General features: G+C 44.1%; 2 protein-coding genes and 1 long non-coding RNA gene across 4 annotated transcripts in view; all 3 read left to right on the top strand.

Moving 5' to 3' along the window:
- Nucleotides 1-4865, top strand: part of CUNH20orf202 (chromosome unknown C20orf202 homolog) — a 9279-nt gene extending 4414 nt beyond the window's left edge. The window contains exons 2-4 of the mRNA XM_008703412.2: nucleotides 558-616; nucleotides 1024-1159; nucleotides 4632-4865. Of these exons, the coding sequence (XP_008701634.2) occupies nucleotides 558-616; nucleotides 1024-1159; nucleotides 4632-4865 (429 nt within the window). The remainder of the gene's footprint in view (nucleotides 1-557; nucleotides 617-1023; nucleotides 1160-4631) is intronic.
- An 11811-nt stretch (nucleotides 4866-16676) lies between these two features.
- On the top strand, nucleotides 16677-43240 carry RAD21L1 (RAD21 cohesin complex component like 1). Of its 2 annotated transcripts, none has more exons than XM_040638101.1 (14): nucleotides 16677-16764; nucleotides 18574-18749; nucleotides 19896-20025; nucleotides 21478-21571; nucleotides 23716-23822; nucleotides 27501-27671; nucleotides 28573-28668; nucleotides 29634-29741; nucleotides 31323-31549; nucleotides 31790-31889; nucleotides 32725-32849; nucleotides 34781-34873; nucleotides 37419-37496; nucleotides 42200-43240. In XM_040638101.1, the coding sequence occupies exons 2-14, from the start codon at nucleotides 18606-18608 to the stop codon at nucleotides 42386-42388; spliced, it is 1662 nt and encodes a 553-aa protein (XP_040494035.1). In that variant the 5' UTR covers nucleotides 16677-16764; nucleotides 18574-18605; the 3' UTR covers nucleotides 42389-43240. The 2 variants fall into 2 exon arrangements, with proteins under 2 accessions (XP_040494035.1, XP_040494034.1); XM_040638100.1 differs by having other exon boundaries at nucleotides 34778-34873.
- A 7866-nt stretch (nucleotides 43241-51106) lies between these two features.
- LOC121104581 lies at nucleotides 51107-69342 on the top strand. The gene is made up of 3 exons (XR_005836907.1): nucleotides 51107-51347; nucleotides 51607-51712; nucleotides 68680-69342. It is a non-coding gene; the product is annotated as an uncharacterized LOC121104581 (long non-coding RNA).
- The last annotated feature ends 2103 nt before the right edge of the window (nucleotides 69343-71445 follow it).

Below are 71445 nucleotides of genomic sequence, written 5' to 3'. Positions count from 1 at the left end.
TTAATTCTTAGCTTGGGGCTCCTAGTTCATGTGGATAGAATAAATTATTTTAAACCCTACGTGAGAATAGATCTTATGTATTTCCATCATAATATCATTTTGATTATTGTTTGTTTCCGTCCACTCCAGTGTCTCTCTGATTTGGGGCCGAGTCCCCATGCCTAGAGCAGGACTTGGCACATGGTAGATACTTAATAAGTTTTGGTCGAGAGACAACTAAAGAATACCCACTTCAGAGTGTGTTGTGAATAACGGTGTGTCGTCGGCCTGTGTTTGCCCGCTGGAAAATGAGGTTTTATTGTCTCACATGACAGGCAGATGCTGTTGGTGATTCTGTGACTCAGTGGTTTCTAATGTGTCTGCAGTTTTTTCGGTCTTTGTCTTAGGGCTGCAAGGTGACGACTGTAGCTCCAGGGATCACAACCACATTCCAGGCTGAAGGAAGGAGAAGAGAGTTGGAGTTTAGGGGGAGCTTCAATGACCTTTTCCCTTTTATCAGGAAGGTGCGTTTCCCTAGACGTCTAACAGCAAATTTCTGCTTTGATCTCCTTTTCTAGAAATGGGTCACAAGGACACCCCAGAAGCTAGGGGACCTGGAAAGTGACTCCACGGAGAGGTGAGGAAGGAGGGAGGGGATTAGGGACACAGATGCGGTGTCTGCCCCAAATGCCGTCCTATATATGTAAAGGACTTGGAGAAAACTAAGCCTTCAGAGAAGGACACCTATTCTCTTAGTTATTGATTTATAATTAATAATATAGTGATAATTATTATCATTGAAAGCTTTATAATCACTGTGATCCTGTGGGTATCAGACATTGGACTCTGGAACCACTGGGCACTGAGGTGCCCGTACCCCAGCGTTCTCCCTCCCTCCCTCCTTATTCAGTTCAGAGCACTGAAGCCCTTTAAAAGAAAAAAAAAAAAAAGAACTCCATTTTCCCAACGTAAGCCACGTCCTGCTCTCATTAACTCCATCCTGAGTGACTTGGCCAGACCCTGCTCCCTGCCTGAAGCACGTAGGAGACTATACAAATCAAAGGTCCCTCGGGCCCATCAGCAGGTCAGTGTCAACGTTTCCTCCAAGGACTCTGAGATGAAAACAGAAGAGCCCCCCCCAAGTCTCGGGCAGACCCTGGAGTGGCTGAGAAAGGAGCTGGTAAGGCTTTGTATTTCTTTTTACCTGACGACTCCACCCCGTATCTTCCCAGCTTCCCTGGGCTCCCCTCCTCGGGGGGCCCCCTGGCTGGGGCAGAGAGGCTGCAGGTAGGGTGTAGGTCCTGCAGACTCCCCCTGATACCAGCACACAGTCGCCGTCTCGGGTGCTGGGATAAGTAGGTCGTGGCCTACATAGGAGGTGGCTCTGGGTGCAGTGGCTGCCAGACTGGCCTTAGCGTTACGCCGAGTCCTGGGAGCGTGCCCGGCTCTGCTACTGAGTGGCCCCTGCCAGTGGCTTTACTTCTGCGAGCCTCAGTTTCCTTACCATCCAGTGGGGAGGAAACAGTACCAACAATGCAGGGGTAATGGTACGAGTTTGGGAAGGAGACAGGTGTAATTCAAGTGGCGTCTGCTTGGCCATCACAACCATTGCCCAGGTGGACATGGAGCACAGCCACTGTCCTAGCCCAGACGCTCTAGAAAGCAGAAGCCCACACAAGGATTGGGTTACTAACGATTTATTTGGAGGTGCAGCCCAGAGCGATGAGAGGGAAGGAAACAGGGAGTGGCAGCAAAGGGCGATGTGAGACGCCGTGCGGTGTCACCAAGCAGGCCACCGCTTTGCAAGAGGCCTCGAGAAGCCCAGCGCTCTCTCGGCAGCTGGTTTTCCTGGCCTCAGGCTTCTCTGCAGGGGTGGAAGGGGAGCTGCACCCTGGGGGAGAGGGAAGAAGAGGAACCCTGCCTGCCCAGCTCACTCCCGTCTCCTGTTTCCTATGGTTAAAGTCCACCCCATAGGCATTAACTCCCCTGAATTTATGGATTATATTACTTGGTGCCTTGGTGACTCCTCAGGCCAGGCCTCTGCCTCTCTTTGTGCTGTTTTCTCCAAGTCCAAAAATAGAGGGATGCCCAAAGTGCATGGGGACACCAGCCAAGAGAGAGAGAAGTGATTCAGGGAACTTCAGAAGGCACCCAAGGTTTGGATCCCAGTAAGCCAGCTTCTCAGTCAGGGGAGAGAGTCTGGGTTGCCAGGTAACAGACCAGCTGGGACCCAATCCTGTCCTCACCCTTGTGGGTAGGGCTGACCCAGTAGGGCTTCTCCTGGAACCAGGGGACCCCAGCAGCAGGAGAGGTAGCTTCTCATAGTCCACAGGGACCCAGAGGCTGGTCAGGGACCTACCCCGTGCTCCCCTAAACACTAGGCTCCCATGCTGAGCCTGAGCCCAAAGGGCCAATATCCACCTGAAAAGGTACCTCTCTCTCACCGCATAAAAAAGGGAAAACAAGGCAGGACTGGGGGAAGCCCACCTGGGGCACAGCCTCCCAGGCCCAACACCTCCCTGCACGTGATGCCAAAAGATGGGAGCCTTGAGTCTCCACTTACGGATGCCAGACTTGTAAATTTCCCAGGCGAGCCTGTTTTACCCTCGATCACATGGAATTTACATGACTCCGTAAGGGCACCTAAGCTCAGCCTAGAGGCTCCATTTGACCATCAGGGAAGGATCACCCGTGGACCGTGATTTCATGCAGGAGAAGGAACAAATCGGTAACACCGACTGGATAAAAAGTCCAGTGTTCTCCTCTCCTTTCATGGCCCTTATGTGATGGGGATCATGGAAGCCCCAAAGACCTGGTCAGATCTAAAAGAGGGGAGAGAACTGCAGCCGTCTCGTGACAAGGCAAACCAGTCTGATGACGAAGGGACACTCATTCAGAGGCAGGAAAGAGCTGTCCGTGCAGAACTTGAGCCAGCTGAGCCCAGAGCCCGCCTTAAAGCCACAGGACCTCTCGCGCCCTGTGAGATGGGACCCCTACCTTCTGGGGAAGCCAGTTTGCTCAGGGTTCCCAGCCCTCAGCTCCAAGGGCATGGAGTCTCTCACCTCCTTTACCCCTGCTTCCCCGCTGGGTGCCTCACTGCATTCTCATGAACATGGGCCCAGAGCTGGTGCCAAGGGTCGAATGATAAAAATGAGTGGGAGGAAAACCCTAAAATTGAGAAAACACAGACTTAATGTTTTCCCAAGAATTTGGGAAGGCATGGCCCCACTACCATTTGCACTGCAGCCTGGGGAGCCCCAGTGTTCTCAGGTAGTGGTTTTCCCTCCTTCCATCCACTCTCTTGGAAGTTCGACTACTGCCGGGGTGCCGGAAATGGGCTTTATCTTCACACCTGTGAAGTAATTAGTTTGTCATGAAAATAAAAGGCTATTCTAGTGGAGAAATAATGTTAATAATTATCTCTTGGAGAGACAGACAGACAGCAGGGACACTGTTCCCAGCGGCGTCTCTGGGGAAGCAGACCGAGTTCCTGGAGGTGGTGGGATGAGGTGGGGGAAGCTTCCTCACATGCCCTTTTGTAGCTTCTCAATTTTGTATCATGAGAAATCCCAAGTCAGAAAAGGAAAGTTTTAACGTCTTATTATGTGAGTTATATCGACCAGTGTGGACAGAAGGAGAAATTTTTAGTGCTGACTTAATGCATTTAAAAAGAACAATAGTTGGGGCACCTGGGTGGCACAGCGGTTAAGCGTCTGCCTTCGGCTCAGGGCGTGATCCCGGCGTTCTGGGTTCGAGCCCCACATCAGGCTCTTCTGCTATGAGCCTGCTTCTTCCTCTCCCACTCCCCCTGCTTGTGTTCCCTCTCTCGCTGGCTGTGTCTATCTCTGTCGAATAAATAAATAAAATCTTTAAAAAAAAAAAAAGAACAATAGTAAACTCCTTACGATAGGAAACTGCTGGATTCGCCTTTCTGCTTCTGTATGCAATCAGATACCATATCATTGCATCATGTAGCTTCTGGAAAACTCCACTGTAGGTTCGCAAGAGGATGAAAATGCAGATAATACCTTAGTATTGTAATGAAAGTTGTTTTGACTTTTCTGAACCCCTGAAACAGTTTCTGGGATCCAAGGGTTCCCTGGACCTTATGTTGAGGATCACTGTTCCAAAGGGCTCCTGCCTGCCCCTACAGTGCACTCCACTTTGTTTTAATATGAAGTCACTTTCACCTTAATACCATAAAGTGATTTGTTTGTTGCAATGAGGATTAATACAGTGGGGGTGGACATAAGAATAATGTTTGTGATGATGATGAAGATGAAGATGATCCCAGAGCTTGGTAGTTGAGCCTCTCATATTTTAAAGATTTATTTATTTATTTGAGAGAGAGGGCATGAGTATGGGGGCAGAGGGGGAGGGACAGAGAGAGAGAATCTCAAGCAGACTCCGTGCTGAGCGCAGAGCGCGATGCAGGACGCAATCCCATGACCCTGAGATCATGACCTGAGTCCAAATCTGAACGACCCAGGCGTCCCAAGGTAAGTAATTTGCTTTCCACTCTGCGGATGAAGAAACTGAGGCTCGGGTGGACCTGGCTTCTGAGAGGCTGTGGGTTTGTCTCCAATGAGACAATGATGGGAATAAGCTTTCTGGGGGATGCCCAGCCCCCTCACACTGATTCTCTCTCCTAGGCAGAGATGCAAGTTCAAGACCAGAGACTCCTGCTCACACTGAGGCATCTTCACAGTGTCCTGGAGGAGCTGCGCACTGAGAGTGCCCACTGGGAGGATGCCAGGTCCAGCGGAGGGACGTCCCCCATCAGAGCTCGAGCAGGCTCTGAAAGCAGGGGCCGCGCCCCTATCTCCTCCAAGGGGCTCGCCCAGCTCCTCCAAGGGGCAGAGAGCAGACGAAGCTCCCTCCCTTAACTGGCCAAGCCTGACCCCCAGGCTTGAACCCTCCCACCACGTGTCCAAACTTTGACTATGATGTTGCTGGGGGAGAGCACTGCAATGGGAGTCAGAGAGCCAGGGCTCTGAGTTCTTCTCTGCCCTCGTCTGCCGTGGGTCCCCAAACCCATCCGTCAACTCCTTTTCTGTTGCCCCTCAGGGTTTTTGGTGAGGCACAAGTAAGATATCAGATGTGGACCTGCTTCTTAGACACTGGCCTCTGGCCAGCCCTGTGACAGTAATCTTGCCCTGTGGCATTCCCCTCCCGCCCCCCAACCAGGTGATTGTTAAAGAAAGAACTCAGAGTGTGCAGAGGACTTTTTTTGTGTTGCCATGGTGAAAAACAGAGCCCCCGCCCCCTTCATAGTGACTCCTCAATTGTTTCCTGCCTTCCCAGCATGCCTGCCCTTTCCTCTGGCTGAAAGCCACAGGCCCGGGCATCACTCCGGCCTGAGGGATGGGCATGTGACCAGGCCTGGCCAATAATAACTCATGAGCACCCTAGCAACATGATTGGCCCCACCAGGGACCATGTGACTCAACAGAGCCAATCACAGTCCTTCTCTGGGATCCTCTCTGGATATTCTTGCCACTGGAGTTGCAAAGCTGGGGCTTCCAAGGGCCACGTGCCCTGCCAGGTGAAGAAGACCTGAGTGCAGTAGGAAAGAAAGAGAGGTAGAAGGGGGGGCCACAGAGAGCTGGGCAGAGAGGAAGGTTCTGGCTCCTTTCAGTCCCTGGTTTCAGGCCCTAGTTCTGTGAGTTACTCCTGCATTCTTTCCAGTGGCAGAAACCAGTAAATCCCACCACCACCATCCTCCAGCACACACCGACTTGGTTTTGCTTACACTGAGTTGAGGAGGGTTTCCCTCTTGTGCAAACGAAATGATCCTGAGAAAGACAATCCAGATGTTCAAACAAGCAAAGAGAAATGCTGAAGAAAAGGGCATTTTGCGCCCTCAGGGTTGGCAACAACAGCCCTCCGACCGCAGACCGAGGTCTGTGATGTGGCAGAAGGCTCATTTGTTTGTGGTGCTGGCCTCATCACTTTGACGGATTAGAGCTCCCTGTAAGAACGACTTTAAATAACAGCAGAAAACTCAAAAGGCCTCATGTTAAGATGGTCCAATCATTGGTAGGACTTTTTATTTTTGAAAATCCACTTGCATGTTGTTAGAATATTGTTTTTATGGCTTTGAAAAAGTAAACCCATTGTATACAGAGGCAAAGGGGGGTTATATGCACAATGTTTATAGTCAGACTAACCTGGGATTTTAATACAATATTTGATCATATAAAAATACTTGTCTATCAACGGCTGAATGGATAAACAAAATGTGTATACGTAAATAGAATATCAGTCAGCCTTAAAACGGAAGGAAAGTCTGGTACGTGCTACAACATGGGTGACCCTTGAAGACGTGGTGCTAAGTGACATGAGCTAGTCACAGAAGGACACTGTGTGATTCCATCTATCTGAGGCCCCTGGAGTAGTCAAATCCACAGAGATGGAGAAGGGGGGCTGCCAGGAGCTTCAGGAGGGGAGGTGGGGAGTTAGCGTCTAAAGGGTAGAGAGTTTCAGTTTCAGTTTCATCAGCAAGATGAAAAAGTTCTATGGATAAACGGTGGTGGTATAACAGAGACAAGACACTCGATGCCACTGAACTACATGCTTAAAAATGGTTAAAATGGGGGCACCTGAGTGGTTCAGTCGGTTAAGCACCTGCCTTCAGCTCGGGTCATAATCTTGGGGTCCTGGGATGGAGCCCTGCTCAGTGGGAAGTCTGCTTCTCCCTCTCCCTCTGCCCTTTCTCCTGCTCATGTGCTCTCTCTCTCTTTCTAAAATGAATAAATAAAAAAATGGTTAAAATGGTAATATTTATGTTATATTTTACCACAACTAAAAATAAATACTTAAACAAACAAACAAACAAAACCTATTCCATGTTGCCGGGGCTGGGACCCCGAAAACCACATTTCTGTGTTACCAGCGGCTCCGGGTTCGACTTTGTGAGGCTTCGCCAACAAGCAGGGTGAGCCTGAGGGGCCCCTGCAGGGCTAGAGCAGAGAGAAAGAGCTTGCTTCTTCATCTCTGGTCTCTGCAGGTGCCCGTGGGCCCCAGGTCCTGGGAGCACTAGCCAGCAGGGCTTCTTCTCACAGCAGCACTTCTCCTCTCCAGGTTCTAGGTCCCAGCCCCAAAGGGTCCTTCTCCCAAAGCCAGAGACACCAGCTCCTGATGGCTGGAGCCTCCTCCCCTGAACCCAGGTCCTGCCCCATCTGGATCTTCTTGGGTGGGCGAGACGTGAGTCCCAGCTGAGCAGAGCTCCCTTCTCAAGTATCTGAAGTTTACCCCCCAGAGTTCCTCCTCTGTTTCTAAATTTTAATAATTTCAGTCGCTTCTCTTTTTGCCCTCAGCCCTGGGGGTGGTAAATGTTTCCTGCAAGAGCTACCGTCATTATATCTTTGAGTTCTTTTTATAACCCTTCAGTCACCTCGTTAACAACTTTATACCTAGTTAGCAGGTTTTTTTTATTTTTTATTTTTTATTGTTTTTTAGAGAGAGAGCGAGTGAGTGCGCATACGAGCAGGAGCTGGGGCAGGGGGCAGAGAATCTCAAGCAGATCCCCTCTGAGCACAGAGCCCAACACAGGACTCCATCTCACGACCCTGAGATCATGACCTGAGCCAAAACCAAGAGTTGGATGCTTAACCAACTGAGCCACCCAGGCGCCCCAGCAATTCTTTATGTTAAATTCTCTCCCTTAAATAACTGGGGTGGCTTCTGTCTAGTCTAGCCACAGTTCTGGCTAGTGCGACCAGTGCTGCTGGAATCACTGGTGTCTATGCTCCTTAGTGCCCCAAAACAAGAGTTTCTCCAGGGCGTGTAATGGAGGGTTGAATTGGAGGTAGGTGGAATGCTCAAGTTTACAAGAAACCTGTTTTCCACGGTGGGACACTTACACTCGCAAAAGCAGTGTCTCAGAGTCCCTGTTGCTCCACAGTCTTACCAACACTTGGTATTATCAGTCTTCATTGTTGCCAAAAGAATGGGTGGGAAATGATACTATCTGGTGATCTTACCGGGCATGCTCCTGATTACAACATGGTTGTTACCCTGCGTTCTCAGTCCAGCCCCACCATTTACTTACCTTTTTTTTTTTTTTTAAGATTTTATTTATTTTTGAGAGAGAGAGAGAGAAAACACAAGCAGGGGCAGTGGCAGGCAGAGGGAGAAGCAGGCTCCCCACTGAGCAAGGAGTCTGACGTGGGGCTCGATCCCAGAACCCCAGGATCATGACCTGAGCTGAAGGCAGACACTTAACTGACTGAGCCACCCAGGCGCCCCTATTTACTTTTTTCAATTAGTTCCTCGACCTGAGCCTCAGTTACCTCATCTGAAAAAAAAAAAAAAAAAGATAATATCTACCTCCTGGGATGATGGTACAGATTAAATGTGATAATGCATAGAAACCACTTGACCCAGGGGTGCCTGGGTGGCTCAGTCGTTAAGCGTCTGCTTTCGGCTCAGGTCATGATCCCGGTGTTATGGGATCGAGCCCCACATCAGGCTCCTCTGCTGGGAGCCTGCTTCTTCCTCTCCCACTCCCCCTGCTTGTGTTGCCTCTCTCGCTGGCTGTCTCTCTCTGTCAAATAAATAAATACAATCTTTAAAAAGAAAAAAAAAAGAACGAAAGAAATCACTTGACCCAGCAGTTGGCATTGGAAATGGCAACTTATTGTTACTGTCATGTGATTTTGTGCTGATTCGTGAAACTATTACAGATAGACAAGCTTGTTAGCAACCATCATGGAGTGAGCCATCTGCCTGGCCGTGTAAAGCAGAAGGACACGGGTCTGCCATGCCCAGTGTCAACCACCAGCACCAGTCACTGCCCCTCCCAGCTTTCCACAGCTGGGCGCCCAGACCAAAAACCCTGCCAAGTGCCCCTCCCTCAATCTAGGAGGATAGACCTGGAACCCCTGAGCCTGTCTTCTCAGCTGGGGTGTTTGTTGTTCTCCAAGATGCCACGTCTGGAACCAAGGTTCAGTTCCGATCCCCGGTCAGAGCAAACTGAGCCCCAGCCTAGAGGCAGGGGCACGGGGGCTTGGAGTGGAAGTGGCATCTTCAGCGTGGGCTCCCAAGGGCTGGGCTGGAAATCACAGATGTCCAGAACAGACAGTAAGCACCAGAGGGAGCATGTGGTCATGGTCTCAGAAAGGAAAATCCAGGGTTTTCTCTGCTAAAGCAGAGAACAAGACTATACACCCAAGCCTTGCATCCAAGGGTGAGGAGAGGATGGGACAGAGATGTGAAAAAGCTACCATTTTTATTTATTTATTTATTTATTTATTTATTTATTTGACAGAGAGAGACAGCCAGCGAGAGAGGGAACACAAGCAGGGGGAGTGGGAGCAGAAGAAGCAGGCTCCCAGCAGAGAAGCCCGATGTGGGGCTCAATCCCAGAACGCCAGGATCACGCCCTGAGCTGAAGGCAGACGCTTAACGACTGCGCCACCCAGGCACCCCAAAAGCTACCATTTTTAAAGTCAGCACAGTATAGTGGTTGTAAGAACAGCCTGGAGCCTCACTGCCTCTGTTCGAATCCCAGTCACTAATTATGTGCCCTTGGGCAAGTCATTCAACTCTCTGTGCCTCAGTTTCACCAAATAAGAGTATTTCCTACCTCCTAAGGTTGTGGTGAGGAACAAATGAGTTGATAATGTCAAACATTTACAACAGTGCCTGTCATCTAAGAAGGGCTGCGAATATGCCACGTAAGCCATTCATTTTCATTGTTAATCACTCACCCTAACTGCCAGGACCTTATGAAACACTGAACCCACTCAACGGCTCTGCAAGAGTAATATTACAGCTCCATTTTATGGATGAAGGAACTGAGGTCTAGTGGAGCCAAGTTGCCAAAACAACGCGATGAGTCAAGGTCAGCAGTGGCATTGAATGTCTAGGCAGAGCTTTTACACGTGGGATGATGGGCTCTTTTGATCAATAGTTACGGGAGGGCTGCCTGGGAGAGAGGAGACAGAAAGGTCAGGCTCACGTGCTCCATCTTCCTCCTGCAGGGTCTGGGCAAGAGGATCTATGTGTGGGAGGGGAACTCAGACACATCCCTAGGACAACCCCCTGTGGAATCACCATGGTCAGTAAGCAGACCCAGAATCTGGTGTCCCCAGTCATGTACCCGTTCTCTGTCCCCAGCGTCTCTTGAGCCCCAGCTCTTAAGTGGAGTTTCTGCCCTTCCTCTGCCTGTCCTGCCTCTGCCCCCCGGCCCCCAGCATCCCTGTGTCACCGAAGAGGTCAGTTTCAGTGGGCCAAAATCAAGGTGTCGGCCAGGTGTGCACTCCCTCCCAAAGCTCTAGAGAGAGTGCGATCCTGGCCTCTCCTAGCTGCTGGTGGCTCTCCTAGCTGCTGGTGGCCGCCAGCAAGCACGCCTTGACTTGAGGCCACATCACTCCCATCTCTGCTGGGTCTTCACATTGTCCTCACCTCTGTGAGAACTCTCCGTCTGCCTTCCTCGGACGGAGGATACATGTGAGTGCCTTTAGGGCCCACCCGGATAATCCAGGACAATCTTATCTCGAGTTCCTTAACGCAGTCACATCTGTGAAGACATGCTCCCCCTTCTTTGTTCCATGTAAAGTAACATTCACAAATGCCAGAGATTAGGGTGTGGGGGTCACTTTACAGCTACCACTGTAGGTAATCAACGAAAGGGAATTTCCCTCTCGTTCCTTCTGGAAATCATTCTCTGGCCCATGTGCAAGGCTAAGAAGAATTCTGTATAGCTGGGGAGTGCCTTGGGCCCAGTCAGAAGGAGGACACATGCTTATTGAATATCTGCTATGCACAGGCACCAAAACATATCACCTGGCTACGGACCACATATTAATATTCCCATCTGACAGAGGAGAAAACTGAGGCTCTGTGAGATAATAGAAAACATATATTGATCTCTGCCTCTGGTTCCTGGTAGAGAGCTTCTCAGTCCCTTATGATCTCTTAAGTGATAAGGACACTAGGAGCATCTCTTGTTCTAATATTTGTCTTTGACCCCCTCCCTGACACAGAGCACCTAAAATCCCTTGTAAATTCCTAAGCGATAAGAGCAATAGAGACATCTTTTGTTCTAACGAGGCGACTCTGGTCGGCTCCTGGGTGGCTGGCTCCTGAATGGGGCTGGCCACCAGAAAGACTAAGCCATGAATAAAACTTGGAATTTTCAGTGCCCCCCCTCCCACCCTCCAGTGGGGGGAGAGGGACTGGAAATGGAGCTCATAATTGATGGTGTCTACATGAGGAAGCCTCCACGAAATCCCAATATTGGGGTGTTGGGGGAACTTCCAGATTGGTGAACACAGCCATGTACCGGAGGGTGACATGCCCCAACACCACAGGCACAGACGATCCTGTGCTCTGGACCCTCCCAGACCTCATCCTGTGTATCTCTTCTTCTGGCTATTCATCTGCACCCTTTAATAAACTGGTAAAGGTAAGTGTTTCCTGACTTCTGTGAGCCATTCTACCAAATTAATTGAACCGGGGGGGGGGGAGGGTCATGGGAACCTCCAATTTGTAGCCAAACCAGACGGAAGTTGTGGGTAACCTAGTGACCTACTAATTGCTAAGGGCATCTGAAATGGGGAGGAGAAGTCTGTGGGACTGAGCCCTTCACTGATGCGATCTCCTGGTAGATAGCGTCAAAACTGAGTTAAATTGTAGGACACCCAGCTGGTATCATGGAGAACTGCTTGGAATGGGGGAAAAAACCAGAAATGCCATAAGTGTTCTATTGTATAAATAAAGGAGAAACACGCAGGAGGTGTAAAGAACTTGGTTTTTCCCTACTCAGGAGGAAAAGACCAGGTTTTTCTATCCAGGCCCAAAGAGCAATAGCCAAGAAAGCAAAAGCAGGACAGTTGAGAGCAAATTAAAGGGGCGGTTCAAAGCTTGATTTTTGACAAACGTTTTTGCGGTCCTTCCTAGACTGTCAGACTGGCGTAACTGCTCTGTGCATGGGCGCCACCTGGTGTCCACGCAGAGTAATTCCTCCGGAACCCGCCTGCTCTGGGTTTTAGGCCTGGCTCTTTCACCATCTGCTTTCCTGTTGTGGGACAGCTTACTGGGAGGGCCACGGAGGATGAGGCTTTCCGGTCCTCGAGCTCTGGGTTTGAATTTCAGCTCTGCCACTGACTGGGTGACCTAGGGCAAGTCACTTTGCCTCCGATCCTCCATTTAACCTTAACTCTAAAATAAAAATGACACCTCTCCAAGCTGTGGAGAGGATCTTGAGAAAGTGCTTCGTAAACTGGGAATAGCTGGAGGCAATGGAAAGAAGCATTATCTGCAGTTGAATAGGCCTGGATTCAGTTTTAAAAATATGAATTGTGCACTTGCTATAAGCCAGGCAATATTCTGGATGTGAGAATGTAGCAATCAAACAGACAAAATGTATGTTTTCATGTACTTAACATTCCAGCATTCCAGTTTCTGAGTCATTCATTCATCTACAAATATTTTTCTGATATTACTATGTGCCAGGCATTTTCCCAAGCAGTGGGCATAGAGGGAATCCAATATGGCTAAGGACAGGAAGCAAGGGGAACGGGGTTGAGCGGGGACAGGACCAGGTTTTGTGGGGCCTGAAGCTTTTAAAATCTAGGGTTCTCTTTTCTTAAAGAAACAGAACACAAGTCAAATACAGAACTAGGTTAGAAAGGGAATTTTTAAAAGAATGACAGAAGAAATAATAAATTACAGTTTATAAAGCCGACAACCATCACAAACAGCGTACATTCTAGAGACACTGAATATTATTTTATTAATCAGCTGCATGATATAGTTCTATAATAATTTTTCTCTACATTTCTTGCTGTGTATTCTTTGATCATCCAGTCATAAAACAATGATTTGGTTGTCTTTCTACAAGGATAAGGAAGATAATTCAGTCTTTACAAAATGGATTAACTGTTTTGTGGCTACTTTAAACAATTTTCTCTAAGTTGTAAAGCTTAATGCCATGTAAAATTTCCAGAATATAGTCAAATTTGGGAAAACTTCTAAATATCTTTTATGTATGAGCTGTGAGTCTTCTTATGTACAGTAGAGACTAATGTTAAGTACTCTGAGTTGACAGCACCTTACCCAGTTGGTCAACCTCAACCCCCCAAAGATGAAATCTTACCCATGTCAGTATTTCATGTCAAATAAGGGAGAAATTTTAATCTTTTCCCAATGAATTTTCTAATTCACTCCTTTTAAATTAACTAGACTATTCAACAATCCAAGTCTATTTATTACTTTGATATATACCTATTCCTCTTAATGAATTCCTACTTCTGTTATCATCTGTGGGCCATTTTATCAGCAAGCCCCAGACATTGCTAAGGTAGAAATACTGAGAAAGACATGGCACAATACAATGAGGTCATGAAACACGCGAATGTACTAGCTGTTTGTAATCCTGCCACGTGTTTGTCACCTGGCCTATAAACCCGGGACTCCGACAGTTTGTGCAATTCCTATTAGAAAGGAAGAAAAAACACTCAGTGCATTTTTAATTGCATATGCTGCACTGCCCAATATATTTCTGATGGGCAAAACGTCTGCTTTCACTAGGCTTTGCTGAGAACCAAATCCTCTGCTTATAGTTTAATATGTCTGGTGATTGCAGACTGGGTTCTGGCTCTGTGTGTTTCAAATCTTATTTCCCACCCACTATGAACTTACTTTTGATGTTGGGCCCTAAATATGACGTACGGTCTTACACCTTCATGTCACAGTGCAGGATGAGTAAGCAGTGGCCAGTAGGAGTATTCCTGGAAGAATTCCCACACTGAGATGGACAGCAGTGACCTTACTATAGAGGAAAACAACTGTGAACCGTATAAATGGAGCCCTCTTGTCTTAGTCTTTTGGGGCTGTTATAACACACTACCATAGACTGGGTGGCTTAATCAATGAACATTTGTTTCTCACACTTCTGGAGGCTGGGAAGTCCAAGATTCAGGTGCTAACACGTTCCATGTCTGGGGAGACCCTGCTTCCTGGTTCATAAACACCTCTTCTCGCTGGGTCCCCACTTGGCAGAAGGGGTGAGGGAGCTCTGTAGGGTCTCTTTTATAAAGACAGTAATCTCATTCATGAGGACTCCACCTTCATGGCCTAATCACTTCCCAAAGCCCCCCCTCCTAATACCATCACATTGGGGTTTAGGATTTCAACATATGAATTTTGGGGAGACACAAACATTCAGCCCCAAACATCTCTGAACCAAAATTGAATGTACACCTAACTCAACTCTGCCCTGGCTGTGTGAAAATGAATAACAGGGAACCTCACTGAAATGGAGTGGGGAGGTTTTGGCAGGGGGAGCTCTCACACCCTACTACTCTAGGTCAATTGCAGACCCAGCAGGAAGAGCCACACTTGACCTTTCATGAACTTGACCTTGGACGTGGATATTACTCCACTCTACTCTTCCAGCTGGACCAAGAGACGTTTTCCTTACCCCCACCCCCCGTGACAGCTCAGCCAATGAAAAGCCACCATACTTCCAACTCCCAGTTTACCCCAATGGACTTTTAGTTCATAACAGCCTTCCCAACTTACCCCCTTTCTCCTTGAAAAAGCATGCCCCTCACCTGTTTCCCAGACAAGCCTACAGTTCTGCTGAAGCTTATACGTTCTGGATTGCAATTCTCTTTTATTCCCGAATAAACCTGTCTTTGGCTGATAAAATAAATGGTATGGTAAAAAACCAAATGGCCGGTAAAAAACCATGGCAATTTTATTTTTAAGGTTCACAGCTACATCTTTCAGGTACTCCACTGCCACCACCATGCTGTGAAGGATGGAGAGCTGGGGTCAAAGGAGACATCAATCCTAAAAGGATTACAGTTAAATATCTTACTTCTGCAATGTTTACAAAAACATTGCTATGTTTCAAGCACAAGGGCCCTGAACCTGAAGATTCACTATTGTCAAGATAAATCCACCTGCATGAAATAAAGCGAGAATAATAAGGGGGAGACTATGCAGGACCCTGCAGTTGTTAGGAGGGAGATTGGAATTTATTCTAAGAGCAACAGGAAACGTAAAGGGCTTTAAAGGAAGGAAGACAGGGTGTAATGTGATTTGATTTATATTTTTCAAAGACTGCTCTGGATTTGGTGTGGACAGTGGGCTTAAGGGAGGAATGAGGGACACTGCTGAGGAGGCTGGGGGACCTTCTCTGGGAAAGAGGTGGCTTAGACTAGGGTGGGCTGGGTAGAGGTGATGAGAAGTGGTAGTGTGAAGGTGAGTGGTGGGTTTGCGGATGGACTGACATTAAGTAGAGGTGAGGTGGGCATCAAGGCTGTCTCCCAGATATCTCCTTGAGTGGTTGCTGTGACATCACCCTGAGGTGGGAAAATGGGAGCCAGAACTGAGTTTGAATCCTGTCTCTACCTTTCCCAGCTCTGTGACCTGGGACAGGTTGCTTCTCCTCTTTGAGTCATCTCCTTATTGCAAAATGGGGAAAACTAACAACTACCTTGTGAGGCTGTTTGAAGAGTATTAAAAAGAAAACACAGGCCCAAAATGATGTCACTTAGGCCGAGTCCCCAAATTGGGGCCTACTACATAAGCTAAGTGCAGTTTCAACCTCCCCCAGAAATGTAGTCTTAACTGGTCCGTCAGGAATTTTCTGATGGTCACCAATGAGTTTACCACAGGGGCCCTCTCCATCCCCCCCAAAAGATGAGTTAATCTGCACAGTAAGACCCCTTGCTCTTGTCCCAAGTGAAAGCAAGCTTGCCTGAAACAATCCTTCTCTTTTACTAACTCTCATGCCATGCTGCTCTTCCATAAAAACCTACTTTGTACTTTTCCCTCTACTTCCTGGATGGGGTGCTGCCTAATTCACGAATCGTTTAATAAAGCCAATTAGATCTTTAAAATGTACTTGGTTGAGTATGTGTTATTTAACATGAGTAAATGAGACAACCTATCAGGAGGAGCCTGGGACCTTATCAATAACCTATATATTGGATGCCATTGTTCTTCCAAGGTTTATTAGTATTTACTACGAATCTCAAGGGAGGAATCCAGCCTTGGATCCTTATTCTGTGGTATGATTTTTCTTAGGTTTTAGCACTTGTCTTTGGCTATTGAAAGCTGTGATGTTCCCAGGCAGGAAGATAATTGCTGTCCGCAAAGGGTGGGTCAATGTGATTGATCTTTTAATAATGACAATAATAATAGCTAATGTTTCTTGAGCATTTATTATTGCCAGGTTCTTTGCATGCTTTGTCTCATTTATCTCTTACAATACCTATGGCACAGGTACTTTTATTAGCATCATTTCCATTTCACGGATGAAAAAACCTAGGGTTCAAGTGATTAAATCATTTCTCCAGGGACCCCTTATGTAGTTAGTGGAAGAGAGGAGAGTCCATCCTAGGGATGTTCAGAGACTATGCAGAGGAGTCACACCACCTTCCACAATTGTTCTGTAGGACCCGGCTCCGTCTCTGTCATCCTCCCTAAAAGCCCCCGTTGCCCTCCGCCCCCGCGCTGCTTAATTCCTAGGTTAGAGCTCTGACAGCGCAAGCACCATGCAGGAGACTGCAAACCAGGACTGGAGCGCTCCGCCTCCGCCCTGCTGCCCCGCCCCTCGCCCCGCCCCATCTCCGCCGCCCCGCCCCTCGCCCCACCCCATCTCTGGCCAACTGCCCCGCCCCGTCCCTTGCAGCCCCGCCCATCGCTCCGCCGCGCACCCCTGACGCCTGGCAGCCCTGGGAGCGAGGCGCCTCACACTCGACGCGTGGACCCCGGCGACTCGTCCTCCAGCTCGGGCACGCCTCCTCACACCCGGCGCCGAAAGTAGGGCGCAGCCCGAGGGGCTGGGCGGGACCCGGGGGCTGAAGGCGAGCTAAGTGACTGGGGCGGCGGCCACTCACATCCCCACACGCGCCCCGCCAGCGCCTCAGGGCGCGAGCCCTGCGGCCCGCGCCTGAGGGAGGAACGCAGCCGCCCTTAGGGTTCCCAGGCTGGAGGCGCAACCCGGCGCCCCTTCCCCTCGTGGGGAGGAACGGGCGCCTGCGATCACCTCTCCGGCCTCAGTTTCCCTCTCTGAACAGGCGGCCTTGAAGTCTGAGGAGTCGTTTGTGGAGGAAGCCCCCGGCGTCCTTGCCCTTGCGCTCGCGGTCTTTCCCTCACAGCCGCGGACGCCCCCACCCCGCCTCCAGCGCCCGTTCCTTTGCCCCCGCAAGGAGCCCCCTGGCTCTCCCCACGCCCCTGTCCCAGAGCGGCCCGCCGGCTCGGCTGTGCGCCCCTCACTCCCCGCCGCCCGCGGCCGCCCTCCTTCTCCTCCTCCCTCCCCCAAACCACCTCCTTGCCCGGGACCCTCTCCCAGCTGCGCCCCCCGCCCCGGCTCCCGGTTCTCGTAGCCCTCCCCATCTAGAAACACCCCAGGGACTTTGCGGGGGGCGCTGTTGGGGGGGGCAGGGGAGGGTGGAATATGTGATGGGGAAAATCAGTGTCTCAGGAAAATTAAATCACAGGGTGGTTGTTGTTTTTTAAATACATCCATAACCATACACCTGGGAGCAATTTTGTAAGACAAAACACAGAACAGAAAAGAAGAAAGTGGAACCAGGGCAGGCACAGGCCATAAACATGAAAATCTCCTGCTCTGTTTCTGGGGAATGTGGTTTGGTAGATTGCCTAAGTTTTAATTTTGGGCACAGTGATTTGATTTTGGGGGTGGAAATGGGCATTGATCAAAGTTCACCTACATTCTGAATTCTGTGGCTGATTTTGTTTTTGTGTTCATTTTGGCTTTTCGCTTTTGATCAGAACTTTAAGAAGAAAAGCAGCAAAAAAGCTTTTATAGTGGCAGCTTAAGATTACTTATATGTGAGCAATAACTTGATTCTTCTCTAGAAGTCAAAGTATTATAACATCCCTTTGCCTAAAGTGGAGCCTTACTCTCGATAGTACAATAGGTAGACATGTGCATAAATTGTTTTTGTTCTAAGGTTTTCTTTCACCATTCTTGTTTGGAAACATTTAAATTTGATTCATGTTTCCTTTCTTGCTTTGGGATTCTTTTCCTGTAGTTTCTTGTTTCCTCATTTTGTCACTTTATAATCCTTTGGAGTTCCATTATTTTAACTTCAAAGGTTAATACATTTTTGAACAAACCAGAGCATCTTGCAGAAAACAAAGAAATTCAACACCTGGTTATAAGTCAATGATCCAACGTTTCTCAAATTCCTAAATTTTAGAAAAGAGGTGACATGTGTTCACTTTCCTTAGTTTTGTCTATGTTTTCCTGTTGTTTTTTCCCTATTTCCATCGCCTATTTTTCCCAGACTTTCTCCTCTTTTTATTTGACCATATGAATAAGAGAACTCAAATCCTTTGCAGGATAAAATAAGTAGAATGTAAGAAGCCATCAATGATCAGAATACATTTAAACTGGGTGTGGTTCACAGTCTAACAGAGCTCTCATTAGTTTGTAATTTCGTATTTTAAATAACGGTTTCTCCTTTAAAGAAAATAATTTGAATAATACCTTGAATTGGAAGGTAATCTGTTATTTTATAGAATTAATAAAAAGTGTTTTTGTTATAAAATAGCAACTGTTTTTGTAATCAAATTTTAAATATCTTTTAACGTTCCTTCTAGTTTGTTAAATACAGCTAAGGAATACAGACAACATGTTCTACACCCATGTGCTTATGAGTAAGCGAGGGCCATTGGCCAAAATCTGGCTTGCAGCTCACTGGGAGAAGAAACTCACAAAGGCTCATGTATTTGAATGTAATCTAGAGATAACCATTGAAAAAATTCTTTCACCTAAGGTATGTTATTGATTAAAAATATAGATTAAAATTATAAATAAATAAGATTTATTTATAAATAAAATAAAATTAAAATTATAAAACTTCCAAGGAAGTTTTACTTCTGAAATGGTCTTCTCTCTTTTAATTTCTATAACGTTTATTACCTGAGCTTAAACAAATGTCAGTTTCTGTTGGTAATTACTATTTCATACGTTTATCATGAACAGATTGGACCCTGAAGGAGAAAGGTCATGTTTTATACGTGTTTTGTAATCCTTATTCCCTTAACAAAATACAATCTATGTCATATAAACCAAATAAGTACTTCTTAGAAAAATAGTGAGCGAATGAATATGGAGAGTAGAAAAAAATGATTGAGTATAAATCAAAATATATATGAAAATACTTCAAAAAGTAGCATGTTCATTATAAAATACTATAATAAGATATTAGAATTTGCATTAAAATATTGTTTTGTGTATTTTTAGGTTAAGTATTTTTCTGCTTGAAAGAAGAATGAATGATAATTGAAAACCTTCCATGTATCAGGCACTGGGCTAGGCTTATGTTCATTAGATTATTTAATCTTCACAACAACCCTATGAAATGGGCTTCTTTTAGCTTCAGTGAAGTGTGGTGGTGAAGAACATGAACTTTTAAGTAGTCAAATTGAAGTTTCATTCCTACTCCATTAGTAGTTGTGTTATTTTGGGCATGCTTTCTGAGTCTCAGGTTTTTTTCTTCTGTAAAAAGAAGATGTTGTCAAAATTATATGAAGAGTTCTTAAGACAATGCCTGGCACAAAATAAGTGTGTAATAAGTTGTAGCCATTATTAACAAACTGAAGTTTAAGAAGGTTGAATGACAGCCTCAGTAACCGAGCCAAGGCTTGAACCTGAGTCTGCCCGACTGCAGAGTTGATATTCTTCCCATGAAACCCATAATAACATATTTCACTTAAATGGTATATGAGATTCTCTTCATTGAATAAGAACGAAAGTTCATCATTTTACAAGATGAGGTAAAAGTTAAGTAATTCACTTGAAATAAGAATAAGCAAAATGTCTGCTTTTTAAAGAGAAGAAATACTATGATTTTATAATTTTCAAACAGCGTTTATGAGTCTAATTCTCAACATTCTTATACTTTAAAAATTATTGAAAGGTAAAAATTGCACTTCGAACTTCAGGACACCTTCTTTTGGGAGTTGTGCGAATCTATAATAGGAAGGCAAAATATCTTTTGGCAGATTGCAATGAAGCATTGCTTAAGATGAAGATGACATTTCGCCCAGGTATACTTGCAATGTTGATTTGTCTCACCTATCTTCGTTCCCTTTTGCATCTTTATTTGGGGTGGGCTCTTTTAATTGGTGGTGCTCTGTAATTCCAGGGTGTATAGTGAATATAAACTTCCTTTTCACTGATTCTAAGTTTCCATGGTTAAGGACAAATTATATTCTTTCCCTTGCTCTTTTCCTGTGTTTGCAGGAAAAGGTTATACTTTCAAAAAACTTGTAATGTTCCTGCGTATTTACATAAAAAATATACGTAAAGCTACCACACTTATGTAAGAAATTATGATCCAGTTTTAATGGATTTCTTAGTTTGCTGTATCTGTTTTTGCCTTTATGAGATGACTTAGAAATAATATAATTGACAAAACCCAGATATCATAATTGTCATTGTTTTCAGAATTCTCAGGACTCTAAGCAGCATGCTATTATGAAATATTATAGAAAATCTCTAGGCATTCCAAAGTGCTGGATGTTTACATGTGTCATAAATATAATGCCTTTAAATTTAATTTAAATACATTCATTATTTCTACCTTGTATTACAGTTATTTAGGTACAGGCCTTGCCTCTCATACTAGTTTGCAAGCTCCTTGAAGGCAACATCTTTGTCGTATTTATTTTCTGAATCTCTTATAGTACTTGTCTCAGTACCTTGAACATACTATTCCCTCAATTAATATTTGTTGAACTGGGGTTGACTGGGATTTTTTTTCTTTATTTAAAATATTTGTAGAATCTCTATATAAGTTTATACTCAATCAAATATGGTTCTTTTGTTCATTATTTCATTTATATAATCCACAGATATTTATTGATCCCATACTTTGTGCCAAGCACTATTTTAGGCTCTGGGATACAAGGACAAAGAAGGCAAATAAGGTCCCTTTCAGTTTGGTGAGGAAATCAGATAATGAAAAAGTTCTTTTAAATTATTACAATAATTATAGATTGTGATTGTGCTATGCAGGCATATATATAAACAGAGTATTACAACAAAAAATAACAGAAAACTTTACTTGAGTTAAGCTGATTGGGAAAAGCCTTTCAGAGAGGATAGAATTTAAGGTCAGACTTGAAGAATGAGTAGTACCCAGCCATGTAAAAAGTCCCTGAGGGAATAGCATTCCGGGCAGAGGGAACCATGAGAGCAAAGGTCTGGAGGAACAAAAAGGCCAGTATGGTTGGAGTCTAGTGAATGAGGGAAAGATGATACTGATAGGTTTGTAGGGCTGCGGAGGCCCTGATTAGAAATTTGGATTTTATTTAAATGCACTGGGGAAGTCACTAAATCATTCTAAGCACGGGAATGAGCTGATCTGATTGCTTTTTAAATATTTTTAATATCACTCTGGCTGTTTGTAGAGAATGGACTGAAGAAAGGCAGGAGTTGAGAGTTTCTCACTTATATAGCATTATTGCTCACTGAATGTGGTTTTTGATTCTTTTCAGGACTGGTTGACCTTCCAAAAGAGAATTTTGAAGCTGCTTACAATGCTATCACACTGCCAGAAGAATTTCATGATTTTGACACCCAGAATGTGAAGTAAATTTTATTTATTTTTCCTTCAGTTTGATTTTCTTGATATTTTGTTGTTTTCACCTTTATATTTAATGAACACAAGTGGAATCTAGTTAACAACTGAAATACACATGCAGTTGACAAAGATTTAAATTCAGTGTGAAATTTTGAAATACAATGCCAAAAATGTATCATTATATTTGCTGAATGCAGTTTGCAATATTGACAGTATGTTCATCCATTCATTCAGTGAATATTTGTTGGGTGCTTTCCATATGCCAGGCAGTGCTCTAAGCACTAAGGAGATAGCAATAAGCAACAGCTCCTGTCTGCATGAATCTTACATTTTAGACAAACAATAAACAAATAAATAAATATATAATATGTCAGGAAATGATCAGCAATATGAAAAGAAATAGGAAAAAAAGTAAATAAATGGCAGGTTGGTCAGGAAAGGCTTTTTTTTAAGGTCAGAACTGAAACGTGAAGGAGGTGTAGGAACAAATCAGTAATGTGGGGAAGAATGTTCCAAGTAGAACAAGTGGGCAGGCCCCGAGGCAGAACACATTGGACATTTTCAGGGAACAGCAGGGAGGCAAGTGAGACTGGAGTGCTATAAATGAGCATCTGAGTGGTAGGACATGAGGTCAGAGAGGTAGCTGGGGGTGCAAATGATGTAGGGTGTTGTAGGCCACATTAAGGACTTTTATTTTACTTTGATAGGAAGCATAGGAAGGTTTTGAATAGGCGGGTGACTGGATCTGACTTGATTTCAACGTGCTTCCTCAGGCTACTTACTATAAGGGGGAAAGGGAGGAAGCAGAAGCCTATGAGAAGATTATTTCAGTAAGAAGTCCAGATAACCCCCCCACCCACCCACCCAACCCCTAGCCCAGGGCCCCTGCCCTCAGGAGCTGTAGGGGAAACTCCACCCCAACTCTTACCAGGAGCTACTAGGGGTAGAGCCCAGCATTGGGAGGGTCTCCCCGCCCACACCAGGCCATATCCCCACCCCCCAATGATCTGAAAGTGAAGGCCCAGGAGGGCATTGGTGGTTGAAAAGAGTTAGTGCCTTGGGTGGGGGATGCCAGGACTCATGACTGGGATGGATAGGAAGGGGACATGACAGCCCTGCCCTGTCTGTGGGAACCTGAGGGCGCACCTGGGAGCACGTGCCCTCCCCCCAGCAGCCCACAGATGTGGGGTCAGGATGCCTGGTCTCTGTGTCCTAGAAGGGACCCTCCTGTGATCTTTGTCTGGTTTTTCCTTAATAAACGGTACTATCCCCACCAAAAAAAAAAAAAGAAGTCCAAGGGAGAAATGACAGTGTCTGTGATCACTGTACTTCTCAGTCTTCATGTTATCAAGGTGGTAATAGTCAAATTATGAATATATTTTGAAGACAGAGCCAACAGGATTTCCTGAAGAATTGGATATGGCTTTAAGGGAAAGAGAGATGACAGTATGATTTGGGCATGAGAATGGAGTTAACCACCTAATGAGATGAGGATAACTAGGGAATGGCAGGTTTAACTTGGGCAGGGTAAAGGCTAAATTAGGCTTTAGACATAATTTTTGAGACGATTGTTGCACATCCAAGGTAAGTAGGCAGGTAGTCGAATATCTGGGTCTGAAATTCAGGAAAGAGGTCTGGATTGGGATATATAAATTTGAAAGTTGTGAGTATATAGTTGGAACTTCACCCATGAGTCACAAGAGACCCCCAGGGAATGTGTGTAATTTTTTAAAAAGAGAGAGATCTGAGAAGAGAGTGTTGGGTCATTCCTAGTAGCTAATAGTCTTATGAGGAAGAACTAATAAAGGAGATGGAAAAAGAGCAGCCAATGAGGTAGGAAAAAAATCAGGAGAAAGTAGGCCAAGAGAAGACTGTTCCATGAGGGAGTGAACATCTGTTTCAAATGTGGTTGGTTAAGGTAAGTAAAATAAGGACTGAAAATCGACCACTGGATTTGGCAACCTGGAGATCATTTGTGTACATGCATGCATAATAAACTAGTGGTTATAAATAATACTATTGAGAAAATAAAAGTATTTTTATAATAAAACCTGTTTTTTGTTTTAGGGGTTTGGGTTTTTTTTTTTTCAGTATACTGCAAAATCCTTGTGTTCTGTTCCCATGTTTTTCTCAATCTTCTGTTTCTCCATAGTGCTATTGATGTTTCAGAACACTTTACTCAGAACCAAAGCAAACCAGAGGAAATCACACTTAGAGAAGATTATGGTAATGATCTACTTTTCCAAGCTGGAAGCTTTGGTGAGAATATTTGGAAATTAAAATTATAAGCTATAATCAATTATATTTGCATTTTTGTACTGAAACAATATCAGTAGAAATAGCTATCTCTACACCAGCAGAAGTATCTTCAGAATGAATCTCTTGTTGGATAAATGCAACTCTCAGTAAGTTTGCCTTCACCTTTTTCTAAAGAGGTGTCAGTACCAAGACTCGGTCTTAGGCTATACACTTCCCTTCTTAGTGTGCAGCCATTTATTGCATACTTACTGTATGTAGGTGCGTCATAGGCATAGGCAGTACAAAGTTTGCAGAAGCATTTCCTGAAGCAGCTTCAGGCTGGGAAAGAGACATGCAAAAAACCATTTACGGTAGCAACATATATATAAGGTTTTACATGTGTGCTGCATATAGTGTGCCTTCAAAATACGATAATTCCTTCAGTATATGATGATATCAATTGTAAAATAACAGATTTTAACATGGCTTGGGATTGAGGAGGAAATACCACATGCTAAATACATACTCACTGATTGTGAAAAAGAAACTATTGAGTGTATTTTAGAATTGAAGCCATGTAGTATTTGTTCTTTTTATGGCATTTACCTCTGTCTTGTACCATGATATTATGTACATCCTGTGTTGGTCTGAAACTCCATGATGATAAGATCTGTGTCATTTTCATCTTTGACTCTCTTATGGTACCTGGAGCAGTGAACATAGAAGGATGGCCAAAATCTGTGTTTGGTGGGGGAAGGTGCTCAAGGCAGTAATGCTTGAGCTACATCTCTAACCTCCACTTACTCTCCGTCCATAACTCTTATGATCCATAGCTGTGTCCTTAAATGATTTGGTGCAGGATGAGTTTTATAATTTTTGTTAATTTCCAGTCTGTAATGGAATGATACTTTTGTAAGACTTAAAAAAATTGATTACTAGAAAAATTAAAAGTTTAAAAATCAAAATATATGGTCCAATTTCTGTTATTAAATTAAACATATATAAAATTACTCTGTGAAATTGCTCTAAAACATTCTAAGCACTTACCTCTAATTTGTGTATTTACTCTGTCATGGACAGGACCAACCCACAGACCATACTTTGAAGTGCATGGATCTCTTACTCTATATAACCCTAAGCCTTAAAATGTAATACATTGGTGAAGAGTTAATCATGTTTCCTACTGCCCAAGACACTCTTTACACATTTCCCTGTAAATACTACGATTCTTCATTAAGACTGAAACTTTAGGATCACCTTTTTTCTTTAAGATTTAATTAATTAATTAATTACTTTGAGAGAGAGGAGAGAGCTGGGGTGGGGGAGGTGAGGAGCAGAGGGGGAAGGAGAGGGAGGAGGAAAGAATCTCAGGCAGACTCTGTGCTCAGTGTGGAGCCCCATGTGGGGCTCGATCCCACAACCCTGAGATCATGACCCTAGCCAAAACCAAGAGTTGGACGCTTAACCGACTGAGCCACTCAAGTGCCCCCCAGGATCACTTTTAACTACACTTTCTGTAAACTTCATACCCATGCTGATTTACAACAACAACAAAAAATTGGAAATGCCTCTTAGGTCTTCTTTCTATTTCCCTAGCCACCAACATAATTCACCAGTACGGAGGTGCCTGCATGGCCCAGTTGATTAAGTGTCCGACTCTTGGTCTTAGCTCAGGTCTTGATCTCGGGGTTGTGAGTTCAAGTCCCACATTGCTGAGCATGGAGTCTACTTTAAAAAAAAGTATGTATGTGTGTGTGTGTGCGTGTGTGTGTGTGTGTATCTCACAAGTGCTAAAGGCCTGGAGTACTATGGTACCCTCCTACACATCTCCCAGTCTCTTCCCACTTTCTATATATCTCTGCAAGAACAATTGTCCTTAAACTCCATTTTTTTTTTCATATCACATTTCTCTACTTAAGTAACTTGGGTTCCTATGACTTACTTTAGACACCTCTGCCTATCCTCAAGGCCCTCTACCAGTTTATCACCCTCTTTGTTTTATCAACTTTGTTTTACTCTCACTACAGAGTTTTTGCTCTGAATATCTTACCAGCTAACCAATACAATTTAGCTGTTCTCAGTCTGTGTCTCCTACAATTCAAAAAAGGGAAAGAACATATTCTTAGTATACCAACAGACCTGAGTTTGAATCAGCTTTCTCTATTGCCTTGCTGTGTGATATTGGGCAAATTACCTAGCTTGTCTGAGCCTTACCACCCTATTTGTAAAATTGAGATACTACTAGCAACCTCAGAGAGCTATTTCCCTTATTCCCTCCTTCAGTCCTTTTCATCAATAAGTGATTTTTCTCTCCTTCAAAAACTAGCTCAAACCTAATGTTTTCTGAGAAACGTTTCATATTAATACATGCTATTCTGAAATATAATATAAGATTGAAAGCAATGATTATTTTTTAAATTTTTTTGAGTAATCTCAGGGTATCGTGATACTCAGTGCTCAGAATACAGTGTCTGTTCATAAATGTTATTATCTTATTGACCAAGGCTGGTTTTTCTTTTGGGAGCTTTCAAGATGCTTCTGGAAGATCTGAACATATTTTTAGGTTTTTTGGTTTTGTTTTGTTTTTTAAGTCAGTCTTCTATTGAGCAAATCTTCAATCCAGTGCACTGAAGGCTGCCTTTTTCAACTCCTCCTTTCTAGGAGATGTAGGCCTATAGAAGAATCTTAATATAAGTGATACTTCATTATTTTCTTTACTGACTAACACTAACTAACGTGCATTGTTAGAGAGAGGGAAGAGAAGACCAACCCCTGTCTGACCTCTGGTTTCAGACTCCTGGACCTAGGGATTCAAATCCAAGAAAGGGAAAGAATATACAGCCAATCTGGAAGCAAGTCAGTTTGAAGGAGGGAGTTCATTTTATCTGCTGCCGTCAGTGTCTTAGGAGTTTGCTCTCATAAGTTGCCATTTTGCAAACTATTTTACCAGTGAAATTCTAACACTGATACTGTCACTGTCTCTGCTAGGTTCAGATCCTGGCTTTGTCATTTATTAGGGGTATGACTGTGTGCAAATTATAAAACCTTTCCATGGACATGTTTCCTTGTCTGTACAATAAGGATTATAATAGTATCTTCTGTTACATAATATAATGCATATAATAAGTACTCGGTTAATATTAGCTGACTGGGTTTTGTCTTTTTGACTGCCACATCTCCAACAGCCAAGCAGATTGCCTAATACCCAGTCATTCAGTAAATATTTTTTGAATGAGTGTTATAAGCCCATTCTTTAATAGTTTACCTACCTTTCCGCTCCTAAGAAGACAGATATGCTTCTTATTTTTTAGACCTCCATTATGGGTAAACAACACAAGCAATTGTACTTGAAATAATATGAAATAATGCTTGATCAAGCAGGACATGACCTATCTAATGTAGAAGAAATCATTCCACTGCCAATAATAACCCTCTGGGAAATTGTTAAACTGAATCACAACTAAAAACTCTATCCTAATGTTTTTTCCCTATTGCTTTGGAAAAGTGTTAGACTAGAAATCCAGTCTCTGCTGATTAACTGAGTGACATTAGTAGACAATTCAAATACGTTTTTTAGCTCTCATTTTTCTTATCTGTAAAATGGGAGGGGCTATCCAAGAAGATATCTGAATTTCCATCTAACCCTAAATCTCTATGTTTCTACGGCTAACTCAGTATTAATGATACATATTTATTTAGGGGAGGAAACTGAAATTCTCAGAAGACATAGCTTCTTTGATGACAACATACTGCTGAATTCCAGTGGTCCTTTAGTTGAACATAGTTCTGGAAGCATTGCTGGAGAAAAACCTCTGTTCTATGACAGTGGAGATGGATTTGGAGATGAAGGGGCTGCAGGAGAAATGATTGGTATGCTGTCTGGTTATATAGAAATTAGATATTTATTTTGATCGTACTAGAATGTATTAATAGGTTTATCAGATCAAACTAAAATTTCAGGTATCCCCCTGTGTCATATAAATTAATATATTTTTTATACAGGTTTTCAAAGTCTATGGTGTATTTAAACATTTAGGCTAGGTCTAAGTGAATAACCATCTAAACACATTTTTCATATAGGTTATAAAATACTACTTGTTTTTATTTTTAGAAATTCCTAATTTTTAAAGGGGAAGGAGTGGAGTAAATATATTCCTCACAAAATATATGAGATCATATATTAGAAAACATTGTTTTCCTTAACAGAAATTGTGAAACAGCGAAAGGATCTGTCCAACATTTTATTTTATAATTTTATATTTATATTATGATGTTATTATAAAATAATCATAGAAGTAGGGTAGACAAAAACTGGGAAATCTAAATACACATATTTTAAAGATAGTGATGGTTAAATAACAAATCTTTTTTTAATTTTCTAGTTTACTTTAAAAGGCTAGTTATTGCAGATTTTTTGAAATTTCAAAATTATGAATAATAGTGGTTCTACCTTAAATCTCCACCAAAGAATTTGAAAGCTTTTACTTATTGATTTGAAATCTAAGCATGGCTATGTAACAAGGTTACTATCTTGGTATTAGTTTAGTAAATATCTCCTGAAATTAAACAGCTATTTAATAAAGGAAAGGAAATGATATATATAAAATTTTATATTATCCTACTTGAAATATGATAGTCTATGTAACCAATCAAATCTACCTAAGTAGGGTTGTGCTTTATAATCCTTGCATACAGTAATGTCAATATAGGTTTAGTGAACAAATGACAGATTCAACTCTGTATGACGAAAGTATTTATTGTGTTTTTCAAGACAATCTACTGCAAGATGATCAAAATATCCTGTTAGAAGACAGGCATTTGAACAGAGAAATTTCTCTGCCTCCTGAACCGCCTGATACTATAGTGGGTATGATGAAATTATCCTTTGTATAGAAAGTGAACAGATACTAATATTCAAAGTAAGCCTTATAACTGTGCAGTTTAAGTAGCAATATAGTATATTGAAAGATAGTAAAGAATGTTGTCCCTCAGACTCTCTTGAGTCTGACCCTAGACAACATGGAATAGGAAACTAGACTCCGAGAAAGGTACAGCAATGGTATTTAACCAGGATTGGGTTTATTTGGTATGAGAGCACATTTAAACACTCTGCCAAAATACTGTGCTTTTGAATCATTAAAATAATGTGTTACATGTTCAAAACATCAATAATATCTGATATTAATAATGGTTATTAATTATTAATATTGTCATTAATTATTAATACCATATCAGCATTAATATAATTGGACAATCTGTATACAATTTGAGAAAAATTACAGATGTGGGGATATTTTCTACGTGAAATTCATGTGACGGTACCTCAGATTATTTGAAGTCTTTCTGATTTTTCCTGAGAATTAAAAGCATGAATAGCCCCATTTTGATTCTTCACTCTTTTTGATGTTACATTTCCCACCTAACAGAAATTTAAAATGTAAAAAGAGAGGCAATTTAAGTTTACTTACGGTTCTTTATGGGTTAACTAATAATTATGTGATTTAACAGAATACAAGGTTTTAGCAGACATATAATCAAATTTATGTCAGTCATTTATTATGGTTGCTACCGCTGTTTCTACTAAGTCTAACTGTAGATGTCACATTACAAAAGAAGGTGATGATACTTGACTCACCTAGACACTATAATCTCTGTGTCTCTTCAACTCCATTAAGTACATGATTCTAAAAATCAGATTTGGCTCCAGTTAGCAATATAAATCTTCAATTATCATTATCTTTTGGTTGCATTCTCATACAAGCAACTAACTTATAACATAACCATTATTTTTAAAATATTTTCTAATAATTCCTTTTATGGTGATGTTATTAGTGGAACTAGATAATCCAGAGTATATATGTGTACCTGAAAATGGAAAAATGGATGAAACATTATCAAATGAAGAACAAGGATTTACCCTTGACCCAATTGATGTTTCAGGTCAGACTTATTCTTGTTTTTATTTTTATTTTTTAATTTTTAAAAAAGATTTCTTTATTTGAGGTGTGAGGGGCAGAGGGAGAGAGGGAATCCACGGCAGGCTCCCCACTGAGTGTGGAGCCTGACAAAGGGCTCGATCTCACAACCCTGAGATCATGACCTGTGCCGAAATCAAGAGAGTTGGCTGCTTAATCAACTAAGCCACCCAAGCGCCCCTTTGTTTTAATTTTTGATACACTACTGTCTTTTACTGTGAGATAATCTGTGAAATATTATAGAAGGTAGTCAATCCAGTAATAACATTTGTAATACAATAGGGAAAGAGTGTGGAGGAAATTTGAGGTGATCCTTTCATTTTAGTTAGTCGTGGTCAAGCCATATACTGAGTTTGGGAAACTGGGAAATCTAAAACTGAGCTCAGCGCCAGTAGTTATTGAACCATTACTCTCTGTTGGGCACAGAAATGAAGAAGACATGGTACCTGCTTTTAAGAGGTTTACAATCTGATTGGGAAGATAGATAAACATGCAAATGAATATAAAATAAGGCAGAATAAAAGGATCAGAAGAGACGCCTATGCCCTCTAACATTTAACCTCATGCGTATTTTTAGGAATAAAAGATAAATATGAATCTAATATATAAGTTGACCTTGTAAGGGCATCATAGTTTTAAGTAGTATGATTGATATGAATTTCAGTTATAAACTCAGGCATGCAAGGAATAAAGCATTCAAGTTTTTTTCTTTACTATATGCAACTCTGAGCTTCTATCTCACTGGGTTAGCAAAACTTTCAATCTGTACAGTTCCCCTGTATGCCCTAAGCCATGCAGTGTCAAAATTGGAGGGAGGGGTGTGGCAGGTAGAAAGGAAATTTTGGTCATCAGCCACAACAGTTTGTGGTACCCACTAAATCCAGCCTATATAGCCTCTGGGGTCATCACACAGCCAGCCCTCCTGGGATCTTGTCACATTCCCAGCATTTTACCAAGGCACATTACTAGGCAGGTTACTAGTTCCTTCTGGCTCCATCTGATCTCAAACCTCACCCATTCTGGAAAATCTGATCTTCCCTTTTTGCATCTTTACTAAGGAAAAGCTTAACTTCTGCTTTCTACCTGGTAAAATTATCTAAAGGAGTGAAATCCCTTGGGCCTAGCTACCTACTTGGAATTTGTGTATGAATTTCAATGGAGGAGGGAAAAATATACTGGACAAATATAAATTAATGTTTCAAAATATCTTGTTATATGGATGTATTGAGGAACTTCAAAATTGAGCAGCTTCCCTTATCATATCCTCTGTTCCACATTTCCTCACTTGTCTGCCTCCTAGGTCAACAGGGTCCCTTCTAAGTACTTTGAAGGAACACTTTACAAGATACATTGACTCTTGGCTGCTCAGATACTCTAGCTGTGCAAAAAAAACCCTTTGAAGCATGATTTTTCAGTAGAGAGAAAGGGATTTTCTTCCCACAGCAACTCTGTAGGTTGCATTGTGGTAGATAGATATGCGGTGCCTAGAATATCATTTTACAAAGCAGTACAACCAATCACATTTGTGCCTATTTCTTATATTTAGACATTGCTGAGAAGAGAAAAGGCAAAAAGAGGAAATTGCTCGTAGATCCAATCAAGGAGATCAGTAGCAAAATTATGCATAAACAGCTTACTTCCTTTACGGACACGCTCATGGTTTTGGAACTTGCACCTCCTACCCAAAGATTGATGATGTGGAAGAAGAAGGGAGGAGTGGACACACTTCTGTCAACTGCTGCCCAGGATTTGACTCATGCTGAACTGAAAATGGTAATAGTTTTCATCTTTTTACTTAGGTGCAGTGTTTGGTTATAAATAAATAAATGCATATTTACATTCACGTATACAACAGAATAAAAACTTGTAAAAAAAATACCGCCTTACTTTTGAGTTAATTTGCTTGATGTGTGTGCATGAATTATAGTTTTCACTTTTTAGCATATGTGCTTGTATTTTATTGAATTGTTTTACTTATACAAAAACAAGAAATAAAAATGTATGTTTTTACAGTTGTTTACAAAATGCTTTCTGTCCTCTGGCTTTAAACTTGGAAGAAAATTGATGCAGAAGGAATCAGTAAGGGAAGAAGTGGGAAGTAAAAACATAATAGGTGAGACATCCTAACTGTTGATGTTGAGGGGAATGTTGTAGAAACAAAAATGTCATTTTACATTTCAAATGAAAACGGGATCCAATTCCATATTCCCAAGTATAAATGCTATCTCTAGAAGAGTATTTCAACTTAAACTGTTACATCAGCAATGCCTGCAGATTAATTTTTGTCCAACAAGCTACATTAAAAAGATGAGGTATATATACTATGTGGATTCTTCCTAAATTCACTCCTACCTACCTCCCCCATCCCTACAGGAAGTACTCATAAACCTTCAACAGATAAAACGACTTTATCTAGGAGGATAATGTTTCACTTTAAGACGACTAATATGAGAAGTCACCTAGTGATAAGAATAACATTTAAACAATACAATTAACCTGAGAAATAGATACTTCCATCCATCTAGAGGATACAGAGTATTAATAATTACTGATTATTATTGTGACTATTATAAAGGAACAATAAAACCAGTTTTGGTAGTGAGTGAATCTCTGCTTCCTGATCACCTGTCCTGAAGCATTAAAATCTACTGAACCATACACCAAGATGGGCTTGAACTATCCATGTTGTCTTGTGAGTGCATGTGTTGGAGTGAGTGTGGAGGAGATAGTTGGTGGAGGATGGGGAGTGGAGCTGATAAGAAGCAGACAAGGGGAAAGAGAAGATAAATGCGTGAGACTTGGGAAACTATAAGAAAGTTTGTACACCCTTTGCTTAAATTCTTGGATTGCAAGTTTTCTGTCAGGTGCTTTCTTTTGTAACAACCAGATCCCAATTTAAGTTTGAAAGATATTTTGGTGAAATCTTCTATACTTCCTTAATAATTCAGAGACCTCCGTGATGAAAGAACCAAATTTCCAGCAAGACTTAAATCAATCCAAAACTTGGAAGGATGTGATTGATGGATCTAAGTGTAGCTCTCATGAGGATATCAATAAAAATATTAATTCTGAGGTAAGTTAAAGATAAATAAAAATATTATTTTTCTGACACAGAGTGAACCTTGAGACTCTGATATATCTTCTTACATTTATAGTTTATATTTCATCTTATCTTATTCTGTAATTTGTTTAGTAAGTGGCAGTACTATGAAAAGCATGATTTTCATCTACAGAACAGTATTTTCTAGAAGCTTTGGATAGTAAATCACAAGATAAGTGGTTTCATACTGAAACATTTTGCATGGTACATCAAATATTGAATCCAGTTATATCCTGAGAATCCTACTGGGCCCCACATTCAATATATCATGAAATTTTTTAGGACTCTAGACAGTGCACCTATGTTTTGTTTCTGATCATAAATTCACTCTTCTCACCTCTAAGACTATGTCTTAGACTTATAATTACCTTAGCCTTGAATCCAAAAGACTATCTAAAGATCCATGACCAAACAAAATTTAAAAAAATTTTTACTTGAAGATGTAATTCTTATTCAAAAAACATAGTTATTTAACAGCATCATTGGAATCAATGTGCTTTAAAATATATTCCCCATTGTCACTTTAGTGGTTGTAGAAATGTAAATATTATAGCCAAACCAGATAAAAATAAACTAGTACTTTTCTGGTTTGTTCCATCATCACTGTATTTTGATAACCACTCAGGGAAGTCAAAGTCAATCCACATTGGAACCCAGTGCCCTTGGAAGGAAAGACAATTTCATAATGCATTAAAACAACATATTTTACTAAATATTTGATAGTATACTGGATATTGAGATATTGGGTTGCCAGTACTGTCTTCCTTATTTGGGCTCAGGCATTTCTTAGAGTGCACCTACTGAAAATTATGATCAGGCAAGCTTGTTTAGTTCATGATTTTTTAACATATGAAAAAAATAGATTTTCCCAAGTGCTTTCCCAAGAACTTGTATATCAATCTCTCTTGACCCTCTTAACTCCTTTACTCTATTTATGCTTTAATCTTCAATTCCATCCTTATTCTGCTTCCAAAAATGGTGAACAGATGTGAAATATAATTAGGAATGGGAAAACATTGACAGGACAGAAAAAAATATTGATTCTGATTAATCATTTTCAAATCTTCATTAGACATTTTTTATGTAAAGTAACTGCAAAATTGAATGTACCTAAAATGCAGAATATTCATAGAAGTTAAAAGAGAAAAAAACATAGGTCTCCACAAACAACGTAGATTAAAGAATAAAATGCAGCTCCTTATATTCATTAAAAATTTTTAAAGCTGAAATGAAAAACCAAGTACCCTTTGTTGTAGGAGGCACCTAACTTGAAGACTGGTTAAAGACAAAAAAAGGGCCGACAGCTTCTATAGCAATGAAAAAAGGAAATGATAAGGAATGGAGAATTTCTGACTTTCTCTTTTTCCTTCTTCCTTTATGCCTTTGCTCCCCTTCCAGAGGACCGTTTGTCTTCCCTTTTGCCAGTGACAGCTCCAGCAGTGGTGGCAAGAATCTTGCCATGGCCCTACGTAGGGATATTAATATCCCTTCCCCCATTTTCAGCCATCTGTTTATAGTTCTCCTTCCTCTGCCTCCTGGTACTGGCATGAGGATAGAAATAGGGGTTGGGGCTAGACAAAATGCTTCAAAGGAAAGTGGTCCCAGCCACACAGCTATGAAGGTGTTTGATATGAGGTCTGCAGTGGTGAAGGAGGTAGGAGTGGAAACGATATGCGGCAAAGAGGGCAGGGATGTGCCGGTTCTTCATTTGTGGAGGCATGTGGAAAACAGGGGCAGCCTATATGGGATATATCAGAAATAATATTTTGTGAATGCAGATAGTATTTTAAATTAGTTTTAGAAATGAGCATTCATGTGATTAAAGCATTTAACAAAATAAAATTGTTCCTGTGATTACTACTACTGCAATGACTTACCTATCTTTCCCTAATTTGCTTTAGCAGGATATTGTTGAAATGGTATCTTCAGGTACTGAGGAATCCTCTTTAATGAATGCCATCTTAGCACAAGAAATTGAGAATTGTACGGTGGAGTTGGTAAATATATGCATAGTCTTGAGAATGTTCTTAAAAACTTTGTTCCTGGGGTGCCTGGGTGGCTCAGTCTGTTAAGCATCTGCCTTTGGCTAGGGTCATGATCCCAGGGTCCTGGATCGAGCCCTGCATTGGGCTCCCTGCTTAGCAGAGAACCCACTTCTGCCTCTCCCTCTGCCTGCTGCTCCCCTTGCTTGTGCTCTCTCTCTCTCTAATGAATAAATAAAATCTTCAAAAAACAAAAACAAAAAACTTTGTTCCTAAATAGTTACCACCTTATTTACCTAAAAATTGGTTTCAGAGCTGTCAGGTTACTTTCTAGAATTATTATTTAAATTAGTGATCTCAACAAAGAGGTATGTCAGTAGTTTGATAAAACATGCTCAGAATTGCTTTAATCTTTTTTCTTTCTTTAACTTATTTTGAAACTTCAAATAATTTTAAAGAAAATTATGAGATTTCTATGTTATCAAAGGTAGTCATAGGTTAAAAATATTGAGAATCACTGTTTTAACTTATAACAGCTTTAAAGAAGCAGAGCTATAATAGAGGTACATCCTAGGGCATTTGAAATTTTACTTTATTTATAAGTGAAAAACGAAAAAACAAGAAACAAAAACAAACGTGGCATTTTTTTCCCAAAACATTATATGGCTCAAGGCCTATATCTGTCGAAGATTTCTAGAAACCAGCAAAAGAAAGTGGTCTCCTCAAAGGGCCACGATTCAAGAACAAAGCCAGAAGTAATATCCAACCCCAACTGGCTCCATAAGTATCATGTTCTTATTTCTCCAGTCTTTGTACCACTGTCCTGAAGGCATTTTTAAGATTGTAATGAATTTTAGCAAAAGTTTCTTATTGAATAATATCAAAATAGCTATTAATGCCAGTTTGTTCTTAAATAAATTATCTTTATAATGAGTTCCAAGACTACAAGTTAGCTTCTTCATATGTGGAAAACAGACTGAATTCTCTAGATAATTTAGGACAGGATAGATACCTGAACTTTTTACCTGAAACATCTGAACAGCTGAACCAGAAGTGGGTTGATTCCTTTTCGCCTTTCTCTTTGCTTCTGTAGACACAGGTTATTTTCATACGTGGTCAAGCAAACCACAACACAGCACAAGTTCAGCTGTTTTAATAATCCACTGGGCTTTCCACACAATGGATTCAGCGGTAGGGTGTCCAGATAGATCAAATAGACAGGCTTCAGCAAAGCGCACAGACTATATTTTTTTTTGAGCATTTTCCTGGTTAGTTTAGTTGTGCAGTTATAGGTGAAGCTACAGTCTCATGGATCTTTAACAAAGAGTTGGGCCATTGCTTTTTATATTTGAAAAACAGCATTTGTGTATTTAACAATATAATAAATACCAGTAATTGGGTGAACTCACTTATCCTAGGGCAGACCAGAAAGAAATAAAAGTAAATTGCACCTGGAGGGATTTGGAAAACTCTTCAGAATAAAGGGACCATATTTTCGGGTCATTCCCTCTGGAATGTAAGAAAGGAAGCTATATAGGCTGGACCAGGAAGCCAGTATAATTGGTAGGAGTGAGGACTCTGCAGTCAGTCCCCTTAGCGTCAAGTGATTCAAAATATCATCCAGAATATCCTGGAAATTTCTGAAATCATTTTGGAGTTTGTGAAATTGAAAACAGATAGTAAGTGTCTGGCCTCCAAAGGTACACGTGAAGTGACATTTGACAAACAGTGTACCAGTGGTAAGGGTGATTGCATGGTCAGAGCTAGCCTAGGAAAAATTATAAAGTAGGTCAGTTCTGTGTCACCTTTCTCCCCCCACCCCCCACCCCCTGCACTTTGTAGACTTGCTCTTTTGTCAGATTCATCAGCACCTTTCCTATGCCCAGTTCCGTTCTTAGCTCATAAAGTGTTAGTTGATAAGAACTTAGAGTGAGTTCCTGTGAAGGCATTTCAACTTGACAATTTTTAAATATTGAGGTGTTTCAGAAGGTGGCTAAATTTTAAAGACTGAGAAGAATGAATCTATTCAGATAATATGACAGGAAGTGGGCTGATCTTTTTTGGACAAGTTACCTTTGATATCAAAAAGGTTTTAATCCAATTGTACACAGATTGCTAAACATCAGTTATTAGTTAGAGCTTCTGTATCACCAGGTAAGTTTAGATAAAGGCCTTTACAAGGCATTTTTTCCTGCTTTATGTTTATTCCTGTCAACTCAGTTCAAATTGACCAGAGCCGGGATAGTCCTAACCAAAAAGTCATTGCTGATTTTACTTTTGAGAGTAAGGTCTTAATGCTCTTGGATGCATTACCAGTAAAGACTGCAGAATCTCCTACTCTGGAGCCCCTCATTGCCTAGGTAGTGTAGATATAATCCTGCAAAGACTGATATATATATGTATGTTTCTGATTCTCTCTATTTTCAGACTATAAGCTCTTTATTTAGCAGGACCCAGTGTTATAGTCGGGTTTCTTGTAGCAGCTAACACTATGCTTGGCAAATAGTAAGCATTTGGTAAAATTTGTTTAAATGAAATATTTTATCAATCATTCAAACAGGAGTCATCAGGGAATGAACAAAATATTGAGACAGAGAGATGGAATCGAAGAATTCTTCAGATGTTAAATAGTTTGCGGGTAAGATGGTAGGGTTCGTCAATCCTATTTTTGTTTTTAAAAATAAAATGTTGATGTCAATCTTCTAGACATTAATAAAAATGAAATCTCCTTCTTTATTTTTTTGTTGAGACCAAATTCCATTAGAATGAAATGATTTTGAGCAGTATACCCAGGGCTAACTGTGGGAGTTTGCTTTTGGTGCCTGCATATTCTAATCAACTTCTTACCTATACTCATGCTCCTAGACATCTAGTCTATGCCCCATTCTTGTGCTTAGCAGGATATCAACTAATTCTGTAAATGGAACTAAGTTTATAGCAGTTTAAAAGTAAACAGATAATTTTAAAACTTAACTTATACTTAGGGGTGCCTGGGTGGTTCAGTCAGTTAAGTGTCTGGCTCTTGATTTTGGCTCAGGTCATGATCTCAGGGTTATGAGATAGAGCCCTGAGTCGGGCTCTGTGCTGGGCATGGAGCCTGCTTGAAATTCTCTCTCTCCCTCTGCCCCTCCCACCTCCTTCCCTGCTGTCACTCTCTCTCTCTCAAAAAAAATTAACTTATATTTTTATCAAAATAATACATGTATATAATTTTTAAAGTTAAATAGTTCTATGCTATAAAGCTTAGAGGGAAACACAGAAGTTTTTTGTCCTACCTTCCTTATTCCTAAGTCCTGCTCACCAGAGGCAACTATATTAAGCTGTTTCTTTTAGTATTTATATCTATATTTCTAATTACATGTTCTTACTGTTCTTTCTTGGTATTTCAGCTTTAAATTTTATCTGTTGGCTTCTTTCAATGTAAAATGAAAATTTAGCTTAGTTATAGCTTTTTCACCGCAGTCTGTTTTTAGCACAATATTCAGTGTTTACAGTGTTACAATTGTAATAGTTATGATATAGGTTTGATTTTGACAAAGAGCCAAAATATCAGTAGTTTAAAAAGATAAAGTATAATCTGGTATAGCCGCTATGCTGACAAAGTTGTCAGAGACCCAGGTTACCTTTATCTCATCTTCTTTATTCTCAGAACCAAAAATGGCTAAGTACCATGTCTGCATTCCATTCAGCAGCAAAATTTCCTTTAAGGTACAACCAGAAATTGTGTGTATCACTTTTCACATTTCATTGCCCAGCACTTACCACCTTGCCACATCTAGCTGGGAAATGTAGTCCTTATCTGGCAACCTTGGGCCCAGCTAATATATTCTGTTATTATGAGAGAAGACAAGAATGGATGTTAAGGGACAATCAGCAGTCACTGCTACAAAGACTATGTAAAAATTAGTGTAATTACATTTCTTTTCTTGTCAACTTCATAGTGGGGTTTTTTTGGAGTTAATCATTGCCTCATTTTCCCCATTTTCTTAGTGTCTATATACTCATCATTAATTCTTTTCTGAAATTCTCTGACGATATAATGAAACCCCTTTCAGTATACTCAAAGGTGTCAATTAGTTCATCAGTTCCAGTATGTTTTCTTGAAGATACTCCTTCCACAGCTCATCATCCTCTTGTTCTAATTGGACTAGCTGCTCTCTAGGTCTTTTCCACAGTTTTTGTCTTGGGACATTCCTTTATCATAACATGGGAATTCCTTTGTCTCTTTCCTATATTGTTTTTCCATTTCTCAATGCTTTGATCTTCGTTTACCTTGAATTTTTTGGTGGTTAACATTCTTTCATAATAACCTGAGATAAAGAGTGCATAGGAGATAGACACTACGTACAAGTCTGAAAATTTATTTTACCTTTAACTTGATCATCTCTGAACATAGTTTGAAAATAATATCTTTCAGATGTTGAAGGCTTTGTAACATATCTAGGCTTCTTATGTTGTTACTGAAAAGTTAGATGCTGCTTGGTTGGCAATCCTTTGTAGGTGACCTTCATTTTCTCTCTGGAAATTTTCAGGTCTTTTCTTTACTCCTAGTGGTCTGAAATTTCATGATGATGGGTTTTGATATGGGTCTTTTTTCATTTATTGTGCTGAGCAGGTAATGGGTTCTTTCTTCTGAAAGTTCATGTCCTTGAACCCTAGGAAATTTTATTATATTTCATAGATTTCCTCCTGTTGTTAATCTGTTCTATCTTTCTGGATTGCCTGCAGGTCAGATGTTGGGTCCCCTGAATTACACCTTCAAATTTTAAAAAATCTTTTATCCCTTATATTAATTCCCCTTGTCTTTTTATTTTTTTCTACCCTCTAGAAAATGTCTTCAACTTTATCTTCCAGTTTTTATTGAATTTTATTTCTACTTTCACCTTTTTTGTTTTCTAAGAGTTCTTAGTTATTAATTATTCTTTTGCTTTGTAGCATCCTAATCTTTCCATTTATGTATTTAGTTTTTTAACAGCTTTATTGAGGTATTATTAACATACAATAAACCATACCTATTTAAAGTATACAGTAGGTAAGTTTTGACATTGTGTGTACACCTGTGAAACCATCACCACAATCAAAATAGTGATATATCTACAACCCCAAAAAGTTTCCTTGTGCCTCTTGATAATCCTTTGTCCCATCTCTCCCACTGGTCCCACTCCCCCCTTCCTCAAGCAACCACTAATCTGCTTTCTTTCAATAATCCTCCTCATCATGTTTTATGGATACAGAGTCTTCTCTTTCATAGGTTATAGTTTTCTTCTGGTCCCTACGTTGTCTCTGTTTGCTTAGTGATTCTCCTGAATGTTAGTGATGCTCTTGAATGTTAGAAATTAAACTCAAGTGTCTGGTAGATCTTTGGTTATCTGTTCTTATTTAAAAGTGAGACGGCAAAGGGGTGCCTGGATGGTGAAGCTGGTTGACCATCTGACTCTTGGTTTCGGCTCAGGTCGTGATATCAGGGTTGTGAGATCAATCCCCACCTCGGCTTTGTGCTCAGCGAGAAGTTTGCTTGAGATTCTCTCTCCCTCTCTCTCTGCCCTTCCCGTTCGTGCTCTCTCTCTTTCTCTCTCTAAAATTAAATAAATAAATCTGAAAAAAAAAAGGAGTGAGACAGCAAAAATCAGATTGGAAGTTATATAAGCAAGGGTGGGGCTTGTAGACTTATGGTCTTAATAGTGAGGTAATTGGGCCGTGCCTCCTCCCCCCCCACACACACTTGCACACACACAGGCACCATTATCTGTAGTCCCCCTAGACCCCGGCCCCCATGGTCAGTTTTCCCAGCTAAATCTTCAAATCTACTGCCCAGGAGATATAAGCAGGATACTGGTGGTTCAGGCACCAAGAGGGGGAGGGGGAGAACTTGACTGTCTCATTGTTTAGCTTGTAGAATTTCACTTAACCCCCAGCTTGTGATATGACACTTCTCCAACATCCACAGTGCTTGGCGTCCCAACTCTAGAGCCTCAGTGGTTGAAATCTCTAGAAAGGCAACTTCCTGCCTCCTGGCAGGGTATTGGAGTCATGATCTCCTGGTTCAGTGAAGTGGTAGAGTGGATCGGAGGGTCTAACAGCTCCCAAGTAGACTTCTGAGGAATTCTTATCTCCATCTTATAACATACTATTGCCTGCAATTCCTGAGCTTTGCCAAGGCTCTGTAGCTCACACTGGCTTGTTTTCTGCTGGCTTTCCTCCCTGCTGGCACTTAAGTTTAAACTTTCTCTACTCTGCTAAGTCAGTCAGTCTTTCACTTTATCTCCTTCCTTTGTCACCTTTTATTCCTTTACCTTCATTTTAGAGGGGTTTCTAGAGGGAACAGAATACATAAGCATGTGTGCTCAGTCTTGCACATTGGGGTGTTTTTCAAAGGGATTCAAGCCAGTCAATCCACATCTTGTCTCCTCAAGAGGGAATAAGCGAAGGTTTGGCATGCCATCTCTGAAAGGCTGTTGATACTGATCCACTCCTTTTGTTGAGATAAAGTATGATAAAGTATTTAATTTATCAGTTTGCTAAATGTTGTGGACTAGCAAAAACAACAACAACAACAACTACCCAAAAACCTGTATATGATATTTCTAAAATACCTCACAGCTATCAAAGGAGTAAGAAGCTCAAGGGATACTGGCTAGTATTCATCACAGTATTTCTAACTAAGAAGACTATACGGTACTTCTATTCTAGATTTCTGATTCCAAGTACTAGTCTTCATAAAAGGAGTTATCTTTATCCATAATTAAATACTTTATTGTATCTCAGTTTTTTAGTAGGTTCGTAGGTGCCCTGTGGTGAATCCAACATCTTTTTAGTCTGTGCCAAGAAACTGGGAGATGTTTATATATTCATATTCCTCTGCCACTGAGATATAAATATAATTTTACATTTATCACTAGAGTTGTTTATAGTCACCCCCACCTCCCAGTACCTTTAAGGAAAAGAAGCCTGATAGGGCTGATAATTTTCATTGTATTTGAAGCCTCCCAAAGTCCTGCGGATTGTTTTCTGCCTGCAAGTCTAAACTAACTTCACTTTCCTCAAGAGCCATTTATGTTAACATCAAAATTTTAAAAGACCTAACATTTGTATAACACATAAGAAATTTGTATAACACTTTAAGAGTTCTTTTGCATGCATTTTCTCAATGAACCACGCTTACACTCAATGACCTATAATGTTTTTAAAGTTTCCTAATGAGTCATTTGCATTTCTCCATTTTAGGATTTCACACTGACTTATCAAAAATATCAATATTTTATTCATTATGCATCCACAGCCTGCTGTACTTTTAATAATGTTGTTTCTCTTTCCTTTCTTCTTTTCTAATTATTTTCCCAGGAATCCAACAAGATGGGAATGCAGTACTTTAGTCTGATGAAGCTTTGCAGAAATAGTGACCGAAAACAAGCTGCTGCCAAATTTTATAGCTTTCTTGTCCTAAAAAAACAGCGGGCTATTGAGCTGAGCCAGAGTGATCCCTATGCAGATATTATAGCTACAGTGGGACCAATGTTCCATAAAATGTGAAGGAAATCCAGAACATGCAGATTTATGTAATCATTGGAATTTCTGTGTAGATTGTTCAATTTAATGCAGAAACTGTCTGGAAGCAGCGAAAGGTCTGATCCATTTCATATACAAGCTCACTCCTATTTCCTTCAGAATAATCATAGCCAGAATTGGAAACCTACATGCTTACAGAAATACTTAATTGTAGCTAAGTAATATTTTTAACTTAGCTAACTTGAATGTATAGTATTTGCCATTTCCCTGACTTGAATGTTGCATTTAGAATACATTTGTAAAATACTATGTGCCTTCAAGAAACATTTAAGGATATTTTTTAAAAAGCCATTTTACATTGGATTATTTACTTAAATTTTATGGGCATAATTAGTAATTAATACTTTCTTACTCCCCCACAGACAATAATTTATTTGATTCTAATGCAGATCATCCTTGATTTGACCTAATACTATGGTTTTTAATCTAATATCTTAATTTAAAGGTTCTTAAGTTTGTCTTTGTTTTAAATTATCTGACTGGCTTTTAGTCTATTTATAGGTCATTTAACATTTTTATTTATTATTTAATGATTATTATAACTACCATTCATTGTCAACAAAACTAAATCTGCTTATGTTAAAAAATTAGCGGACACTTATTCAGCATGTTGTCTGCAGCTGCAATTCAAGTAAAGGTCATTAAAATAAATGTTCTTTTACTTGGTGTTTACCGAGCATATTTGACATTAAAACTATTGTTTTTCTGTTTTCTTAGTTGAAGTTTGAGTTAGGAAATTTTCATATAATGCTCCGTGAGCTCCGTACTATACTATAAAGTGAAGCCTATAGTATGCTCTTCAATCCCATTGTATCTGGAATTATGCTACAAATGAAATTCTAAATGGCTTCTTTGAATGTATTAATTGTATAAGATTGAAATGTCAAAATTTTCTTTTTTAAAAATGTCTTTTATTTTTTGAAAGATACATCATTTAAAGTCCCCTCAAAAGTCTTTTATTTTTGTAATTAACATGTAGAAAAACTGACTTTTTCATTTTGGTGCACAGTTCTGTGAATTTTAACGCATGTCTAGATTCCTGTGACCACCACTACATTCGGGATACCAACAGTATCATCACCCAAAAAACTCCCTTGTGTTATCACTTTGTAATCACTCCCTTCCCCATCCTAACTCCTGGCAACCACTCTTTTACATGACTATAGTTTTGTCTTTTCAAGAATGTCATATACACGGAATCAAATAATACGTAACCATTTTGAGACTGGCTTCTTTCACTCAGTATGCCTTTGAGATTTGTCCAAGTGGTTACACTTATCAGTGGTTTGATACTATTTATTGCTGAATAGTATTCTGTTGTCTGGATATACCACAGTTTCTTCATCCTACCCCCTGGAGGACATTGAAGTTGTTTCCAGTTTTGGACGATTGTAAATGGAGCTGCTACATACACTCGTGTACAGTTTTGGTGTGAGTATAAGTTTATTTCTCTAGGGTAAATATCTAGGAGTGGGATTGCTGGGTCATATGGTAAGTGCATATTTAACTTGATAAGAAATTATCAGATCATTTCCCAGAGTGGATGTACCTTTTTGCACTCACACTAGCAGTATGAGAGTTACAACTGACCCTTTCTTACTTTTTACTTTGAGAAAATTGTAGGACTCCATGCCTTTGTAAAAAATAACACAGAAAGATCCTATATACCCTTCACCCAGTCGCCCCAATGGTAACATTTTGCATAATTATGGTACAATATCACAGGAAATTGACGTCAATACAGTCTATTCACCTTATTCATATTTCACCAGTTTTACATACACTCATGTGTGTGTATTTAGTTCTGTGCAATTTTATTACATATGTAGCTTCATGTAACCACCACCACAGTCAAGAAACAAGAGTTCCATCACAAGGATCACTTATCATACCCTTTAGAAGCCACAGCCTCCTTCCTCTGTACGCTCCTTCCTAGTTCCTGACAACCGCTAATCTGTTCTCCATCTCTATGATTTTGTCATTCATGCAGTTGACTTTTGTGGATTAACTTTGTATTCTGTGACCTTGCTAAACTTAAAAATTAGTTCCAGGAGTTTGTTTTTTGTAGATTCCTTGGGATTTTCTACATAGACGATCATGTTGTCTACAAAGGACAGTTTCATTTCTTCCTTGTCAGTGTGTTCCCAATGTGAGAAGGAAAGCGTTCACCTTCACCATTCTGTATGATACTAGCTACAACTGGTTTTGGGGGGAGGAATAATTTTCATCAGGTTGAGGATATTCCTTTTATTCCTAGTTTGCTGAGAGTTGGTTTTGTGTGTGTGTGTGAATGGATGTTAATTCTGTTAAACACTTTCTGAATTGTTTCATGAGGTTTTTCTTTACACTGTTAGTATGGTGGATTTCACTAATTGATTTTTGAATTTTTAAATCAGTTTTGCATTTCCAGGATAAACTCTACTTGGCTATGATGCATTTCCAGGATAAACTCTACTTGGCTATGATGCATTTCCAGGATAAACTCTACTTGGCTATGATGCATTTCCAGGATAAACTCTACTCGATCTCTGGATTCAATTTGCTAATTTATTTTAACAGCTTTATTGAGACATAATTTACATACCATAGAGTTCACCCCTTTTAACGTGTTCACTTCATATTTTTAGTATATTCACAGTGTTATGCAACTAGTCCCATTATCTAATTTTAGAACATTTTCATCACTCAAAGAAACCCCATACTTTTTATAATCACTTCCCGCTCTCTCTTTTCCCACAACTCCAGGCAACCACTAATGCACCTTTTGACTCTCATACAGTGTGTCTGTTGTGTCTGACTTTTTTCACTTAGTGTAACATTTTCAAGGTTTATCCACGTTGTGGAATGTATCTGTACTTCATTCTGTTTAATGGCCAAATTAATATTCCATTACATGGATATACATTTTGTTTACCCATTCATCAGTTGGTAGACATGTGGTTGTTCCCACTTTTTGACTATTATGAATAATGCTGCTGTGAACATTAGTATTAAGTTTTTGTGTATGCATGTTTTCATCTTTCTTGGACATGTACCTAGGAGTGGAATTGCTGGGTCATATGATAACTCTATGTTTAACTTTCTGAGGAACTGTCAAGCTGTCTTCCAAAGTAGCTGCACTATTTTACATTTCTATGAGCAATGTACGAAAGTTCTAATTTCTTTACATCCTCGTCAGTGCTTGTTATTGTCCCTTCTTCAAATCATAGCTATCTTAGTGAAAGTGAAATGATATCTCGTAGTTTTGATTTGCATTTTCCCAATAACTAATGATGTCGAGCATGTTTTCATATGGATTTGCTAGTATTTTGTTTAAGATTTTTGCATGTGTGTTCATGAGGGATATTGGTTCATGAGAGTATTTGTCTTTTCTTATATTATTTTCTTCTGGTTTTGGTATCAAGATAATACTGGCTTCATAAAATAACTTGGAAAGTGTTTCCTCCTCTTATTTTTCTGGAAGAGACTATGTAGAATTAATGTTATTTCTTATTTAAATGTTTGGTAGAATTCACACATGAAACAATCTGGATCTGAGGATTTATATTTAGGAAGGTTTTAAACTATGAATTTCTTTTTTAAAATAGTTGTAGGGCTATTCAGTTATATTTTGATAGTTTCCAGTTTTTCAGGAATTGTTCCATTTCATCTAAATTGGTGATTATGTGTGTAGAGTTGTTTGGAGTAGTCCCTTATTATCCTTTAATGTCTGCAAGGTTGATGGTAATAACCCCTCTTTCATTCCAGATACTGTTAATCTGTGTCTTCTCTCTTTTTCTTTTCAAGTCATACTAGAGAATTATTAATTTTATTGGTCTTTTCAAAGAACCAGCTTTTGTTTTCATTGATTGTCTCCTTTGTTTTTCTTTTTTCAATTTCATTCATTTTTGCCCTGTTATTTATTATTCCTTTCCCTTGGATTGCTTTGAGTTTATTTTGCTAAAATGGAAGCTTAATTGATTTGAGAGCTTTCTTCTTTTCTAGTTTAAACTCTTAGTGTTATGTATTTCCCTTCAAGTACTGCTTTAGCTTCATTGCACAAATTTTGATATGTTGTATTTTCACTTTTGTTCAGTTCAAAATATTTTCTAATTTTTTTTTTTTAAGATTTTACTTATTAGAGAGAGACAAAAAGAGCATGAGTTGGGGGGAGGGGCAGAGAGAGAGGGAAAAGCAAACTCCCCACTGAGCAGGGACCTCAATGTGGGGCTTGATCCCAGGACCCCAGGAATCACAACCTGAGCCAAAGGCAGACACTTAACCGACTGAGCCACTCAGGCACCCATATTTTCTAATTTCTTCTGAGACTTCCTTTTTGACCTGCAGATTGTTTAGAAGGATATTGTTTAATTTCCAAAGGAGATTTTCCTGTTATCTTTCTGTAATTCATCTCTAGTCTAAATCATTATGGTCAGAGAACATACTTTAAATGAATTTGATTCTTTTAAATTTGTTAAGGTTTGTTTTATGACCCGGTATAAGGTTTGTCTTGGCGGATGTTCCATGGCTCTTGAAAAGCATGTATTCTGCAATTGTTAGGTGAAGCGTTCTATCAGTGTCGACTGGACCTAGTTGATTGACAGTGCTCTTCACTTATCCTTATCCTTGTTTATTTTCTGTCTACTCATTCTACTGATTACTGAGAAAAGAGTATTCATCCCTGCAGCTGTAATTGTGAATCTGTATTTTTCTCCTTTCAGTTCTGATGGCTTTTGCCTCATGTATTTCGAAGCTCTTTTATTAGGTACGTACACATTTACAATTATGTCTTCCTGGCAAGTGACCCTTTTATTTTTGTATAATGATTCCCTTTATCCCTAGTAATTTTCTTTGCTCTGAAGTCTACTTTTTCTCATCTGAAGCCATTTCAGCCTTCTCTTGATTAGTGACTGCATGCTATGTATTTTTCTATGTATTACTTTTCTCTACCTATATCATTATATTTAAAGTGAGTTTTTTATAAACAACATCTATTTGAGTCATTTTTTATCCATTCTGATTCTCTCTCTTAATTGATGTATTCACAAACCATTTATTTCCAATGTAAATATTGATATGTTTGGACATAGATCTACCATTTTATTATTTGTTTGCTATTTGTTCCCCCTATTTTTCATTTCTCTGTTCCCTCTTTCTTGCGTTATTTTGGAATATTCGAACATATTTTTAGAATTCCATGTTAAATTACCTGGTTTTTTTTTTTACTATCTTTTCTTATATTTTTAAGGATCTCTAAGAATTACAATATGTATACTTAACTTTTCACACCCTACTTAGAATCAGTATTTTACCACTCTAAGTGGAGTGTAGAAACCTTTTGTCATAGAAGTTCCTTTACACTCTCTCCTTTATATTGTAATTGTCTTATCTACATATACTGAAACCCCATCAGACTGGGTTATGATTTCTGCTTTCAATTGTCAAATTTATTTCAAAGATTCAAGAAGAGAAAGATAGTCTATTAAATTAACCCAGATATTTACCATTTTTATTGTCCTTTCCTTCCTTATATTCCACGTTTCCTTCTAATATCATTTCCCTTCTGTCTGAATAATTTTCTTCAGCAGTTTCTTCAGAGCAGGTCTGCTGACAATGAATTCTTTTAGTTTTCCTTTATCTGAGAATGTGTTTATATCAACTTTATTCCTGAAGAATAATTTTGCTGGATATGGAGTCCTGGTTGACTGATCTTTTCTTTCAGCAATTTAAAAATTTTGTTCCATTTTTTTCTTGCCATCTATGGTTTGGTTGAGAAATCCAGCTATTCAAATCACTCTTCCTGTATAATTAATACATCATTTTTCTCTGATTGCTTTCAAGATTTTTTTCCTTAAGTTTTCAGTAGTAACTGAAAATTATTATTTTATTATTATTATTATTATTATTATTATTATTATTCGGTTTCTCTCTTTGGGGTTCACCAGAAAGCTGGAGTGTGGAGGTCGATTTAATCTTCTCTTTTGTTGGCTTCTTCCCACAATTGCACCTGCATCTGGAGCCAAATTTTGGGAGGACAGAAGGAGACAAAAAACATCAGAGGCTCACCCACCCTCTCTCAGGATCACAGTTACTCTTGGAGAAGTCTCTCCTCCCTCAGAGTTTGAGATATGTGGGTCCCTGTTGTCCTAGCCACCACTGCAGGATTGCCTGGGGGCTGTGTCATGAGACAATGGAGAAAGGATTTAAAAAGAAAAGAAAAATTACTTTCATCCTCTCACACTGAATATAAGGGCTCTCCTTTCTTGATCCTTATGTCAGACCTAGAGAACTGCTTTGGGAGCTCTGTCTGTGTTGATTCCCCAACTCCAGATTTGGGCTGCCTGGAGACTAGGCCGGGGGATACCAGAGGAAACAAAAATGATAAATTTGCTAGTTCACTAGGCCAGAAAATTCTGGCCTTCTTCCCCAATTTGCCTGGTTGTATTTTCTCTTCAGACTTCTCACATAGCTGCTACTTGTTCAGGTTTTACCGCTGCATTTGGTGGGAGGAGTGTTTACCCAGAATTGGAACAAAACTTGCTTTTGAAACTAAGCAAATTTAAGTATCTCCCAATTAATACAAAACAAAACTACTACTTTTAAAAAAGATTTTATTTATTTATTTGCGAAAGAGAGCTCGAGTACACACACACGAGTAGGGGGGAGGGAAAGAGGGAGAAGCAGACTACCTGCAAGGGAGGGGGTGCTTGATCCTGCCACCCTGAGATCACAAACTGAACCAAAGGCAGCCACTTAACGGACTGAGCCACCCAGGTGCCCCAAAACTACTAATTTCTTTAGAATAATTTGATTTATGCTCAAAATCCTCATTTGTTGTAATTTACATTATAACTAAATACTGGCTCTCTTCATCACATGCCTTATGATGCTGAGGAGAGAATTCTTTACTAGCTAACACCATCCCAGATGGAAGTAATGTGGGTGGAGGTGGGCTCTCTTGATTGGGGGAAGTTCCTTGTGGAGATTTCTGGGAAATGTAGTCTTCTAAGTACCAAGCCAAAAAACCAACGAAACAAACAAACAAAAACAAAACCCATGGGGACAGACAAAATTCTTTTAATGAGGATCTTAGAAATTATCTCCCGATAAGAAAACGAATTGTACGGCTTCCTTTGGTTTTGCTTCAAGTGCAAAGAAGTCACTTACATAGTTTAAGTGGGCCTTAGGGCAGATAGAACATCTTGATGATTAACTTGCTAATACAGCATTAGTTTTTTGTTTTTTGTTTTTTTTTTCTGGACAGCAGACCTTATTTCACATGGCTTTTTCAACTACAATTTCCTATTCCCGCTACAATTGCCCTGCCATGTTTTTCCACAAAGCATAATGTAATAATGGCCATCTGATAGGAAAATTCAATTTAATAGAATAGAGGAAAAAATATAAACAACACCAAAAAATTTTATAAGCATAAGTTTCAAAATTATAGGCATTGTTACAGAGTGGTGGATTTATCACAAATTCCAGCCACAGAAAAAGATTTAACTTTGAAAAGTAACAGTAAATTTAAAGTAGCTGGGTTTTTTTCTTCTGTACTTTATAAATACTATTTCTCACCAGGCCGATAGCACAGAATCATGATATAAAGTGGGCAAAATCACTTTACAAATTTCCCCTCAGCTTAGGTGGAGGGTAGAGGGTACCAAGGTCAGCCCTGCCAAGAGCAGACAGAGACTTGACGTAAGAGTCTTAGGAGACAAGGATGGCATCTGGCCTAGTGTGTGTATGGAAGACTGGGCCTGGCACAATGTATGCTTGCTCCTCGTTCACTTAGTCAATATTTACTGAGCACCTGATAAGTGTCGGGCACTACTCTAGGCACTGGGAATATAGCCGGGGAAAGTACAAAGTTCCTTCCCTCAGAGAGTGTACATTCTAGTAAGGGTGACAATGACAGACAAACAAATAGTATATATACAACATGTCAGCTGGACATACAGCAAAACTAGGGCAAAAAGAGTAGGGGAAGTGGAAATTACTATGTTACGTAGGGTGGTCAAGGAAGGCCTCCCTGAGACAGTGACATTTGAGCAGAGATCTGGAAAAGTGAGGGATGATTCTGAGGCAAGGAATGACTGACCAGAGAGGCTTCCACTTCTCACACACAGAGCAGATAAGAAACAGGTCCAGAGAGCTAGTTAACTTATCTAAAGTTGCATGGCTAGAAGTGGAAGGGCTAGGCAGAGAAGCCACTTTTCAGGACTCTTTGGTCCCCTTGTCTCTCCTGCATTAGCAGATGGAAAACAGAGGGGGAAAGGTGTATAACAACCATTTAATTTAGGTTGTGATTATCTCTCCATGTTTTCAAAGATTCACCATCTTAATACTTCAAAGACAAACATTTTTGTTTTCAGATATTTAAGATTCTTGCCATCATTTTTCTTAGTAGTCCAAATGCTGTTCAGATTAAATAAGTACCACTGGTACTCAGAAGTGAAAAGCGTTCCTCATGGAATTCAGATGACATTACTATTTAACATAAACCGGCAGTGTGCCAGGAAGTGAGCTTGGTATCATCAACCCATGTTACAGATGAGAAAGCTGAGGCCCGGGGGGTGAAGGGACTTGCCCAGGATCCCACAGCCTGTCAGCGAACAATGCGCTTTCCTCCGTGCCCCAGTGCCCAGCTCTAAGCACAGGGTGGCGTGTAGGTGCGAGAGGACCCCACCCCATGCGTGCTTGCGCCCCGGCTCCGGCGCCCTCTGAAGCAAGATGCCAACTATCTCTTTAAGAAGGAAAGTGAAGACGGGCCGCTTACGCAGCTGCCAGCGAGCCGCCCACTGGCTGGTCCCTTCCATCCACCTCACCCTCCCCTTCCCTCCCTCCCGGCAGCCCCAGCCCTGGCGAGCCGCCTCCAGCAGGGGCTCCGGAGAGCAGGTCGGCGGCCTGGGCAGGGCAGCCGAAGCCATGGAAGCCTCCGCAGGTGATGACAGGGACCCCGGGGACCTCGGGGCCCACCGCCCGGCTGCGCCCACCGCCGCGGCGAGTGGGGGTGGGGGGAGGGGAGGGGAGGCGCGGGCCGCGCGGGGGAGCAGACGGGACGGAGCGCCCGGCAGGCAGCCTGCCCCCCGGGGCTTTCTGGCTGCGGCGGCCCAGCTGTCAGCTGCGGGGGGGCTCGGCTGCCCCGTGTCCCCGCCCGCGTTCACCCGCCCCTGTCTGTGTGTTTTCCCCCACCGCCGCAGGTTGCTGATCAGGGCCAGACAGCTGCAGCCGCGACTGCAGAGGCGCTGCGCCAAGCGGGGCCGGAGCCGTGAGAGCCGGCGGGCTGCGGAGCGCCAGTGGACTCAGGTGAGGAGGCCGCGGCCGAGCCCGGAGGGGGCCCTGCGCTGCACCCGGCGGGCTGGCGGGCGGGGGCCGCTGGCGACCGCCCGCTGCGGTAGAATCACTCAGAGGGCACCGGCTGAGGAGGGGTTAACTGTGACTCATTCTTACCCTCCCTTCATTCCCCCCCCACCCCACCCCCAAACCGTGAAAATCACTAATTACAGGATGCTGATTGCTGCAGGGAAGATGCCCAAGGTGGGCGATTAGAAGAGGTTTAGGGACCACCCAGTTCCTAAATGTCTTCCTCTTCCGGCAATTAGCAAACATTTAAGCCTGTTTCCTCTTTTGAGGAGGAGCAAGGGTACCTAGGGGTGGAAGAAGGGTGGGACACCCCACCCCAGCCCAAGGTCAAGTGCCAATGACTGCTTCTTTACCACATTCCCCCCTGCGAAGCGTCAGGGCCCTGCAGTAGATCTGGAAAACATGCCCATGACCCCTGCAGTGGGAGATCTGAGCCTCAGTCTCCCTGGAGCTCCCACTGGATGGGATACTTTCTCCCTCGGCTCCTCAGCAGAACACCTACTAGCCTGGGAAGCCCCATACGCCCTTCCTCAACCCTGCAGACTGAGGAGAGGCCTGGCCACACAGCTGCCTGTTTCCTCAGCCCTCTCTGCCCATCTGGAGGTGTGGGATGGACTGGAGGAGCTTATCAGGAAAAGGTGTTCTCTGCAGGCTGGGTGGTGTAGGGAAAGTGCCAGAGACTGGGGTTCTACTCCCTTAGCCTGCTAGTAGGCCACCAGTAGCCATCTTAAAATCCTTTAGGCGTGGGTGTCTGTCTGTTCATCTGTTAAATGCAGGAGTTGGATTCGATGGTCTGTATAGCTGTGATATGTCACTCAAGTAGCTCTTACATGTCAGGGGGACCCTTCTAAAGCAACCCAGAATTGAAGCTTGCGTTTATGAAATAATTGGGGTTTCCTCAGTTGGTCTCTTTCAACTCTGGACTTCTCTAGTGAAGCATGACCTTGTGAGCCTCGTGGAACAGGAGGCATCGGACAGTCCTATAGTGGCATCCTTACGCCATCCCTGGGGTGACCTTCGTGGGGTTACGTTCCATCCCCAAGCTTCAATTTCCTCATCTGTAGATCTGGGAAGAGGCAGACATGCCTCAGAGGGCTGAGTAATGATTCAATGAGATTTATAGGGAAGAACCCAAAACAGTGCCTGTGCCCTGCACATAGCAGATGTTCAGGGTCGCGGGACTGGAGAGAGACTGGGGGAAGAGAGGAGGGGTGGCTGCTTTTAGCCTCTTCTCCCCCCTCCCCCACCCCACCGATCTCTTCCAGGTCCCTGTCCCTGCGGATGGCGTCCCTGCCAGGGGATAATGAATGCTGGAGTGTGTTGGGCTGAGGGCCTAGGAAGCAACCAGAAGGTACAAACATTTCCACTGCAAGGGCTGTGACATCATTCTAACGAATGATGGTCCCAAGGAGGCATATATAGCCCAGCACTGGAGTTGGAAAATCTTGGCAGCCGAGGGCAAAGTCCCTAAGGGAAGAGAAGCATCAGAATCTCGTGTGCTGGCTGGGGTCAGGGGCCGGGACTTCCTGATCCCATATGGGGCCCACTGCTGCTCGCTTGCCCTCCCTGGAGTCTCCCACTAGAGTCGCCCTGAGACAGGCAGTCAAGTGTTTGGTGTCGGTATTTCCTATTCTTTATCTTCGCTCCTGCTGTCCTTTCAGCCTGGCACTCACCCTTTCTGGCTTCAGTTTATTCCACAGATACACTCTGCCTCTGGACAGCATGATAAAGAAAGCTCCCCATAGGCTGGGGCAGGGCATTTTGCTGCTGCATCATTTGGGCCAATTGATGGGTCCCCACCCGCCCTAAATCCCCATTAGATTGTGAGTGCCTCCTGACAGAAGCCCTGTCTTTTTCTTCTCTGTATCTCCAACCTCTAGCCCATGGCTAGGCACAAAGTAGGTGCTCAGTAAGTGTTGAACAAGTTTGAGGAAGTTACATCTGTAAACCAACTAGGTTAGGGAGAAACTGCGGGAATGTGTTGGTGGTTGTAGGAAAAGCACTGTTAAGCACAGAGCACTGTGCAGGTTGCTGGTTGCCATTAATCACTATTACTTATAGTGTTCTTAGCACTACTGCCAGTAGCCAGCAGTCAGTTTGCCTTCTCTTCGAAACAGGCTGGAAGGGGCTCAGCGTGCCTGGGAGAGGAGTGACATTGGCAAACAGATGGTGCCGACTGGTGTAAGAGGAGCATGAAGGGAAGAGGGTTGGGAAGAACGTGATTTCAGCCTGTCGCTGTGCTTGGGGATATTAGGGGGCGGGGGGCAGATGAGGAGAATCAAGTGAGTCAAAGTGGACACGCAGTAGAAAATCCAGAGACCCAGGCCCCAGGTCTCACTCCACCCCCACCCCATTGTGTGACCTTGGGCCAATCAAGACCTCTGGGTCCCCAGCCATCAGATGACAGGACTGGACTACGTGATCCCTAAGGCCCCTTCTGGTTCTGACATTTTGTCATGTGCATTTTGTTAAATGAAAATGGGACGAGGATTATTACTCAGTATCATCTGTGGAATACCAGGCCATTACCTACCTCGGGGGATCCTCATAACAAATTATACCTATTTGAAGGATGGGGAGCCCGAGGCTGAGAGAGATTGACTTGCCTGGGGTTGCACAGGTAGGAAGGGCAGTGTGTTACCTGACGCCAGGTCTGTCTAACCCGGAAGAGCACGCTCTTCCAGAGCTTGGGCTCCCCAAGTCCATGCATACTTCGCTGTCATCACTGCGCCTCGGCGTCTGGAGAAGGGAAAGCAGTGAAGGTTCAGGACCAGAGATCAGGTGCTTCCCCAAAGTGATGACTGCAGGGGACTTGCTGGGTTGAAGAGCGTGTACGTCAGGGCTGGGAAGCCTTCCTTTTGCCGTGAGCCATGCCTTGCTAAAGGGTGGTGGGTGCCCTTTCATGGCTGGCCCTGCACGACAGTCATGATAGACTCACTTTTCAAGTGCTCCCTATGTGTTGTGCTCTGTTTTATTTATTCCTGAGACAAGCCAATTATGACTTTTACCCATTTCACAAGCGAGAAAGCCAAGGCGGAGAGACAAAGAGCCTTGCCCAGAGTTATACAGCGGAAGTGTTGCCCGCTGAGAAGGTTTAGCTGGAGGCACGCTGTACTGGGAGTCAACAGGGCCTTTGAGTTAACTGAGTAACTTTGGGTAAGCCAGTTTCCCTCTGAAAGTTGGCGTTTCCATCCTGCAGGTGGACTGGATGCAGCTACTGGCTCTAAAAGACCTAACTGCCAGTCCCAGAATGTCCCAGAATGTCCCAGAATGGCGCGGGGGAAGGGATTCCTTGTCTAGCTAAATGCTGATCAGCATTTGCTTATTATTTCTTAGCCAGGCCCTGGGCTAAGTGCATGTGATACAGGGAAGAGTAAGAGGGGATCCCTAGTTTCAAGAAACTGATATCTAAGCAGGAGACAAACATCTAAACATGTAGGTATGATAAACCCTCTAGGAGCTGTGATGAGTACTGGTAACGGTGTGTAATGGCAGGTCAGAGAGAGGAGATGATCGTTCCCACTCCGAAGGTGAGGAAGGCTCTAGAGAGCGGACACCATTGTCATGTCCTTGCTCTCTGAATTGAGTTTATGAATCACTGTCATCCTCGCCATCCACCCAGCTTAGGATATTTTCAAACTGTTCTAAAGATTTGTTGGCTTTTGACCCCAGCAACACAAAAAATGGCCACAGAGTCTGAGGGACCATTCAAGCTCACTCTGGCACAGCTCTCGTGGAATAATCCATCTGTCCCAGGCAGATGAGAACCTTTCCTGTCTTTAGAGACTTCTAGAGGCAAGACTCAAATTCCTCTTGGAAAGTCTGTCTAATGCTGGATAACTAAGCTGATAGGCTTGGGGAATTCTTCAGCTCTATTCTCAGCATGCCACCTGTCCAGAGCACCTGACACCTGGAGAGGTGAAGGCATTTACCCAAGATTACTCAGCAAGGCTGGGATCATAACTCTGGCCTAATTGAAACTGTATTACTGGGCCATATGGGGTCTTTCTGCATCCAGGTCACCGGGGGCTGGAGGGCCATTTCTTCATTTGATGGGCAGCTCATGCTGGGTGAAGGCCTGATGCAGGTGTCATGTAGCTAGAGCAGAAGCCCCGTCGCGAAGAGGAGGCCTGTGTTCCCAAGGCTGCCCTGCCCCTCCTAATGGACGGATACTTGTGCAGCATTTCTTTTTTTTTTAAAGATTTTATTTATTTATTTGACAGAGATAGAGACAGGCAGCGAGAGAGGGAACACAAGCAGGGGGAGTGGGAGAGGAAGAAGCAGGCTCCCAGCGGAAGAGCCTGACATGGGGCTCGATCCCAGAACTCCAGGATCACGCCCTGAGCCGAAGGCAGATACTTAACGACTGAGCCACCCAGGCGCCCCTTGTGCAGGATTTCTTACATGCTCAGCACTGTCCTCTGAATCGAGGTGCTGAGCCAACCAAAAGGGAGTGTCTGGGAAGCAGCCTGGCAAAGTGGAAAGAGCCAGCACCCGGGCATCAGGAGACTCAGGTCCTCATCTCAGCTCTGCTCGGCCCTCAACTCCCTGGGTGGCCTGAGGCCAGGCCCTTGGCTTTTCCACATCTACAGACTGACAGGCAGAGGCGGGGGTCTCCGAGGGCCCTTCAAGCGCTGACTGGCCAACTCTTTCTTCTGTTCTGTAAGCTCTTCGGGGGGTGCGAGAGTAGGTAGGATACAGATAACTGGAACTTGAGGAGGAACGAGATAAATATAACAAGAGGCACGAGCAAATGCTCTGCGGGTTTGCTGGAGGGAGGGGGTTGGGGAACGCTCAGTTCAAAAGCCACTTCTTCAAAGGTAGGATGAGGTGCAGACAGAGGTGGTTTAGGGTCGGGTTTTTTGTTTTTTTTTTTTTGAACCAGGAGAAATAGCAAAAGCATGCTGTTATTCTGGGACTGGAAGGCTATATAGCAGAGCTGTGGTTCTCAGACTTAGATTTCAAAGATCAGTACATTTGGGCATCTGTCCTAGCTTTGCCAACTTTGTGTTTTGCCAGATAAGGACATTCAAATGACACTTAAACAGATTTCTGTTTACTACCGCTGCCATGCAGTGAGAGAAAGAGCATTTTAACACCTCTATCCCCATAGCAAGAAGACTATATAAGTGTAAAAAAAAAAAAAAGGTTACTGCAAATTAAATGCATTTTGCTGTATTAAAAACTCTAGGACTGTCCATGTTTTGCTCCATTCATCACAGAGCAGTGTTCTTGCGTTTGGCTCTGGAGTTACGCTGCTCTGTTTCCTATTCTGTAAAATGGGGACATGAGGCTATCTTCCTCCTAAGGTCAGTAGGAGGTCTAGATGCCAGAATAAAACATGTAAAACAAGGGACTCAAGCTCCCTTGTCAACAGAGGCAGAGTGGGTCCGCTGGGCCCTTCAGGAACTGTAGCGCGCTGCAAAGTGCTTGCTTGCAAGAGCCAGCTGCTGGCCTGCTCCCACCTCTCTCGCCACGCCAGCATGTGGGTCCAGTGTTTTGCAGATCTTCTGATTTATAAGACAGAACTGGGATGCTTGTGACATCTCTTTGTTTCTAAAATGTGACCAACTAGGCAACATTTTTAAGTGCACCTATGAAAATGCGTCTGCGGCAGGCCCTCCCTCGGCGTCCTCCCATGTAAAGTTCTAGATACCAGGCACCTAGGGCTCCGCAGTTGCCGGGCGAGAGTGATGGCAGAGAAGGGCAACGAGGCCCTAACGGCAGGCCTGGGTCAGGGCATCTGGCGTCTGCAAGGCCGCATGACTTTGACGCTTTGTGATCTCCTGCTTCTGGGCCCATGGCTTCAAAGGCCCTCCCTGTGCCCCTTTCAGCAGCACTGTTGGGATCGGGTCTCTGGGGACTGAGGCCTCCAGGCACCTCGCTGCCCACCTTGAAGCTGGCACTGGCCGGGCCTCCCTACCACAGGGGCTCTGGAAGCTGGGTCGGCAGCTTCCGAAGAGGGGACTTGGCTGGCAGCCTGGGAGGCCTGGCACAGAAGCCACCCTTGAGAGATAGGCGTAAGGAGAGGGTTCTGGCCACTCCTCAGTGCAGGAGATGGCGGCCAGGTCCCATTCTTTGGAAGTCACCCTGGCCCTGTCTGCTGCTGTCTGCTTGGGTCATGCTGAGGTCTGGCAGTGAGTGCGTGGTCCCCATACAGCTCTGCCGCATGGCCGTGGCTGGCACAGAGGGAAAGCTGGCCTAGAGCAGCGAAGGACCTCAGAGAGGGTGTGAAGGGAACCTGGCCGGGGTGTCTGAGGTGTGTGGCTCAGTGTCAAGGCCGAATCGTGGGGAGGCCGCACTACGGCTGACAGAAGGAACTTTCTAGGCCAGGACTATGCGTGTGCTTCCTCTCTGGAGCCCCAGGGCCCAGCATCAGCCATGCACATGGGGGGACTCTGGAAAAGTCATGAGCAAATGACAAGTAGCTTGCTGTCCCTTTCAGATGGAATCCTGGGTTGGGGGACTTTTAGAGGCCAAGTGGCAGTTTCATACTCAGCATCTGTGCGTCCGTGTGTGTCCGTGTGTGTGTGTGTGTGTGTGTGTGTGTGTGTGTGTGTGGCTTCAGTCCACAGGCAACAAGCTGCACACATTTTAAGCGTGCCATTTGGTAAGTTTCGACATGGTGTAAGTCATCACCCCAGTTAACGAACAAATCCATCATCCCCCAAGGTTTCCTCTTGCCCCTTTGTAATTCTTCCTTCTTGCACTTCTCCTGTCCCCAGACAACCACTGATGTGCTTTCTATCACCGTCCATGACTTTGCATTTTCTAGAATTTTATATGAATGGAATCATGCAGTGTGTGCTTTTTTTTGTTGTGTTTTTTGGGGGGGTGGTCTGGCTTTTTTCTCTCAGCATAATTATTTTGGGATTCATGTTGTTTTATATATCACTATATTCCTTTTTATTGCTGAGTAGTATTCCATTGTGTGGATAAAGAAAACACATGATTAGTTTACCCCCTCATCCACTGATGGACAGTTGGTTCTTTCCCAGTTTTTTGCTGTTACAAATAAAGCTGCTGTGAGCGTATGTGTAAGTCTTTGTATGGATTATACTTACCTGTTCTCTTGGGCGAATAGCTAGGAGTGAAGTAGAAAGGCTGGATCATTGGGCAAATATGTATTTAGCTTTTTAAGAAACCTCCCGAGGGTTTCCGGAGTGGCCGTGCCGTTCTACAATCCGTCTGCGGCGTCTGAAAGTTCCGGTCCGCATCCTCACGGGTGCTTCATATGGTCAGTGTTTTCCACGTTAACCATTCTCAGGCATGCAGGGGTATCTGTTTATGGCATTAGTTAGCATTTTCCTAATGACACGTGATGTTGAACATCTTTTTGTCTGCTTATTCGCCATCCATCTATCCTCTTCGAAATTTCTGTTTCAACGTTTTGTCCACTTTTAATATTTCATCATTTGGTTTTGGTCTTCTTCTTTTCGAGCCGTAAAAGTTCTTCGTACATTCTGGATGCAAGTTCTTTGTCAAGTGTGTGTTTTGCAAGCATTTTCTCCCAGTGCGTGTCTTGTCCTAAGGGCCCGTAGGAGTTACAGACTCGGTATGTGCATGCACGTGTGGGGGAGAGAGAGAGAGAGAGGAGAGAGAGAAAGGCTCAGAGGGAGACTGGCTTCCTGCGGGACGCCTGCTTCTCGATCCATGTCTTCTCTGCCACATGTAGAACATGGAAGGACAGCCCCTAGAGGTTCTTAAAGGTCACACATCTCAACAGCTTCTTAGTCCCTGAGATCCCAGAGCCTGCACAGACCTCTGATCTCGAGAGGGAGAGGGCCCGTGGTGGGGTCCTTGGTGCCTTTTGTTCCTTGACCGTAGGCGAGCCAGGTAACCTTTCTGAGCCGCCCTCACCTGGTCTGTAAGGTGCGCACAGCTCATGTGTGGGGGGCAGTAGAGCTCTCCAGCCGGCCGTGGAGCTCCAAGGACGGGTATGTGTTGGCGCTATCTATTGCCATCTAAAGGCCTTTGGGAGGCAGAGGAGGAGGACCTGTGTGTTCATTGAAGAAGGTTTGGGGGGCTCCACCCTCGGTCGGGTGTGGGGCTGTGCGGGCTGGAGCAGTGCTGGGTAGCATTTTCTGCTTTGCTCTAGACTGGGTGGTCCCTGCTTGAAGGCCTCATCATTGATGCTGCCCTCTGACCGCTAGCCGGCGACACGCGTGCTGCTTACGCCAGCTGCCTCCATGTGTGTGTGTGTGTGTGTGTGTGTGTGTGCGCACACGCACATGCACGTGCTTGCTTAGAAACCCTCAAAAGATGCAAGACTGTGGTCCACAGGTGAGCCTGCGTGCAAACAGCCTGTGTCTTGTTGGTGTAAGAAGTGCTCTGGGGGCACCTGGGTGGCTCAGTCGGTTGGGCGTCTGCCTTTGGCTCGGGTCATGATCTCGGAGTCCTGGGATCAAGCCCTGCATCGGGCTCCCTGCTGGGTGGGGAGTCTGCTTCTCCCTCTCCCTCTGTTGCCTCCCTTCCCTGGCTCGTGCTCGCTCTCTCTCGCTCTCAAATAAATAGATAAAATCTTAAAAAAGAAGAAGAAGAAGAAGTGCTGTGAAGGGAGCCTGTGCAAGGGGCCTCCCAGGAGGAAGTGTGAGTCCATCTCCTGTGAAGCTACGCACAGGCATCTGTGCTTGAATTGAGCTTGGAAGGGCTTTCTGGGCAGAGGGCACCGCATCGGCAGAAGCATGAGTGCACAGAGTGAGCTCAGTGAGATGTGTGGTACGCAGACGTGATGGGAAACAGGCTGACAAGGAAGGCAGACTCCAGGTTAACACAACTACTCCATCAGGTGGTGGGTGTCTTCTCCATTTTACAGAAGGGGAGACTGAGGTACCAAGAGGTCAAGGGAGCTGTGCCCTGAGGCTCGTGAGTCAGTCATTGGCAGAGCTGAGTGTCCTGGCTGGGTCCCAGGAGAGGTGGATGGTGGAGCCCTCTCAGGGCCACTTTCCTGGTACCTGGATTGAGCTCGTGGGGTTCTCAGGACTCCCGGATCATTCTGTTTGGCTGCCTGACTTCTGTCAGCAGGTGTCTGCTAGGCCTTGATTCGGAAGCCACTGTGTCCCCGGCTCCTAGGGAGACCTGAGCCACTGGAGGCGTGATGCCCACTCCTCTTTGGGACGTTGCAGGCTAAACGACGTGTAGCCACATCTGCGAGCCCAGGCGGGTGCTGCTGCTCACAGTGTGAGGCCAGCACTGCCGAGGCTGCTCTGCAGGCTCGTGCAGGTCAGGTCCGGGTGTATCGATTGCCACCGCTGACCCACACTAGGGTCCTGTGACTAAGGGGGAGAGTGAACACTGGGCACGCGGTGAGTGGTGTCCACCACCCCGAATCTACCCAGACACCCGGGCTCCACCACGTTTCTCCCCGTACCCTCATTCCTCACCACCCCCCTCTTCTGGGCCCTCAGGAGCCTCCATCCTCAGTTTCTCTGGAAGCCATCTTTGCTTCTCTCTCTCCCTCTCCTCTGCCCCTCTCTAGGGTCTCTCTCTGCTCCCGGCCCCTCCCCATCTTTGTCCAGCCCATCCTCAGCACAGCTGGGACAACATCAGCTTCTATAAGATAAACCCAACCAGGTCATTCCTCTGCTCAGAACTCACAGGCCCCTGCCCCCAGCCTCCCTCTTCTCTCCCTTGTGCCACTACCCCTGGAGCTCTCCTCCTTCTCCGCCTCCTGCTGGCCCCCACCCCACCCTGCACCTGGAATGCTCCTCCAGGGGCAGCTCTGCACCCTCCTTTAGAGCCCTGCTAACGGGAACCTCCTCCTGAGTTCTGTAGAGGGACTCACTCCTGCCCGTGCCCAGCCCCTCCCTGGTGCGAACCACGAGTACCGGACCATGAGGGAGGACTGAGCGCACAGCAGAGGCTGGGTGAATATGGACAGCAGCCGCCACAGCTGCCACACGGGAACAGGTGCTGTCATCAAGAGAGAGGCGAGGCTCTGCGGGACCTCCTCGCAGTCCTGCGCGGAGCTAGGCCACTCCTGAGCTAGGTGTCTCCAGGCATTTCCACCCCTCCTTGCTGCATGGGGGTGAAGATACTTGTCCCAAAGCTGAAGAAACTCAGAAAGATCATCCCACATAATTCCTGTGTTTGAACTTGAACTTCCTGCCTTTGAAGAAGCAGAGCTAAGGGCCAATGGTTTTGTCAAATGGGAAACACAGCTGATGTGCACCTGTTATGGGTGGGAGAATCATCTGGCGACTCAACCCTTTAGGAACGCAGTTTGACAGCATATTCGTGGACGCCATAAACCCACCCCTGGGGATCTATCCTGAGGAAGGAGTTCCAAATACAGGAAAAGAATTATACAAAAGTCTGTATGGTAGCATTCTTTTCGATAGTGAGAAAGTCTAAATATTCAACAAGGGAGGAAGTTAACTTAACCATGATGGACCCATGAAATGGAAAATTACACAACCCATAAAATACTTTCTATAGGGGCACTTGGCGGGCTCAGTCAGTGGAGCATGCGACTCTTGATCTCAGGGTTGTAAGTTCGAGCCCCACGTTGGGTGTGGAGGTTACTTTAAAAAAACAAAATCTTCATAAAAAATATTTTTTATAAAGAATGCCATGGCATAGGCAATTCTTAAACTATGTTAAATTTTTAAAAGATCTAAAGGTGCATATATACCATGGTTATAACTATGTAAAAATAATTCCCCACCTCCCCTCAAAAACGTTTTTTCTGTGCTAAGAAAAAAAAAATGGAGGAAGCAGCAATGAAATTAATCAGTGGTTTATCTTTGAGTAGCAGAACTGGAGGGTTTTTTTTTTTAAGTGTGCTACTTTTATAACTATAATAAATACCTTCGCAAATATAACTATATTTAACCTTTTAAAATTATCCAGTAGGAGCTAAGGGAGTCCGTTTCAATTCCTTGAACTTCTTGGAATGAATAATTCACTTGTCTCAAGGCCCTTGGTTTATAAAATAAGGGAAAGAAACTAGTGTTCACTGGGCCATGTGTGCCAGGCTCCTCACACGCAGTATCTAATTAAATCTTGCCAATGGATACCCCGTTTTGCAGATGAGGGAGCTAAAGCTCATAGTGGATGGAGCAGATGTTCTCTGCTTTTGCTCTCTGGCCCTAGTAGCCTTTTACTGAACAGGATCTCCCCCTCAGCCCACCTCCCCATTCTGCACTCCCAGCCTCCTCGCACCTCTCAGCGCCCAGGACGTAGAGCTTCAGGGCTAGGGTTCGAGTTCCACCTCCACCACTGCGTTATGGGGGACTCAGGAGAATACCACCCACCCCCCACTTAGCTGTAAAGTGAGATCGGACTAGACCAGAGGTTCCAAACTCAACGCTGGGCAGCTAACAAGCAAAACAGCCGAGGTGTGAGAGCCAGAGCGCCGGTAAGAACACTAGCGAGAAGGAGCCGCCTGCCAGCCTCGGTGGGTCAGCGCCATGCGGGAATGCAGACGCAGAGACGCAAGATCTTTTGGGTTGTTTAAGACAAACCAGAAATCCGGATTTTTTAAAATACAAAATGTCTCGATTTATTAACGTCAACTCAGATTAAAATCCATACATATGCAGGCCGAGGGAAAGTGGTCTACGAGCCTGATGATATGGCCTGTGGGCTGCCCATCCAGGACCTCTGGAGTCACCTGTCTCTGGCACCTTCTGGCTTTGACCTCTGGTTCCTGGACTCCTAGTCTGCAAATGGAGACAGGGCTAGGCAGAAGGAGGCCCAGGCCTGTCAGAGGAGGAAGGCCAGTCCGCTAAGGAGGAGGTGCCCTAAGTGGCTCTGCTGAGCCCCCTTACACGCCCTAGGCAAATACATGGGCTTTAAAAGCCTCTGCCGGCTGCCTGCCAGAAGCTGTCCCAGCTGTGGCTTGTGTGCTGGGCACGGTGCTTGGCGGTGGTCCCGCACGCCTTCGCTTTATCATCGTGACCGTGATGAACCTCACACGCCCACGAGGAAGTTGGCCCTGAGTGTGACGGCCTGAATGCAGGAGTGTCTGCCTCGATCCCCGAGCTCCTGCGTGTGGTCATTCCGCCCCTCGTTATATCCGTCCAAGGGGACCTGGCAGGTGCTGGCGCTAATGACGGTGTTGGGCACCTGGAGCCGAGCACACGTGGAGCTGGAGTACATGTACACCCTGTGCACACACACAGCTGGGCCCGTGTGTGCAGATCTGTGCCCTGAGAGCTGGGCTTAGCACAGTCAATGCTTGTTCTTCACACCGGTATGTTCTGCAAACCCGCTGTGGACCTGAATTAGTGACCACACAATCATCGCTCCTGAGAGAGAACACGGGGCTAGGTTCCTGCGAGCCTCTGGTCCCATCATTTCCATCAGCAGATCAATATGTCGCCTTGTTTTAGGTGTGTTTCTGTCTAAAGACACCTTCTTTAATATAAATTGTCGATTTCATTTGCATGTGGAACTCACACCGACAGCACTGTAGTTCCTACTGAACGACGTCACCTGACACACGGATTTTCTCCGGAAGGCACATCACACAGGTCCTCGTGCACGGGAACACCAGCCTCCGCCCTATACTGCAGGTCGTTTTACATGGCAACATCACCAACAAAAAGCACAAATACTTTTTTAAAAAGTGGCACTAAATGGGCTGCAGAAAGGATCTGTTTGCAGTATAAGAAGTGAAACGAGGTCGCCTTCCACCCCAGCTGGGCACGTGCACATCAGGAACTCACATTCTTCACCTCCCCACCCCTGTGCATGTCCGTGAAAGAACCGCGGGTACTGATTTGGGGAATACAGATAATTTTTAGCAAGTAGGTGAATTCGCAAATACAGGATCCGCAGATAATGAGGCTCCGCTATAATTGTGTCTCCCTCATCTTTCTTGGGGGCTGCTACCAGGATTAGGAGTTGTCTGCCCAACTAATTGGACTCTGGTGCAGAGATGTAATTTGGAGGGGCAGCGGCACCGGTCCTGCCCCCCCCCCCACCGCAGCACTGCCCCCTCATACCTCTCAGTACACCCCAGAGTCTGAGCTTCTCTGATGGTAAAATGGAGAGGACGCTCCCTAACCTGTGGGGGGACGTAAGCGTGAACTGAGAGCATAAATGTGGAGCCCCCAGGACCCCCGGGGGCCTGGCGAGGTGCTAAGTGACCGCTTTCATCCTTTCCCCTCAGGTGTGGTTAGCAAGGGTTTTGCCCTCCAGTCCCTGCTACATCCTGACGATTCCGATGACTTCCGGCCCATGATCTAGCAGGAGAGACAGGCGCCCAGATAAGACACCATGTGTACAAAGGACTATAATAATATTAACCAAGTGCCATAGAGTTGGGGTTTTTTTTTTTGGCCCCTGTTTTGATTTGCTAAGAAGCTTGCAAACGTACTTGGATGATGACATCGACCCAAGTGCATACACACCCACTCATTCATCAAATGTTTATTGAGGGCCTGTGATGTACCAGGCACCGGTCTAGGTGCTGAGAATTAGATAAAGAACAAAATGCACAGACATCCTTACCTTCCTGGAGCTTATATTCTAGAAATGACGTAAATGCAGAAATACCTGTTGCTAGGGACTGTGGAGAAAATGCACGAGCAGAAAGGAGTGCTGGGAGGGAGGGTTGTATTTTAAACAAAGTGGCGGAGGCAGGTTCACTGAGAAGGTGGCCTTGGAGTAAAGACCTACAGGGGGAGAGAGAATACACGGGGCAGAGATTGGGGAGAACATTCCAGGCAGAGGGAAGAGCCTGTGCAAAGGCCCTGAGTAGCAGTGTGGCTGGAGCAGCATGGGTGAGGGGAGCAGGAGGTGAGGTCAGAGGGAGAAGGAAGGCGGGGGGGCAGGATGCAGGGCTCAGCATCAGCCAGAGTAAGGACTTCAGCTTCCATTCCAACATGGGACCGTTGGGAAAGGTTTTGGGCAGAGGAGTGACATGACCAGATTCATACTCTAAGAGGATCCCACTGGCTACTGAGTGATCTTGTAGGGCTGAGGCTGGTGCGTCACCCGGAGGGAGCTGGTGGCTTGGGCCAGAGAGGGAGCGGAGAGGGATCACATCCAGAGCAGGAGGTCATATTTGGGACATGTTCATTTTTAAGATCTTCTACGAGATCAAAGAGACAATGTCCCTGAAATTCTGCCATTTGGTAAACAATGATTGGTTTGTGACTTTTTTTTTTTTTTTTTTTTTTGCCAGTGGACCTAAGTGCATATAAATGACTCTGTAGTCAGGGACCCCTGAGATACCAGCTATCACAGCATTTCACATTAGATTCTGGGCTGGGCTAAAGATGTAATACATATGAATAGCATTAGAAGTAAGACTAGAGTTAGGTTAATAAATAATTACTACTGTTTGCCGAATGCTCTCTGTACGCTGGCTTCCTGCTAGGCATTTAGCGGCCTTCTCGCTAACCACCGGCAACAAGTGGAAGTAGGCCCATTTTACAGATAAAGACTAAGTCTCAGAGAAGTCAAGTCCTGCTGTCATAGAGATAGTGGGTGGTGGAGTTTGGGATCCAAATCCAGCTGTATTTGAGGCCAAAACCATGGTTCCTTTCTTTTAGATTAAGCCTCCTAACCTCATTCAGAGGATTTTCGAAATAGCACAGATGTTGGCAGAATCTACCTTTTAAAGCATTTTTAAATGCTCATTTTCCATAAATGAAGGGGTGGGGCAGCTCCTGCAGAGAGGGAAGACTTCTTGAGAGAAGTGTTTATAATTACCCACCCTCCCATAGCAAGTGTGAGCCGTAGCGGGCCCTGCCAGAGCCCCCAGACCTTAGTGAAGGTGAAAGAATTGGGCCTGACGTGGGAAATGCCCGCTGGAGGTCAGCCAGACAGGGACCAGCTGCTGAGGATGTCAGGGAAGCCGGCAGCTGGGAAGGAAAGGGAACCTGGGAGGAGGGATGAAGCATGCTGACATGGGCGGGGGGCACGGCTCCTGGGCTCAAGCAGGAACGGTTGGGCGAGCGGGACTAGTATCCCCCCCACAGCCCCCAGGAGCTTCAAGGAGATGGGTGAGACTTAGCTCCCAGCAGGAGGGGCGTGCACAGGATGGCTGGTGGGATGGGAACCAGCTGGCCTACCTTCACTCTCACGTCCCCGCTCCCACAGCTCACACTGTGGCCTTTGGCAAGTCTGTGGTTTTCTGCTTAGGAAAGTGTGGCAGTCAGACTAGACTGTCAAGCAATGCTGAGAGAGAGTGAGAGAGGGAGGGAGGAGAGCCAGAGGCAGCAGGAGTTGATGTGGTTCCCAGGAAGATGGAAGCCGTCTGATCTTAGATCGGGAGGGGGCCGTCTCCATGGAGAGGGGCTGAGGTCCCAGGCAGAGGGGATGACAGGCCCACATCCCTTTGGTCCTTGTGTCCCACGTGTCCATGTGTCTTGCAGCCTCCCATCAGTGGAGCACTGGCACACACAGGGCGCCCTGGGTAGACTCAGAGGGCACTGTGTCTCCTTGAACTTGGAGGTTCCCGGTGGGCAGTCCTCCTTCCCTACCACAAACCCCATGCAGAAGTGTCTTTTGTAGCATTCATTTCAAGATCCTTATGTCTCCTGAAGAACTGGTCTGCTTCTGCTTTCCTGTAACCATGAGAACGAGAAGACTGGGCATAATTGCTTGTTTTGCATTGGTGGCTAGGAAGCTCAGAGCTGCATCTGAGCCCTGTCCGCAGTGTGTCATCATCAGGCTGTGCCACTCCCTTCTGCCCTGGCCCCGGTTTCCATGTATGTTTTACCACGTGCCATCGTGAGCTGCCCTAAAGTGGGTGGGACATACGCTGTCTTAACTCTAGGCCTCCCTTCCATGACTGTTTTACCCAAAAAGCTACCCTTTGTTTTTATTTTCTAGAACTTCTGCCTAGACTCAAATAACGGCGAGGGGTGAGGGCTCATCACTGGTGTCAGGAGTGGGGCTCCCAGCCTGGGGTGGGCAAACCTCAGACAGATCACAGGTTCTCTCCGGGTTTCATTTTCTCGCTGTATGATGATAGGTCATGACAAAGTCTACCAGGATCCCTTCCATTCTGCAGTTCTGAGAGTGTGTTCACCGTGTTGGTACTTGGGGGTAAATGTGGGAGCAGGGAAGGCGGCCAGGCGGAGACGTGGACCAACGGGAGAGTTCCTAGATGTGGAGGCCCTGCCATCTTCCCCTTCCTCTGATGCTTTAGAGCTGGAAGTTTGGGAGGAGGGGGTAGGGAGAGGAGCCAGGCTCAGGCTTGACAGCTCTATCAGCCAGGAAGCCCAGGAGAGCATATGCTGTGGCCAAGGTCGCTGAGGGCCTCCATCTGCCAGAGTCACTTGCCAGGCAGCCACCAAGCTGGGGCCAGCACCAGAGCCCCTTGGTTCACCTGCCTCCCTATGGGTGTCTGCAGACAGGCAGCCCTGGAGCAACTGGGGGAGGGGACAGAAACCAGTGTTCCCCTGCCGTCCCCTCCCCACACAGGAGACCACCCCAGGGCAGCTGGGCTGGGAGAGGGTGCCAGGAATTTCACAGTTGCTCCTGGGCCTGCTCTGACGCGCCCAAGGTGGTGATAGAGCAAAGACCGTCTCTGCGGAAGGGAAAAGAGAGAACCCCCTTCAGGAGGCCGTGGTAGGAATAGCCGGAAACGCTCAGCCCTCTGATGGTCCAGGATTTCCCCAGCCCTCCATCTGTCTGTCTGTCTACTCCCTTGGCTGGGTCCTGAAGAGATGGGTGGAGTCAGAAGGGTGACTCCCACCAAATGCTCGGTGGCTGAGACTCAGGGTCACCAAGAGGGCCCAGGTGAGGTGACCGGGGGGAGCTGAGGGTCCCTCGGTGGAGGAGGGCTCACTCGGCACCCGGGACAAGGGGCAGGATGCCACTGTTGCTTGAGAGCCGAGAACGGTGGTCTTCACAGAGGGGGCTTCTCCTTTGCCCTCAGCCTGGATTCTGGGGGGTGCAGGGAGAGACGCTGGTCAAGGGAAGAAGCACATGAGAAATTTCTTTTTCAGTGCTGGTCCTCGCTCTGCTTACCTCCTGTTCTGGTGCCGGGCTACCTCGTAGAAGCACCCTGTCACCCCCACTCCTCCACCACGGGCTTAGAGTCTTCTGGAAAACCTGAGTTCTCCTCTCTTGTGCAGCATAACAATATGTCTCCCAGTTCCATTGTATTACGGACCTTCTGATGCGGCAGAAATGCGGGCTCCCACGACCTGGAAGTCCAAGGTGCGACCTTGAGCAGTCTCGCCCCCTGTGTGGCTTCAGGTTTCCCGCACGTCAGACAAAACAGTGTCTACCCGGCCTCCCTGCACAGGGGACAGGCGAGGATCAGAAGGGCTGGTGGAGACACAAAGCTTCGAAAGGGGCAGCCCCCGTCTCCTGTCTCCTCCGGGCTGACCCAGAGTCAGGAGCCCCAGGGAAGCAGCCCAGGGCCCAGCTGCCTGGAGTCGGACAGAGGGCGGAGGGGCTGCTTCTCATTTCCACCCCATGGCACCTGGTGGAGCCGTCCTGGGTGATTCCCTTCCCCTTTTTGGACCAGGCCTGCCCTTGTACAACTGTTCATTTAAAATATATATCATGTAGATTTTAAAATTACCTTACGTAAATTTGTTTTTTATTGTGATAAAAATTCACACACCATAAAATCTCTCCCTCTAAAATGTACAATTCAGACAATGGAATATTACCGAGCCACCAAAAAAATGAAATCTTGCCATTTGCAGCTATGTGGATGGAACTAGAGGGTATTATGCTAAATGAAATAAAGCAATCAGAGAAGGACAGTGATCATATGATCTCACTCATATGTAGAATTTAAGAAACAAAACAAGGATCATAGGGGAAAGGAGGGAAAAGTAAAACAAGATGAAATCAGAGGAGGAGACAAACCATAAGAGACTCTTGACTATAGAGAACAAACTGAGGGTTGCTGGAGGGGCAGGGGGCAGGGGGCTAGGATAACTGGGTGACGGGCATTAAGGAGCCCACGTGATGTAATGAGCACTGGGTGTTTTATGCAACTGATGAATCACTAAACTCAACCTCTGAAACTAATAATACGCTATATGTTAATTAACTGAATTTAAATTAATTAAAAAAGGAATGCCTCCAAAAAAAAATGTACGATTCAGGGGGGTTTAGTATATTCACAGAGCTGTGATCCATCATCACTATCTAATTCCAGAGCATTTTCGTCTTCCCCAAAGAGAGTCCCGCTAGCCGTCATGCCCTCTGCCTCCTCCTCCCACCTCTTGGCAACAACTGATCTGCTTTGGGTCTCCACAGATTTGCGTGTGACGGACATGTCATATAAATGGGATCAGACAGTGTGTGGCCTTTTGTGTCTGGCTTCTTTCATTTGGCATATTTCACGGGTCACCCATGTTGTGGCAGATGTCCGTCCGTCGTGCGTTTTTATGACAGATAATGCCATTCTCCATACGTACCATGTCCGGTTCCTCCATTCACTGGACGCAGGCAGACTCCCGGGTGGGTTTCCTCCTTCCGGCTACTGTGAATAGCGCTGTTATTCCTAAACAAGTTTTTGTGCGAGCTCCTGTCTTCCATCCTTCGGCGTATCTACCTCCCCGGGAAGTTGCTAGGTCGTGCGGTAACCCTACAGTTCATGTTTTGGGGAACCGCCACACTGTTTTCCTGCGGCTGCCCCGCATTCCCACCAGTAGGGAACAAGGACTCCAGCTTCACCCCTCCCGCCCCCACATTTGTCATTGTCCCTTTTTTGATAATAGCCATCCTTCTGGATGTGCAGTGGCTTACTGGAAAATACACAGGACGTCAGTTTTAAGCTGCAAAACCGTTGTAGCTAGAACAGTCTGACTGTAGACCTTCACGCGTGGAACAGGTGAAGAGGGGAAGGAGGCCTGAGCCTGTCCCCCGCAGCCCTAGAGGCAGATTCTCCAGGTGGTTTGCAGACTGAGGGGCTCGAGGCTCACCAAGGTCTGGAATCTGGGTCTAATCCTTGGAGGCCACCTGTGGAGTGGCCGTCGCGGCCCTCAGCCCTGTCCCGCTGGCCTCGGGCAGCCCCCATGGCATCTGTCCAGGTCGTGGGTCCGTCTGTCCGGCTGCCTTGCTGGGGTGGCCACGGTGAGAAGGAGCCCAGCGGCTCCAGTCTCTGGGTCCAGTGCCAAGGGCAGCTTGTGCGGGGCACAGGCAGCGAGCCGGGGAAATGCCACCGCTGCCGCTTCCCAAGTTCAGGAAGAAAGGTCCTCAGTTTCTCGGAGAGTGTGGACAACTGCAGGGGCCGGAGAGGTTACGAAGCCGGTGGAAGGTTTACTGAGCTCCTCGGCCATGGCGAGCCCGGTGGCACTAATCCTCTGAGATGCAGAGCACGGCTGCTGGCACGAACCCAGGCCAGCCTTCCACCTCCTGCTTCTCCCGGCTTTGGCATTCGAGGAGCACCAGGCGCTTTGCTGCTTGACAGGAGGAATGTTCTGCCTTCTCGTGTTGCCTTGGCAGAGAGAGGACCCCTCCCAGGTTCTGTTCTGTTGATCGCGAGGCGCTGCTTTCCACAGCTGTCAGAGGCTTGAGTCATGAGACATAGACTGTTCCGTTCCCTTGGGTTTCAGGATAGCTTTCTTCTTTTATCGATGGCTGAGCCTTTGCAAAAAAAAAAAAAAAATCGTTTCTAGTACATGGGGGGACTTTCACTTAGCTAGAATATTAGATTAATGCGAGTGCCTGGTTTCTCCCCCATGACATGCTGATGGAGTAAAATGCCACAGTGTCTCTCTGAAGAATGCAGCTTTCTCATGTTGCAG

Source organism: Ursus maritimus, unplaced genomic scaffold, assembly GCF_017311325.1.
Source record: "Ursus maritimus isolate PB19 unplaced genomic scaffold, ASM1731132v1 scaffold_22, whole genome shotgun sequence".
NCBI lineage: Eukaryota > Metazoa > Chordata > Mammalia > Carnivora > Ursidae > Ursus > Ursus maritimus.
The sequence above is the reverse complement of the archived record's forward strand: the minus strand, read 5'-3'. Positions and strand labels throughout refer to the sequence as shown.

Bases quoted from the DNA above. Each gene is read 5' to 3' on its own strand.
- RAD21L1 (XM_040638100.1), top strand. From the start codon at position 18,606: ATGTTCTACACCCATGTGCTTATGAGTAAGCGAGGGCCATTGGCCAAA. The intron at 18,750-19,895 runs GTATGTTATTGA...AATTATTGAAAG, and splicing joins AAAAAATTCTTTCACCTAAG to GTAAAAATTGCACTTCGAAC. The intron at 23,823-27,500 runs GTGAGAATATTT...ATATTTATTTAG, and splicing joins TTTCCAAGCTGGAAGCTTTG to GGGAGGAAACTGAAATTCTC.